Consider the following 50464-nt stretch of genomic DNA (forward strand, 5'->3'; position numbering starts at 1 on the left):
TTTTTTTTTTTATTTAACGATATGTATGTAGTGTCACAAACTGTTTTTTTACAATATTTTTGTAAACACCAAGAAAAAAAATAAAACATCCTACGGAACACTTAGGGTGCACCTTGGGGAACTTGACTATCTTTTTTTTTTATAAATTTAAATAAATTTATTTTTATTAAAAATATAAGATTTTATATTTTTTTATATATTTATTAAAAAAAAAAAAAATAATACCTTATTTATGATGAAATAAATTATATATAATTATAAAAGCTTGACTAAATTATTTTATGATTTTAAAAGATTGAATCAATTTCAATTGGTTCTAGTGATTCTAAATGACTTTACATGACATCAAAGAGTCATCTAGAATTATCTTTTAAAAATCAATTTCATTTGACTTCAATTTATTGGAATTTAAAATTCTTCAGTATCCCTCCTAATATTTCAACAAAATTATTTATATCCTTTTGTTATTTTTTTAATTATTTTTTAATTATTTGACCTACACAATTTCCGTTTCACAAAAAGATTCTCTTTCTACATCTAAAATGTATATCATTACACGCCTTTATTAATGAGAATCATAAATCCAAAAAAAAAAAAAAAAAAATTGAACGACACTTGACTGACTTGAACTGATCGGTCATTGCAAAAAATAGGGGATGATATTGGGGGTGTTGAATCGTTGATGACAAGAAGGTCTATAAGATGAATAAAGAAATTTAAAAAAAAAAAAAAAACAGAGGAAATGCATTGAAAAGTCGACTGTATATAAAGCTGATGATGAAAATAAGCAAGCGGCCGAAAGAGGAGAAGAAAAATAGAGAGGGTAGGTTGCCGGGGTGACGAATAGTCGGTGTTTAAAATTCCCGTGTGACTTGGCCGCGTGACGAGAGAATTCGCGAAGAGAAATACAAGAGAATATTATATATGTGTATATATTTATAAATGTGAGTGTATATAAACGAGGAGGGAGGGACAGTTTGAATAAGAGGCTTCAACCAAAACTACATCCCTATTTTCATTTTTTTTACCCAATCTCTACAGCCTCAAACCACTAAATAATATTGTCCCCCGTTTTTACTGATGGTTTCAAGGGAGGATAAAAAAAAAAAAAAAAAGGGGTTGAGTTCTCGTCGAGTGCCGACAGATTGCCGCGGGGACAAATAAGAGTGTATCCAGTCACCAAAACGGTAAATTGTTTCTCCCCTTTTTTTTACTCCCACTTCTCATTTTCACCCGGATTATTTCTCTATATATATGCATATCGATATTTAAATATATATCAATCTTTTTATTTTATTTATTTCTTAAAAATAAATCAAACGTCGATTTAATATTCTCATTTTTTTTTCGTGATGAAATTTAAAAGTAGAACAAGTAAATGAATGGTCAGACAGTAATTTTTTTTATTTTATTTTTCAAATAAATGATTTAAATGCAGTTTTATTTTTAATTGATATTTGAGGTAAATGATAAAGTTGAAAATTAATTAAGTAAAAAAAAGTAGTTGGTGAATGTAACAACATGTCAAAGAGCAATTAGTGGTATTTCACGTTGAGTGGCTATTTACACGATTCCCCCCAATTTCATGTCTATGCCAAAGATTAATTGACTCGTAATGAACTCGAATTCACATTTAACTTTATTCACTATTTTTTTTTTCAAATTATTATACTTTAAATAAATAAAATATAAAATACTTTTTTTTTCTTTTAATCATTAAATAATAATTATTATTATCATGAAGATTTAAGCTTACTAAAATTATAACGAGTAAATTTTTCGATAAAGAAAATGAATATATATATTAATTTATTCAGTTGTTCTCGTGTATTTTTATCAAGTTAAACATGCATTACATGATGTATATTATAATGTTAATGATTAACAATTGATTTTTCTTTTTCTTTTACATTATCAATATAAATCGATAATTTATTTCCACTGTTTCATTATAAATGTTTAATAATCATAAGCTATTTATCATCAGTAATAAATTCATTATACATTACAAAATGTAGTCATTGATTTAAAACGTATGTAGTCGGTCATTTTAATTACGTTTCAATATAGCTCATTATAAATCACCACAGTATTTTGACAATATACAACGTGTCATCATAAATTTAATAAAAAAAATACTCTCAACTTTTGTGTATAATAATTTTTAAAATAAAAAAAGTAAAATTTGAGTCACGTAAATTTCATCATACTGTGTATCCATTCCCGTGGCAAAGTAATATCTATTTTACAAAATGTCTATTTTTTTTTATTTCTTTACATAACATTTTACCACCATATCACATACTTTGTGCTTTAACACTATTTACATAATACACATATATATGGGAATTTTCAAACCACCCCATCGTTTGGTTCACACTGACTTCAACGATTTCAGTTACTTTCAAATAGAATCACAGGCATACACTCTAAAATAAAAAAAAAATATAAAAAAAAAATAACATATTTATTCAACTGAGATATTTGAGATAAAGTTTTCACACATTCAAACCAATCTCTTCTTCTAGGTACAAAATAAAAAAAATGACAATTTTATTCTTTTTGAAAATACTTTTATATAACAAACAAACAGTAAAAAATTATAGATAATATATTTATAAATAGAAATTTAATATACAATTATTTTTACGTTATTTTGTATTTTTACATTATTTTCACACTTGTGAAATTGTTTATAATAATTTATTAATTTATAATAATAATAAATTATTATAAAAAATTTCACAAATAAAAAAATGAAAATTACAAATTATATTTCATTATTTAATTACTTTTTATGTAATGAATTTTCATAATTTTTAACTGGTTTTTTTTTTTTCTTTCCATTGAATTTGTGTGATGATTTTTTTTATATGTTAATTGAGGGTCCGGATTTTAAAAGGACTTGAGCGCTATGATCGAGCTCCAAGTGCTCAAGTCTTTTTAGAATCCGGGCCCTTAATTGATATTTTCAATTTCATCGTTGGATACTTTACATATATATCTTCTCTGAAATCTCTCTATGAAACTATAGTATAATAATTTTGTCAACTTGCTGATTTTTTATCCAAGCAACCATCAATATCGAATCATTATTTTCATCGAAATTCTCATCTTGTTTACTACTCTCTTCTGTTATTACTACATTTATTGATCCAATTTTTGGTTTTTGAAACGCCACTTTATAAATAGATCAGATAGATCAGATATAATTTTTTTCATAATTACCAAATCGAAATTGTTAATGGCATCAATACGGAGACATTTATGGAGTTTACACACCATCACATAGGCACAGAAGTTTTTCCGTAATCTATATAAATGTCTCCGTAAATCTCCCCTTCTCTAGCCCCCTGTATACGGTGCCAATAACGTCACCGTTATACCAAATTTCATTAAAAATTATTTCTCCGTCATTTCAAATAAAATTTAATAACAAAAATAATAAAAACTTCAAAATATATTTTATAACTTCATTTGAAATATCTAAATAACATTTAAAAAATTTTTTTTTATAAACAAACGCAATGCATCCAGGAGGAAGGTATTCAAAGCTCTCTCTCCCTCTTAAAAAAGAAAAAATTAAAAATAAATAAAAATACCACTAAAAACAAATATAAAAAAACAAAAAATGTAAAGAAGAAATTCCGCATGCAGAGAAATAAAAGAAGAAAATAAAAATAAAAAAAAAAAGGATTTTTATTTTTTACTGTTGAAAGCATATTCTATACATTTTTTTTTCCGCCCACATTTAGGCTCACCACGAAATGTGGTATTCAACAGGGGTTGTTAAGGGGATGAGTGGGGTATATAATGTTGAACAGGGTGCCAGAGGCAAAATTTTCTCCCTTTACTCACCGATTGCGATTCTACAAAATTTTTAGATAGAGGGGAAAATGATGCGCAGATTGGCCAGATCATCTCAAAAACTATTCTGTCTCATTTTAACCCCCTCATCTCAACAATCCCCTTGTCATGGATGAGAGTTTAAAGAGTGGGAAGATAAAGTGGGGGATGATAGTTTAGTATATGTACACATCTGTGCTTTTACTCACAATGTGATGAGTGGGTGGTTGGGTGGTTTTCCTTTTTTTTTTTTTTTTATTTATTTTTTCTATTCCCTTACTCTTGTCACTGTTTTAACTCTGTCACACTCTGATTTCTAGAGTTGTAGCTTCATCGTCAACCCACTATATACCATCATCATCATCATCACCACCACCACTTCTACCATCAACATCACAATCACCACCACAAACCACAGAGACTCACTACCCTTGCTACGATTATTATCTCATTTACTAACGGGGGTTGAACGCATGCTCTACAACATATTCTGTCACTTCGTTCTCAACTATCAACAAGATAACAAAATTTTTATTTTAACGTGTTTTTATTTTCTCGTTCAATTTATTTATATAAATATATAAAGTTTTTTTTTTTTCTTTTCTTTCTCTGTTTAAATAAATGTAATTTTTATCGCGTGAAGAAATAAGTGAAGCACGTGGTGAGTGGTGATTTAATACATATTTTTTTCTATAAAAAGTAAGTGTTTTTTATTCAATTTTTAAAAGTGTTGGTATTTTTAAAAAAATTAATTTTATCAATTTTTTTATTTTAATAATAAGTATATTATTGAAATAGAATTGTGTTAATTTTATAGAATTTTTGGAAAAGTTTTAATACGGATAAAGTTCAGGGTCAAACTGGGTCATTTTGAAAGTTATGTTTGAATTGGTTTTCATGAAAAGTTTTATTTGAATTTTATGAGGTGTACATAAGGGGAATAAGATTAACCCAAAATTTACTGACCTTTCTAACAACATCAATACATACTTATAACATATGTTTATAAATTTATTATAATTATTTTTTTATTTTATTTATTTTACTTGTTTTCATGTTGTTTTTTTTTTGTTTTAGTAGTTGTTGGTTGACTGTAAAAGAACACATGATCTTTGGTGAGTTCAACACACAAAAGTTGCACTAGATATATATACATATAAAAACTCACCCCATCAAGCTGTTTCTGACATTCTCATTTTGTTTATTCTTTTTTTTTTTTGTACTTTGATATTTTTATATTTTTTTTTAATTTCAAAATAAAACGACTATCATAAAAACATTTATATTGTTGACAGTTAAAGTTTCAAAGAGCTTTTAATATTCTTACTTGAAGTATAAAAAGAATATATATATATATATATAAAGAAACAACTGATGATAATAATTTTAAAAAGAAACTTAACAAGTAGTAAGACGCGTTTTTCGTCAGACAAAGTAGAAAAAAAACAATACAAACAAAATTATAATTTCATTATTCTTTTCGTTTAGAGGATAATTTTTTTAAAAAAATATTTCCCTCCGTTAATATACATTTTTATTTTTCATTCAATTTTTTTTTACAACTATTTGAATAGAAGAAAAAAAAAATGTTGAATAAACAAGTTGAGTAAATGCAAATATACGTGGGAGTTGGTGAGGACGTGAAATTGAAACAATCCGCCAATTAGAATTGTCGACGTGACGGGATTATGCAGATTTTCTATAGACCGAGTGTTGAAATTGAGGGAAAAGTGGGTTGAGTTAAAGTTGGCTGGAGAAATTTAGAAAGAGATAGAAATAAAGAGAAATATATACATAGAAAGAACCAACTGGCATGCAAGCTCAATTCAATTTTCCAGAGTTATCTTGTGAATCATAAACTTGCGCATTTATTTATATATCCGAAAATTTTTAATATTCAAGAATATATTATGTAAAAAGGCAAGAAGAAGAAAACACTAAAATGAGCAATAATAATATTATTTAAAACAATCTATATAAAAACGGTAATAAATATTCTGAATATATAAATCATTTCGAAATCAAATATTCTATTTGATAATTTTTCTCTGAAGCTTGCATCAGTATAGAAATAACATGGGATAATTAAAATTTATCATTATAAAAATTATAAAAGCACAGTAACATGTAAACATAATGATTCAATGACTATTTTAAATGTTTAAAAAAATTTTCATGACAAGAGTATATATGAAAAAAAAAAATAAATAAATATTGCATTTAATAATTTATTTATTTTTTTAAATTTACTATTATCATACATGTTGGATAAATTGGAAATTAATTAATTTAAAAATAAATTAATTAATCATCGTATTGTAATGACTCAATGTTATTATTATTTTAAATTTAATTTTTTTAATATTTACCTTTAAAATATTCTATGAAATGTTTGCTCTTTTTATTTTATTTTTTTGAATTTATTATTATATATAATTGCCAAGATAATTATCAAACATTTTAGATAAATTTGTAATTTATTTAATTTTAATTTGCTATTGGAGAGATATTTGTTGTAGCATATTTTCGACGAGCTTTTTTTTTTTTCGTGACATTATTTTAACCCGGATTTATTGGTTCATGCGAGATTTTAATCGGCAAATTTTCGTTGATGATACTGTAATTATAAAAAATGGATCATCATATAAATTAATTAACAAATAACATTAATCTTTTAATTAAAAAAAAAATAGAAATAATATCAAAAACATATAACGACAATTGGATAACGTATATAAATTTATATACACGAAGAGTATATGTATTGACTTTGTCGTGGTCCAATTGTCCTTTCTCATTTCCAATATTTATCAAAAAAATATTGTAGATATACATACTGACTGTGTGAGTGTAAAACTGACAGCAGTCCATTTCCCGTTCATCCTGTCTGTCGGGTATAGAACATAATATCACAGTGACGGTTGCCATCCGTAGACGTCGTTTGTTTGGTGAAAACAATGGACCGAAACAATACCCCACACCACAATCAAATGTTATATACAACTCCAAGTATACTACTGATGCTCTGTGTCCCATCTACACCCTATATCCATGAGAGACAAAGATAAATATATACATTAAGAGAAAGAGAGAAATCAAAAACATATACACCAACTCGTATCTAGACCATGCCTCGTTGCATGCCCTTTTTCCACGACAAACAAATTTATACTTGTGTATATATCTCTACTATCCACTTTTTATTTCTTCAGTAGAAATCCTTTTTTTTTTTTTTTCTATTCGGAAACACAATTAAACTTTTTTATTAAAAATTTATAATTACAGTTGGACAAATAAATCATTATCAATATTTTTTTTTTTTTCCATTTAAATTTGATTATTTCATTGTCTGTATATTAACTGTCGGATCCAGTGAGTCTATAAATTTTGACCATGGTCTTAATAATTCCCAAGACAAAACATCAAGAAACCTCTATTATTCTACCTCAATAAATTTCAAACAATAGAACAACTGTCATGAATGTATTTTCTTTAAAAAAAAAAACAATAAAAATCATATGAAAAAATATCTGGTGTAAAACACTAATGATTTGATGGCAAATAATTTATAAATTTCGTCTTGATAAAAGCTATTAATAATTAATATACTTATATATTTTGATAAATAAAAATAATGATTTTGTATTTATGATAAAATTATTACAGAAATTAATTAAGATGACGACAACAACTGGTGATCCATCAAGTTTAAAAACTCCATCAACATTATCTGGTGGTGATTTAGTATCACGTTTATTAGCAGCAACACCACCGTATTTATACAATCTACCAATGACACCACACAGTTTTTATTTTAGTGAAATGTTACGTTCATTTGTACAAGCTAAAAGTGATACAACAACATCAACATCAACACCAATACCAACAACAACATCATCATCATCATCATCATTTACAACAAATGGCATAACATCATTATCATCAGCAGCATCAACATCACCACCAGGACCAAGCCGTCGGCGTAAACGTACATGGCGTGATACACGTGATCGTCCACTTGAATTAACAACTAAAGAAAAATATCATAATAGTAATAATAATAATAATCTTCATCAAAATCATCATATACAAAATTTAAATATAACAAATGATAAATATTTTCATCATGATACAATTGATAATAATAAATGTAATAATAATGATTGTAAAACACAAATATATGATGGTAAAATAAATTATACAACATCTGATGTATTAAAACAAGTTGATGATAATCGTAATGATTTTACAAAACAATCACGTAATTTTTATGATGATTCATCACGTTTATTTGGTAGTGAACAAACAAATCAACATGATTTATTTGATAATAAAATAAAAATTGATGATGATAATACAAATGAACGTAAATTAAATGATGAACATTTAAAATTAAATCATGATATATTATATAATGAACAAAAAACTAAAATTGATTATTCAACAAGAAATTATACAACAACAACAACAATACCAACAATACCTGCAATTGGTGATCATAATAATATTAATAAAAATTTTAATATTGGACAAAATATACAAAATCCATCTGAATTTATGCCAAATCCACTTTGGTATCCACCGTATCCAATTCCACAATCATATCCAGGAATTGATCCGTTACATTTTTTTATTGATTTACGTGTATCTGGACATATTTGGGATCGTAAATTAAATGAACGACAGTTAACATTTAAGAGTAAACATTCATCGGCATTTAGTGTGCCACAAACGAAAGAGTATAATAATCGACCACTTGATTTGACACGTGATGAATCAACAACATCGAAGAATGATGAAAATAATCATGGTACACATTTTATTATGAAAAATTTATCAAAAACTTATAATGATATTAGAGATGTTGGAAGAAAATCACCTGGTGAAAATGAAGGAAATTCAAATGATGCTGAAGGTTAGTTCTATTTATTGTTATATTATCATGAAATTTTGAAAATAACAATTTGAATTCAAGCAACTTTGAATTTATTTAAAAATTATTTCAGTCATGTAGAGTCTTATTGACAAGGGGTAAAATTTATTATATATATAAAAATTTTAGTTAATATTTTGATTATTATAATGAAATAACAAATGATATTTATTAAAATAATAAATTAAATAGTTGATTAATTTATATTTGCGACTTTAAAAAAATGACTTTAAAGTTGATTAAAAATTATTTTAAAGTCATGTAAAGTCTTATTCACAGATTCAATAATTTATTTTCTACAAATAAATTAATTCATTTGATTTTTACAAAAAATATTAATTTGACAAAAATAAAATTTATTCAACACAAACAAAATTAATTAGCTGACTTTGAATTGCAAGGTTTTTTGTTTATTGCTTATTCAACATAAATATGAAAATTATTTTTGTGAAATATTGATTTATTTGTGGTAAATGAAATTTTATTTCAAATGATAAAATTAAATTTCAAAAATCAATATATCAAATTTGATTTTTTTTGTTTTATAATTTTTAAAGAAATCTTTGAACTACAATTCATTAAATTAATCATGAATATGCAGTTTATTTTTTCTACGGTGAATCTCTGACCAAAATTTCTCTCTGCTTTTCTCCGATAGTTTTCTTATCAAAGAAAATCGGAGAAATATCGGAGGAAATTTTTTGCCAGGAAGAATTAGTTCAATTTATTATTTTAATAAATTGTAATAATTAATTTTCAAAAATAGAAACATAAATTAACAAGTCAAATGTCCATATGTAATATTACAAAAAGTAAATTATTAATAAATAACATATTATTTATTATTTTTATAGAATTTTTTATCATATATCATCATAATTTGCAAATTATAAATTTAATTATATACATATATCCAATAAATTATTATAAGGTCAGATAATTGTTTAAATCTGTAAGCAATTATTAAGCTTGTAATTGACGATTTTACGTTAAATTACTCATTAATACTAACAATAAATAAAGTTTCACGCACGTCAATAATAGGTTATTTCCCATTAACACATGCGATTGAATATTGTTAATAACTTTAATTATTGAATATACATCGCATGTATTAACTGAAAAATGAAAATAATAATCGTCATATATTTTTGATCCATGATAGCATAGATAAAGTTTCTTGAATGTTAACTTTACATAAAAAAAAAAAAAAAATAAGGTGAAAAGTTTTCATGTATGGCATATGATGATAAAGTATCTACAAAAGTTTTCATGTTATTCATCTTATGGATCAGTTGTCTTGAACATATTGTTGTAATTTAATATTTCAGAAGTCAGTGGTTCATCAAAAAAAGAAAATTGTGATGAAGATGAAAATAACAAAGGAAAAGATCTCAGAAAATTGATTGGTCTTGAACTGACAAATTACGCAAGAGAACCGAAAGAAGAACCAAGACAGTCACCAACAATCATTGAATAAATTAATAATAAATATATAAATAATAATAAATAAAATATAGTTGTTTTATCATAAATTTTATTTGATTAATTTTAAATTAGTTAGTGAGAGATAAAAAATTAATTACAATAAAATAAATTAAGTAAATGAAAAATTATATGATGGTGAATCTGTATTTGTTGATTGCATCATTAGGTCTTTATTTAAATATTGTATATGTGCAATTTAATGAATTAAAGATTCCAAAATTAAAATTTATCATCAGCATATTTGCAATTAAAATATTATCAAATGAATTATAATGCCAGTCATGATGATCAGTGATAATCAATGGTTTTTTTTATTTTTTATTATTTTAATTTGTTGAAAATTATATCTTAAATTTTTATATAAATATAAATAGAAAATTAGAATAATAATAATTTTTTTTCTTAATTATTTATTGTTTTTTTTTTTTTTTTTTTTAATTACAAATGTTATGTGATATGACAACTGTAAATAATTGTTTATCGCTTAATTATATATGTATAAAAAATTACGGTGTATCAAGGTATTGATGTATAAATTTTATTCCTAATAAAAAAAAATGGTTTAGATAAATTTCTAATTGTTTACTAACAAGAAGTTATATTTTTCTTGTATTTTGAAAGACTCATATCGTCGATTGCAGAAGTTGCAAAGATATCAACACCATCATTATTATTATTATTAAGTTTTTTTTTGTGGTAAGGAAAATACTAAATCGAAATTTCTAAGTTTTCTTTTTTTATATTTACTTTTTATTATTTATAAGATACTATTATGAATTATTTATTTTTCATCAGTATTGTTAGCAAATATTTTTTTAGATAATCTTCTATTCTATATAGGTATATAAAATTGAAAACCAAAAATTTTGTCGCGATTGTTCTCAAAAGCTACTCAACTGATTATCTTCATTTTTTAAAATAAATTAGTACATCACAGAGAAGGTTTCTATATGAAAATTTTCTTAAGTTGATAAACAAATGACTTATTAATTATTATAAATAATGTGCAACACCTTGCAGCTTGCATTAGTAGAAATAACATGAGATAATTAAAATTTATCATCATAAAAATTATAAAAGCACAGTAACATGTAAACATAATGATTCAATGACTATTGTAAATGTTTAAAAAATTATCATGACAAGAGTATATATGGAAAAAAAAATAAATAATTATTGCATTTAATAATTTATTTATTTTTTTTAATTTATTATTATCATACATGTTGGATAAATTGAAAATTAATTAATTTAAAAATAAATTAATTAACCATCATATTACAATGACTCAAGTTATTTCAAATTTAAATTTTTTTAATATTTACTGTTGAAATATTCTATATGAAATGTTTGCTTTTTTTTTTTTTTATTTTTTTGAATTTATTATTATATATTATTGTTAAAAATTCAATATTACTCAAGTACTTTCAAAGATAATCTCGTAATAATAATTTCAACATGTGTTTCGACCTAGTTATTTAAGAAAATGTATTAACTAATACTTACTTGGCAAAAATTATTTTCTTGCTGACTTTACAACGGACTGATTTTAATTGCAATTCGACAAATTTTTTAATTTCTGCCATGTGATATATTTAGGAATCGAAATAAAAAAAATAAATTTCATACAGTTAATTTTTAAACATTTTAGTTTGACATTTTTTAACCACCAGATATCAATATTCACTTACTGTATAAAATCTGTTTGAAAGTGAAAATTCAAGATGACAGAATTGAAAAGTCGAAGATTATTATTGATGCGTAAGTATGTATAAAAACAAGGAAAGTTTTCAATTTCCAAACCAGCGTTGATAAAAAAAAGATTTAGCAAAACTGTATAGCTTCTTTTTTTAAAAAAAGATTAGTCTCAATTGGTATTGCAAATGCTCTTTGGAATGATGGTCCATGTAAATCTGATGATTGCTGGAAACAACGAGGTAAAAATAATTTTTAATTTTTTTCCAACGCTTTATAAATAATATATAAAATCTGCAACATACTGGAACTTGTAAAAAATATATTTCGATTGATAAAAATATAGCACGAGAGATTGAAGAAAGTTTAGATGTCACCATTGATCCATGTGATAATTTCTATGCATTTTCATGTGGTGGATGGATGAAAAAAAATCCAGCACCTCGTTATTATAAATCTTGGACACCTGCAAATGTCTACGAGCATAAAATGATGAATATATTTGCTAGTGAGTATAAATAATGAATATTAATTAAATTATTTCTGGTAGATAAACAAATGTTAAATATTAATTAATTAATTTTAGAAATTTTAAACTCACCGGATGAATCAAGTGACAGTCTATCGTTAAAATCAATGAAGCATATTTATAAAAATTGCATGGATACAAGTAGGAATTAATAATTAAACAAATTTTTTTTTAATTTAAAAAAAGTACTAATTATAAATTTTAAAAATATTATCAAATATGTTTTTGTTTTTTGAAGAACAACGAGATGAAACTGGCTTTGATATTATTGAAAGTCTTGAGATTATCGGTGGATGGCCAATTTTGGGTGATAAATATCAAACACCTCTTGAAGTTATACCAAGCGTTATTTTGCCTGTGATAACAAAAGTCTTTGGTGTTGACACGTTTTTTACAATCAACAATTACAAACGAAACAACTACGTTGGGACTTCCGTAAGGCATTATTTTTCATTCATTTTGATAATACTCAGAAAAATTGATTTATTATAATTAAATATAACAAGTGATTTTCATAAGAATTTTTTTTTTTTTATTTATTTAACACATATTTATTTAACACAAAGAGATTAATAAGCTGACTTTGAATTTCAAGGTTTTTTGTTTTACGCTTATTTGACATAAATATGAAAATTGTTTTTTTGAAATATTGATTTATTTGTGGTAAATAAAATTTTATTTCAAATGATAAAAATAAATTCCAAAAATCTATTTACTCAAATTTGATTTTTTTCGTATTATAATTTAAAAAAAAAAATTTATATGACAATTTATTAAACTAAACATGAATATGCAATTTATTTTTTATGGAGAAGATCTGGTAAAGAATTTTCTCTGCTTTTCTCCGATAGTTTTCTTATCAAGAAAAGTCGGAGAAATATTGGAGAAAAATTTTGCCAGGAAGGATTAGTTTCATTTATTATTACAATAAATTTTATTAATTAATTTTTAAAAATAACAACATAAATTAACAAGTCAAATGTCCATAGGTAATATTTTAAAAAGTAAATTATTTATAAATAATCTAAATTATATTACAATATTAATTTGAAAATTATAAAAAGTTGCTGATACTTTTTTTTTGCATTTATATTGTCATCTATTATATATTGTGTAGGTGCGTGGTTATCATTTATCAATTCGGTTTTCATTAATGGTATTATATCTTCCATTAACACATTTGATTGAAATTCAATTTGATAATAACTTCAATTATTGAATTTACATCGCATGTGTTAATGAAAAATAATAGTCTTCATATATTTTTGATCCAGATGTATAAAGTTTCTGGAATATTAACTTTCGATGGAGAAAAAAGGTAAAAAGTCAACTCATTTCCATGAATGGCATATGATAATAAAGAATATGAAAAAGATTTTCATGTTATTTATCTTATGGACCTGTTGGCTTGAACAAGAATTAATTGAATTCATTTGTTTTTTACGAAAAATGTTAATTTGACAAAAATAAAATTTATTCAACACAACTTAATCAATTAGCTGACTTTGAATTGCAAGGTTTTTTTTTTTTTGCTTATTCGACACAAATATGAGAATTATTTTTTTAAAATATTGATTTATTTGTGGTAAATAAAATTTTATTACAAATGATAAAAATTAATTTTAAATATCTATTTATATTTAAATTTGATTTTTTTTCGTATTATAATTTTTGAAAAATCTTTTTACGACAATTCATATGTTCAAAAAATTCTGTCTTTTTTTTTTTAAGTTTCATTGGTGTAGAGGTTATAACAATCACTTGGATAAAATTTTGATAAAATTTGAAAGAAATTCAACAGAGGTAAAACAATATATCAATAATATTGTCAAAGTTGTCAAAGAAATTTCAATAAACAGAAATATACCATTTAACACCATAAAAGTGCTACAAGATGCAAATGATATTATTAATTTTCAATTGGAATTAATTGAGGTCAGATAATTTACTAATTTTTTTTAAATCATTAGTTATTATTTGGTTAAATTTGACTATCAATATTATTATCAAATTGAAAGGTTAAAAAAAAATCATCACTTGGAAAACCAGAATTATTTCAAGGTTCTGATGACTTCAAGAATTGGTTCGACCTCCATTTATCTGGAATCAATAATTCTCATGTATATTCACTACTATTTTTTCTATTAAATCATTATAATCTCTTTTTTTTTTTTTACATTTTAATAATTGTCGGTTTATTATTTTTGACAGGCGCTCCGTTTTTGTTACTTGAATCCTTTTCCTCCGTTTTCATCAAAGGAAAATGTAGATACTGAATTCGCCGTAGAAAACATTGAAATATTGGAAAACTTGATTGTATTATTTGACAATACTAAACCAGATACACTACGTACGTATTACATCATCAAAAAAATAGGAAATATTACTTTATAAAAAATATTAAATACTGAAAAGATTAATTTTCTATTTAAATGATGATAATTAATTTTATAATATATCATTTTCCATTTTAGAAAATTTTATAATATGGGATTTGGTTTATAAATATCTAAAATTTATGCCAACAAGAATGTATGATATTGAATATGAGCTCAACAACATTGGCAAAGAAACTCTAGGATTATTTCTTAATCGGTTTGAAAATCATTTGTTTATAAATTCATTTAAGCATTTGTTTAATTTTTTTTTTTTTCATTTCACATTAGTGAGGAACGTTGCATCAGAAGTCTGCCATTTTTATCAGCACTAGTTCTAAAATTTCTTTCAGTATATTATCCTGAAAATTATAAAAATTCTGTAAGTCAAATTATCCATTTTTATTTACCAATAATTATAAAACTGTAATGAATAATATTTTTTTTTTTGTCAACATAGAGCAAGGATATAATCACTAAAGTAATCGAAAGTAGCCAAGAATATGTAAACAAAACATCATGGATGTTTTCTGAATGGAAAAATTCAGTATCACTAAGAATTCCAGATTTATTTCAATATAATTATTATTTATTTTTCAACAATAATTCCATCGATGAAATTTATGGATATGTATGAATATTTTTTGAACAATAACTTTATTTTGTCATCATCAGATAATTATGTAACTAATTAGTTGGAATTTTTTCGTATTTATAATTTTCATTTTATATCGATTTTAGCCAAAAATTTTTACTAATAATTACATGGAAGATTCTTTACGGATTTCTCGATTGGAACGCCACAGACTACTGTTAGTTATAAATTTTTTTTTTTTTCTTTTCTTTTCTATCAATTGATTGTATACCCTTATCTTTTTTACAGACAACAATATGATAGACCTCTTCTTGACGCAAAAAATCTATATTTTTTTGATGGATCGATCGGTAAGTGTTTTTTTATTTTTTTTTGTTAAAATGATTTTTATATTATAACTTATGAAATTGCTTATAATAAAAATGATTTCTATTTTAGTTATATCAATTTTGAGTCATCTACTGTCAAAATTTCAGCCGAACGTTCCACAGTAAGTTTAATTTCATGGCAAGTTGAAAAGTGTAATTTACTAATGAAAATATTTCTCCGTAATTAAACTTTTTTAATTTGAAATATTTTTCTTAATTTTAATTCGAATACATGACTTTTAATAGTTAATAAATTTATACAGAGCATCAAATTATGGACCAGCCGCAACTGTAGTTGGTCTATCAATTAGACCTATTTTCGGTTTGATCGATACAGTTTTTTATATTTCGGAAAGTGATAATGTCGACTTTATGACAAACGATATGAAAAATGAATTTTTACGACGATATTATACTTTTAAAATGCAATTCCATAATAATTCTACAACTTATGGATTGTCAAATGATACAATATTAAATGTAAATTTCCTTATATTCTAAAACGAAAATATTATAATAATAGATTAAAATTATATTTCATTATTCCTAATAGGCAATCATTTTAAGGATAATTGAGATATCATATTTAGAAGACAACTTTGGAATTCCTGCAGCTTTTGCAGCTTATGAAAAAAATAAAACACCAGAAGATGAGGAAATTTCATTGCCAAATTATCCAATGTATAAAGATAAAAAACTTTTTTTTATATCTTATGCAAGTGTAAGTGTATAATTTAATTCATATTGAACAATTAATAACATATCATTTTGATGATTATTATATGATTGAAAAAATATGATTCATTTGCAGAGTTTGTGTACTTCTGAAAATCCAAAGTCATCAATTGACGGAGAAGAAAGTTTTAGAATTGGCCGAAAGGTTAATATTGCTCTTGGCAACATGAAGGAATTTAGTGATGCTTTTTCTTGTCCAAAAAATTGTCCAATGAATCCAACCAAGAAAGTTCATGTTTTCGGACCTGATGATCAGATGAACTCCGACTAAAAAAAAATCTAAAAGACCACAACAGAAATACTTATTTATATAAAGCTATAACTATATAGTTATTTATGAAACAATTATTTTTGTAATGTTAGTTTTATCAGTGTCATTTAATAATAAATTTTATTTCATACATATTAATAATTCGATACATTTTTATAAGACTATATTTGTTTTTTTTTTAACATCATCATTATTGTTGTTAGCAATGATACGAAGTTCAAGTAAAACCTCGCCCTCGTTTGATGGATCAAAATGTAAAAATAATTTACTTACAGGTTCTAAAGCAACATATGGATCACGGTAAATTATTTTTTGATTGGGTGACTCATTTGCTTGATAAAACACTGGACGTTTTGTATCACGATAAATTATTTTCTATTAGATCGCCGAAAATACCATGGCAACATGGTGAAATATAGTTATAGAAAAAAAGACGATCTAAATCTGTACATCGGAAAAATGGCCTCAAAAAATGGCCTTATTTTTTTTTGGCTTTTTAATAATGGTCTTTGAAAAAAGCCATTTTTCGTAAGAAATCTTTGATCCAGAATTAATTATATATAATTTAAATAAATAATTTCTTAAGCAAAAAACATAAGACCTTTTTTGAGAAGCTAAAAGACATGTTGCATGAATCAAAAATTAATTAATTTAAAAATAAATTAATTTATCATCGTATTGTAATGGCTCAATGTTATTATTATTTCAAATTGAATTTTTTTAACATTTATACCTTTAAAGTATTCTATGAAATGCGTACTTTTTTTTATTTGATTTTTTTTTGGTTTTACATGATTATATATTAAGATAATTATTACATTGAAACATTTTGGATTAACAATATGTAATATTCATCCATTTTTTACTTGCTAGTGGAGATATAGTTTTGTACGGGATATTGTAACGAAGGTATCCATCAGCATTTATTGTTAAGTTTCATAATTAAATTACATGTTTTAAATAAATTTCAATATTACTCCAGTATTTTTAAACATAATCTCGTAATATTAATTTCAACATATGTTTCGACCTATTTATTTAAAAAAATGTCTCAACTAATACTTACTTAGCAAAAATTATTTTTTCGCTGACTTTACAACGGACTGATTTTGATTGCAATTTGAGAAATTTTTGATTGTCTGCAATTTTTAATTTGTTTAGTCATCAAAATAAAAAAAATAAATTTCATACAGTTAATTTTTAAACATTTTAGTTTGATATTTTTTAACTTCCAGGCATCATTAAATTAATATTCACTTACTGTTTAAAATCTGTTTGAAAGTGAAAATTTAAAATGACCGAATTAAAGAGTCAAAAATTATTGTTGATGTAAGTATATATATAGATAAGAACAAGGAAACTTTTTGATTTCAAAAAATAGCATTGATATAATAAAAAGATTTAGTAGAACTACTTATATATTTTTTTTTTAAAAAAAGACTAGCCTCAATTGGTATTGCAAATGCTGTTTGGGATGATAGTCTATGTAAATCTGATGACTGCTGGAAACAACGAGGTAAAAATAATTTTTAATTTTTTTTTAACACTTTATAAATAATATATAAAATCTGCAATATACTGGAACTTGTGAAAAATATATTTTGATTGACAAAAATATAGCTCGAGAGATTGAAGAAAGTTTAGATGTCACCATTGATCCATGTGATAATTTCTATGCATTTTCATGTGGTGGATGGATGAAAAAAAATCCAGCACCTCGTTATTATAAATCTTGGACACCTGCAAATGTCTACGAGCATAAAATGATGGATATATTTGCTAGTGAGTATAAATAAATAATATTAAATAAATTATTTCTGGTAGATAAACAAATGTTTAATATTAATTAAATAATTTTAGAGATTTTAAACTCACCCGATGAATCAATTGACAGTTTATCGCTGAAATCAATGAAGCATATTTATAAAAATTGCATGGATACAAGTAGGAATTAATAATTAAGCAACTTTTTTTTTAATTTAAAAAAAATACTAATTATAAATTCTAAAAATATTATCAAATATGTTTTTGTTTTTTGAAGAACAACGAGATGAAACTGGCTTTGATATTATTGAAAGTCTTGAGATAATCGGCGGATGGCCAATTTTGGGTGATAAATATCAAACACCTCTTGAGGTTATACCAAGCGTTATTTTGCCTGTGATAACAAAAGTCTTTGGTGTTGACACGTTTTTTACTATCAACAATTACAAACGCAACAACTACGTTGGGACTTTCGTAAGACATTATTTTTTATTTATTTTGATAATACTTAGAAAAATTGATTTATTATAATTAAATAACAAGTGATTTTCATAAGAATTTTTTTTTTTTTATTTATTTAACACAAAGAGCTATTTAATAAGCTGACTTTGAATTGCAAGGTTTTTTGTTATTTGCTTATTCGACACAAATATGAGAATTATTTTTTTAAAATATTGATTTATTTGTGGTAAATAAAATTTTATTACAAATGATAAAAATAAATTTTAAATATCTATTTATATTTAAATTTTTATATTTAAATTTGATTTTTTTTCGTATTATAATTTTTGAAAAATCTTTTTACGACAATTCATATGTTCAAAAAATTCTGTCTTTTTTTTTTTTTAGGTTCATTGGAGTAGAGGTTATAACAATCACTTGGATGAAATTTTAATGAAATTCGAAAGAAATTCAACAGAGGTAAAACAATATATCAATAATATTGTCAAAGTTGTCAAAGAAATTTCAATAAACAGAAATATACCATTTAACACCATAAAAGTGCTACAAGACGCAAATGATATTATTGATTTTCAATTGGAATTAATTGAGGTCAGATAATTTACTTATTTTTATTCAATCATTAATTATTATGTGGTCAAATTTAACTATTAATTATTATCAAATTTAAAGGTTGTGAAGAAAGCATCACCCGGACTTTCAGAAAGTTTTATAAATTCTGATAATTTTAAAGACTGGTTTGACGTCCATTTATCTGGAATCAATAATTCTCATGTAGATATATATATTCACTATTGTATTTTTTTTATAAAAATATTGCGGTTTCTTTTTTTTTTCACATAATAATAATTGATAGTTTCTTATTTTCGATAGGCACTTCGTTTTTGCTACTTAAATCCTTTTTCTCCGTTTTCATCAAAGGAAAACGAAGATACTGAATTCGTCGTAGGAAACATAAAACTATTAGAAAACTTGATTGTATTATTTGATAATACTAAACCAGATACACTACGTACGTATTACATCATAAAAAAAAATATAAAATATCACTTTATAAAAGATATTAAATACTGAAAAGATTAATTTCTTATTTAAATAATGATAATTAATTTTATAATATATCATTTTTTATTTTAGAAAATTTTATAATATGGGATTTGGTTTATAAATATCTAAAATTTATGCCAACAAGAATGTATGACATTGAATATGAACTCAACAACATTGCCAAAGATACTCCTGGATTATTTCTTAATCGGTTTGAAATTCATTTGTTTATAAATTCATTTAAATATTTGCTTAATTTTTTATTTTTTTTATTTTACATTAGTGAGGAACGTTGCATTAGGAGTCTGCCATTTTTATCAGCACTAGTTCCAAAATTTCTTTCAGTATATTATCCTGAAAATTATAAAAATTCTGTAAGTCAAATTATCCATATTTATTTACCAATTATAAAATTGTAATGATCAATATTTTCTTTCTTTTTTTTCCGACATAGAGCGAAGATATAATCACTAAAGTAATTAAGAGTAGCCAAGAATATATAAACAAAACATCATGGATGTTTTCTGAATTAAAAAATTCGGTATTACAAGAAGTTTCTGATTCAGTTCAATTTAATTATTATTCATTTCTCAACAATAGTTACATTGATGAGCTTTATGGACATGTATGAATATTTTTTAAACAATAACTTAATTTTGTCATCATAAGATAATTAATTGAAATTTTTTTGTATTTATAATTTTTATTATTTATCGATTTTAGCCAAAAATTTTTTCTCGAAATTACGTGGAAGATTCTTTACGAATTTATCGATTGAAACACCATAGGCAACAGTTAGTTATAAATTTGTTTTTTTTTTTTCTATCAATTGATTTGTTTATTTCTATTAAATTTTTATCCTTTTAACAGACAACGATTCGATAGACCTGATTTTGACGCAAAAAGTCTTAATTTTCTCGACGGACCGAGTGAGTTTTTTTCCTTTTTTTTAAGGATAATTTTTATATAAAAAATTTATGAAATTATTTATAATGAAAATAATTTTTTATTTTAGTTATATCGGTTTTAAGTTATCTACTATCAAAATTTCAACCAAATGTTCCACAGTAAGTTTATTTTCATCTTAAGTTGAGAAGTGTAATTTACTAATGAAAATATTTCTCCGTATTTAATTTGTTTTAATTTGAAATTACGGAGAAGTTCCGAAAAATTTCACTGAAATTTTTATTTTAAATTTAAATAATACAAAATAATTTACAATTTATGTTTACAATATTATTAACGAATTATAATTAATTAACAAATTATTAAATTAAATTGGTCCAAATATTATTTTTCATTAAAAAATTAATTCCTTACAATTTTGTATCAAAGTTAAAATCAATTTTTTTTACCACAATATTTTTCCTAATTTTCATTTGAGTACATGATTTTTAATTATTAATGAATTTCTAAATACGCTTTAGAATGAATTTGATGAACCATTTGCCAATAGTTTTTGAACATTCAGAAAAAAAACGCTCACTCTTTTTAATATTTATTAATTTTTGAATATTTTATAAATTTATATAGAGCATCAAATTATGGAACACTTGCAAGTGTAGTTGGTCAATCAGTTACAACCTTCATCAGTTTCATTGATTCAATTTTTGATAAAAGCAGTGATGATGATGATAATTGGCCACATGATATGAAAAATGAATTTTTACGACGATTTCATAATTTTGAAATGCAATTACATAATTATTATGATACAAAAAAAGTAAATTACTTTTTAATCCAAAATAAAAAAACAAAACTTTTAGAATATTATAATTAAAATTATACATCATATTTTGTTTCAGTCAAACATTTCAAGGGAAAATATCGAATCATTTTTAGAAGACAACTTTGGAATTCCTGCAGCTTTTGCAGCTTATGAAAAAAATAAAACACCAGAAGATGAGGAAATTTCATTGCCAAATTATCCAATGTATAAAGATAAAAAACTTTTTTTTATATCTTATGCAAGTGTAAGTGTATAATTTAATTCATATTGAACAATTAATAACATATCATTTTGATGATTATTATATGATTGAAAAAATATGATTCAATTGCAGAGTTTGTGTACTTCTGAAAATCCAAAGTCATCAATTGACGGAGAAGAAAGTTTAAGAATTAGCCGGAAGGTTAATATTGCTCTTGGCAACATGAAGGAATTTAGTGATGCTTTTTCTTGTCCAAAAGATTGTCCAATGAATCCAACCAAGAAAGTTCATGTTTTCGGGCCTGATGATCAGATGAACTCCGACTAAAAAAAAATCTAAAAGACCTCAACAGAAATTCTAAAAAAAACTTTTTAAAATAATTTTTGTAATGTTAGTTTTATCAGTGTAATTTAATGATAAGTTTCTTTTTATACATATTAATAATTCGATACATTTTTATAAGGGTATATATCTGTTTTTTTTTTTTTCTTATCGATCATCATGTTATTGATTAATAAAAGATATTAAACATTATTGTTGTTGGCAATGACACGAAGTTCAAGTACAACCTCGCCTTTGTTTGACGGATTAAAATGTAAAAATTTGCCTGCAGGTTCTGAAGTAACATATGGATCACGATAAATTATTTTTTGATTCGGCGATTCATTTGCTTGATAATACACTGGACGTTTTGCACCACGATAAATTATTTGTTCAGGCACATAATTTGTCTGAAAGTAAAAATATTGTGTAGTAACAACCTGTAGCTTGCTTTAATAGAAATAACATGAGATAATTAAAATTTATCATTGTAAAAATTATAAAAGTATAGTAACATGTAAACATGTAGTCATGATTCAATGACTATTTTAAATGTTTAAAAAAAATTATCATGACAAGAATATATATGAAAAAAAATACATAAATATTGCATTTAATAATTTATTTATTTTCTTAAATTTACTATTATCATACATGTTGGATAAATTGAAAATTAATAGATTTAAAAATAAATTAATTAATTATCGTATTGTAATGACTCAATGTTATTATTATTTCAAATTTAATTTTTTTAATTTTTACCTTTAAAATATTCTATGAAATGTTTGCTTTTTTTTTATTTTATTTTTTTGAATTTATTATTATATATTATTGCCAAGATAATTATTAAACATTTTCTGATAAATAATATGTAATTTATTTACTTTTTACTTGCTAGTGGAGATATTTTTCATGTAAATAATCAATTTACCTTTTTAACTGGATAAATAATATCTTCTTCATTTGCTTCACCAGCTGAAAAAGTCATATCCAAATCTTTGGAAGCCTGTTCAGCTCTATCTTCATCAAAATATACTGGATAGCTTGTTCTTGGTGGATCAATATAAACAATTCTGGCCTGTGCCAATGTAACAGCAGACAGAAAAATTATAAGCCAGTTCATTTTGCAGTCACGGTTATTTGCCAACTGAATTTTTAAGTTGCTATGTGGTGATCTGTGAGATATCTATGTCTGGTCGAATAATTTTGCACATGTCTAATCTCCATACATAATCCTAAGTAAACGGATTTACAACAGATCAATTGGAATAACAATAAAATAATACACTCAATATTTAATTGAAACGTCATAAAATGAATAATATACATATAATTAACACAATAATTTCCATGATAATATCCTACCAAGTATAATTTCATAGTATGTAAAAATTTTTCCATATTTTTTCTGTATTTGAAACAATATTATAGCCGGCAAAAAAACACACTTGAATGGGACAACCAATCTCATTCTTATCACTTATGTATTGTTTTATCAAAATAAATTTTAATCACTAAATCCTAGTTCTCCACTTTTTCTTCTCTTTTTTCGAAAATGACCCATAGTTGCCGATTGGAGAAATGGCAGTTAAATATTTCCATCATTTCTCCACCTGAAGTTGATTCCGAGTTTTTTTGCTATTCCTCCCCAAACTTTTCTCCACTTTTTCTCCAACCATGGGTCATTTTCGGGAAAAAGTGGAAGAACTTGAAAAAAAAGCGGAGAAAGGTGGAGAAATATTTCAACCAGGGTAATTTAGCAGTTTTTTTAAAACCACAATTCATATTGTTCGATAACAGATTCATTATTATAAATTATTTTAACTGGATTTGTAACGCCAGAAGTTGAAGAAGTTGTGATTTATCGAAAAAATTTTAAAATTTTCCGACTTTCTCCACATTTCTCCGAAAATGACCCATGAATGGAGAACTGGCGGAGAAAAGCCTGAAGCATCAAAGATATCGACTAACTAGCGAAAAGGATCATCACTATCACCAGCACAATCACAAAAACTGCCAGCACTGCCGGTATTACCATCACCATTATCAGCATCAGCATCAACGTCTGCAATTTGTTCATCAACAAAAACATCACCATCGAGGCAAACATCAGCTGGTGAAAAGAAATTTATCGAACGAAAAGATTTAAGAGAACAAACAATTCAAATGGGTCTCAGAAGCGATATCTCGACATATAACGAAAGAAACAAAAATTAAATCGATTAGATATTGCTATTGGAGAAAAGACAGTAAAAAGTAATGAGCTAGCCGGAGTAGATACTGCAATTAATGAGGTGATTTATCTTTCATTTAAATTATGTCTTTTATTTTTAGGGTTGATATTTCTTTACACTATATTGTAAATATATTAATTAATATATTATTTCAAAATATTAATTTTTTTTTTTTTCAAAAATTTTTAAAAATGTTGTACTTAGTCGAGTTTATATGAATATATGACAACACAAAATTGTAGGCAGTGGCAAATAAAGTGTAATGACAGGCTGTTATCAGTTCTCATAAACATATAGGTAATGTTGGAATATGTTTAGATGCACGGTTCATAAACGAGGGTGACAATGAGCAACCACCTATCACTGGAATTATACCGGAATTTATGGGTAAAAAAGTATTCACGATGTTAGATTTAACTTCGGGTTATTGGCAAATTCCATTGGATCCTGACTCAAAAATATACTGCATTTCTATAAAAAATAGTATATATATTTCTATATATATTTCTATAGAAATAGTATACAACACAACACTGTAAGAATCAATTTTGTAGGTCACCATTTGATAGTAGAACCTCGGGTTGCGCTTTTATTCGTGCCTTAAAAATAGCATTTAAAAATGATTTTGATGATTTTTTGACGTACTATGTGGATGATTTATTAATTGCATCAAATAATTTTGATGACCACAGTCCACATGGTACATTTGCAAAAAGTATTTAGTAGACTTGATGAACATGGTTATAAACTTCTCCGATTTTTCTCCGAAATCGCTGACAAGGAAAAATTTTTTCGGCAGTGTATCTGAAAGACACGGGCGAAGAAATGTTAGAAAAAATTTCTCCGAGTCAAGAATATTTTTCTCCACATCTCTTCACGTCAGTCTTTTTCAGAGAAACTGCGGAAAAAGTTCAAAGTAATTTATCCACGCCAAAAAAAATCTCTTCATCTCTCCGAATGGGTCAACACGGGAGAAATTCGGAGTTACTGAGAAGAAAATATAATTAAATAAACATAACTAAATAGATTTTTAGCTTTTAGTTTATTGTTGAATAAATAATTCGAAATCGGGGAAAATTCGCGTCAGTTCTATTAATTGCACTATAAAATATTTACCTCTTTCATTTAATCATTTATTTACCAATGAATATTGGTCTTAGAAATTAAAAATATAGATATATATCAAAATAAAAAAAAAAAACCTGAACCTTATGATAAAGGTTGAACATATATTTTTGTAATAAGTTTGCCACATTTTTTTGATGATATTCAAAATTGTTCACCACTTTATTCAAACAGATATCGTAGAAACCTAATACTTTATGAGAAACTTCTGTTTTAAATTATTACAAATACATATACAGTAGTACCTTACTTCAATCAACAGTGTTACCTTATAACTGACAAACCATTTACGGCTCAACTATTTATAGTGTTGTTCTAGGTTCTCTATTCTTGTTAGCTAGCTAGGACCACTTTTCCCATTGGAAATCATCCTAATCAAAAAAAAATATAATTTATTAATGGCCTTTTTTTTGGTTGGATATTTTTATCTGCTTTGTCGATGGCAGAAATTTTTCCTCCTTTAAAGTCTCTCAAAGAAGGCTTTGGATGTTTGTTGCTTCTTAATGACAATGCACCTAAATTCACCAAATTTGGTTTTAATCATTGGTGAAAGAGATGGAGGATAGAGTGACCTTTTACCCTCTGCTGTAGGCCTGATGTACTCATGTGGCACAATATTGTTGATGAATATTTCAATGCAACTTGCTTGCACATTATTTGTACAAAATCCTTTGAAAAATTGAACCTAGAAATAAATTTAAAAAGTTATTATATGAAGATATATAATTTCACAAAAGTGCCCTGGTGGAGATTTTTCTCCACTTCTTTCCATCTTTTTCTGAAAATGACCTATGGTTGGAGAAATGGCAGACAAATTTCTCCAACCTTTCTCCAATCTCCATCATTTCTCCAACTTTTCTCCACCATTTCTCCACCATTTGTCCGACTTTTTTCCAACTTTTTCAATTTTCAGTTTTTCAGAAAAAAAAATGACTATTTATTAATTGTTACAAAACGCAAAGCATGATGATGTTTATTTATGTTGAAAAAAAAAAAAAAATTCAAGGACACTTTTTTTTAAAAAGTTGATATACCTAAAGTACTTGCGGTCTACAAAACTTCCGGAATCGTTTCATGAATGAAAAAAAATTAATCTAATATATAATTCAATTTATTATTATTATTATTATTATTATTATTATTATTATTATTATTATTATTATTATTATTATTATTATTATACGTATATATGTATATCGTATAATTAATTTTTGTTTCATTTTGTTTTTTATTTTAGAAAACAGAAACATTAACAGTCAACGCCCTGTTAAAAATATTTATCTACGATTTCTGTGCAATACTTAACTCTGAATTTCTTCCAAATTGACCCAGGCCGAGAAAGGAGTCGAGAAGTATGTAAAAAAATTTCTCCGACTTTCTCCGAAATCGCTGACGAGGAAAAATTTTTTCGGCCGTTTATCCAAAAGACTCGGGCAAAAAAATGTTCAAAAAAATATGCGAGTCAAGAATATTTTTCTTCACGTTATTCTTTTTCGGAGAAACTGCGGAAAAAGTTCGGAGTAATTTATCCACCCCAAAAAAAATTTTCCTGATCTCTCCGCATGGGTCAAGACGAGAGAAATTTGGAGTTACTGAGAGGAAATTCCGAGCAGTAGCATCATCTGAAAAATAATAAATATATAACTAAATGGATTTACAATAGATAAATATAATTAGATAGATTTACAATTGTAATTATAATTAGGACATACTTTTGCAGGTATTAATTTGCCTATACGTATGTATATAATCTATAAAATTGTATATATTTTCATTGTAAATTTTAATACAAGTATTAACGATATATCAGTATCAATATGGTTCGTTAATCAGGTGTGCTTGAATAATTGGCCAGAAAATTAATAATAACATATGTCTTCGGACTTGGATTGAATGCCAGGAAAGAGAATATATTTATTTAACAATAAGTGAGCTCTATGGAAATATACAAAAACGTGATCAACTTGAAAAAAAATATAAACTGACAGATTCTTGTAAAATAAAGGATTATTGTATCATTTTCATTTCAACCAGGAAATTTTTTTTAACATGTTTAAGAGACACTATCATTGACACCTTCCAAAGTAGAGACAAAAAAAAAAAAAATACATAAAACCACATTGAGTATTGTGAATAATGCATGAAATTTGTACCTCACGGGAACATAAAATTGAATCACAATATATACACAATAAGCACATGAGTGTAAAAAAGTAAAAAAAAAAAATATATAAAAATGGAAAAAAAGCTTCAGTGAGAATACACAAGCATAAATTTAAATAATATTAAATTCAAACTCTCGAGAATTTTTATTGTTCAATACTTGATGAATATTCAATTTTTATATTATTCAACGTCACGTTATCTTTTATAAAATCTCTCTATCCACTTGAAAGCAAATAAGAAAATAAATTTAAAAAATAAACATCAAAGCTGTATATTAAAATCAAATCAAAAGAAAACAAACACTCAAATAAATGAAACAATAAATTATTTTTCCTGGCGAAATTGATTTTAACATTTGAAAAAAAAAAAAAAAAAATCATTATTTAATGAAAAAAATTTGTAAAATTAAATATTTTATAATATTAATATGTTTAAATTTATAACTGACGTTGGATATTCGATAAATCACCGTGAGGTAAATATTAACGAGTAACATAAGACGACACTCTCTTCATCTTTCATTTTTTTTTTTTTGTCTTTTTTAAGACATGGACAAGTAAAATATTGCCAACAACTTTTTTCATACTTGTAACTTTTACCATGATGCTTGATAATAAGGGGAAAGTATTCTCCCTTACTCCCCCATTTTATGATTTTTATTCTTCTTTCATTTTCTTTATTCTAAGCCAAGTATTGCAAAAGGGGAAAATACTCGTAACAGAAGTTGAAGTGTCTTTAAGAATCACGATGATATGCCTCAAATAGGGAAATTAAAGTTTTATTTTTTTCCTCTTTTCTTTCTTGTTTTATCTTTCTCGTTTTATTCTTATAATACTCATTGGATGACATCTTTCTAAAAAACTATTTATAAAAAAAAATTTAAAAAGTAATTTTAAAATAATTTGTTATTAAATATATATATATTTTTTTTTCAACTTTATTGATCTGTAATACTGCACAAACACGATAACATTTCCTCATTTTCTAAGGAGACTTTCAAAAAAAAAAATTTATTTATTATTATTGGGCATATACAGTTTGACTCGTTAAAAACGCATAAACAAAAAAAAAAAAAAAAAAAAAATTAAAATTATTTTAAATAGGATAAATTTTATTAATTCTTTTTTTTTTTTTATCATTAAAATTTAAGCATGCGTTTTAAATATAATTGCTTCACAATGATGAAACTGATAAATAAAATTTACTAAAAATTTGACTGTTAACAATTGAAATGTAAAACAGAAAGTGAGATTATTTTTTTTATCTTCCAATTATTAATTTATCTAAATTTTTAAAATCAACATTGTTTTTTTAACTTTTTTTTTCTTTTAAATCTTATTGTCGAGAGACACGATTTAATAAATATTCTACGAGTATTTGGTGATTCGCAATTATAAAAATTTCGAGTTGTATTATGTATAATCTACTTCTCGAATATTTAAATAATATTGTTAATTATGTAAAATGGCTGTTGAATCGGTTTTTATTTATTTTTTTTGTTATTATTATTATTGATGTGTTATTAATGATTTTACTTAGTTTGAGCCATAACTCTTTTGCAGATTTCATTTGTATATTCACTGCATTTAGCATTGCCACCAAGATCACCAGTTAAATATTTAGCTTCTTTGATGGTGTCATAGGCTGAATGTTCAATGATTCTAGCGTGATCATTTAGTCCCATATATTTCAACATCATCACTGCTGATAATAAAAGGGCAGTGGGATTTGCTTTATCATGACCAGCAATATCTGGAGCTGTTCCATGGACCTGAAATAAAAAATTAAATTATAAATAACATAAAAAAAAAAGAAAAATAAAATAGTGAATACATTGTTGTTGAAGCAATAGAAATAAATTTAATAAAAAAACAATTTTAAATGTTACTCAGGGTCTTCAAAAATTATTGAGAATTATAAAGAAGAAGCACTGTCAGATTCATCAACGACAATTGAAAAAACAAAAAAAGAAATTGAACTTATTAGTAAACCACAAGAATGGGGTGGTTGATTTGGCGTAATGTGCCTTACAATAATCATACCATTTATTATAATTTTATCACAAATTGCCTGCTCCAATAATAAATGTACAATTGGACAATTTCGTTTGCCAATTAAATGGCAAACATATTTTAATATTTATTCAACAATTGGATATTTTGGACTGATAACTGTCATTGGATTGATTTCATTGATACCAATTGGTAGACTCATTGATGGACAACAAAATAAAATAGCACGACTTCAGTATCGTATCAATGGATTCATCACATTGATTATATTATTAATTGCTTATGGAACTGCTGAATATTATTCATACAAAATAAGTGATTGGATAATTAAATCAATTCTTAAATCTTCTATCAGTGGCTGGATATTTGGAACATTTATATCAATATTGTTATATGTCAAAGCTGGAAGAGCATCTGTTGCTTTTCTTGATATTTTTTATAAACAGTTAGATATCAAATTGATTTTGTTGGGATTGAAATTTAAAATAATAGCCATCATATCATTGAAGAATTAAAGATATTATAAAAAAATAACAAATACAATTTAACTTACAGATTCAAATAGTGCACCATTGAGTCCAATGTTTCCACTTGGAGTAAGACCAAGTCCACCAACAAGACCAGCACACATATCAGAAAGAATATCACCATAAAGATTTGGCATAACAAGTACATCATATTGACTTGGATCTTGTACCATATTCAAACAAACAGTATCTAAATATCTTTCTTCAAATTTAACATTTGGAAATTTTTGTGCAGCTTCACGACAGCATCGTAAAAATAAACCATCTGACATTCTCATGATATTTGCTTTATGTACAGCTGTTACCTGTAATAAAAAATAAATAAAAAATAAGATAAATAAATACATTTTGTATTAATAATTATTATACAAATTAATAATTTAAATTTACTTTAGCTCTGTTATTATCAGTTGCATATTGAAATGCAAATTCAGCAACTCTACGTGATGCTTCTTCAGTAATAAGCTTAATTGATTGTACAACACCATCAACAATTTCATGCTCAATACCAGAATATTCACCCTCAGTATTTTCACGAATTGTAACAACATCGACATTGTCATAAAGTGTTTTATAACCCTCGAGTGAACGACATGGTCTGACATTAGCATAAAGATTGAATTCTCTAAAAATAAACAAAAAAAAAATACAAATTAAATGATAATTTTTAATGAGAAAAACAAATTAAGAAATTAAAAAAAAAAAATAATAACGATAAAATATCGAGTCAAAAAAATTAATACAGTTTGAAAAATAATAACAACAATAGTGATAATAAAAATTAAGTCAAACAAATGAACAATATGACAATTTTTTTATCGATTACATAATCAAGTAGTTATTCCAGTTGAATAAAAATTAGAATATATAAATTTTATAGTAAACAACGTAGTAAAATCATTCATACTTGATTAATTCAATTGATAATTTATACTTTTTTTTTTTTTCATTCAATATTTATTAATTTAATAATGACTTACTTTCTCAATGCAAGATTAAGTGATCTGTGGCCTTTGCCAATTGGTGTCATCAATGGTCCTTTTAATCCAATTTTATTTCTATTAACTGAATCAATTGCTGCTTGTGGTATTCCAAATCTTCCATCTGGTCCTTTTACAGGTGATACATCAACTGATTCCCATTCAATTGGCACCTTATTTATTTCATTTTAAATAACAAAAAAAAAACAATTATTATTATATTTTTTTACTTTAAATATATTATCAATAATGTCATCAATATTATACCAATGATTTTTGAAAAAAAAAATAATACTATGACGTAATCTACACATGAGTTAAAATATTTATTTTAAAGTTTAGGAAAATTAGTTAATAAATAAATTAATTTTAAGTTTTAAATAAAAAGTAGGTCATCAAAAAAAACATTAAAAAAAAATGTATTAAAATTATTTCATATCTTTTTAAAATAAGTATTATTTAAACATTTTTTTTTTTTTTTAAATACAAGGTCGTCAGTAGGACAAGTGTCGTAATAATACAAAGATGTTTAAGAAAAAAAAAAAAATGGAATAAAGGTAGTTTTTAATTTGATAAAAGAAAAATTAAATAGTTTATAAATAAGTTACCTTGGCAGCATCAAATATTTTTTGGACAGCAGCTGATATTTCAGGTCCAATACCGTCACCAGGTATTAGGGTGCATTTTTTAAGACCTCCACTGTATAATCGTACACCCCCAATTGTCGGCGAGACCTTATGTGTTTAATAAAAATAAAAATCATCATCAATTATTCATTTACTCCAAAAGCAAAAATAAAGAAAATGTTAAATTTAGATATTTTCTTTAATGGCAGCATCATTTTTGGTTGAGTATTTTTTTTTGTGTTCCATTCATTTTGATGTTAAATTAATTTTATAACTATGTTGGGTAATCTAACCTTTCAATTATTAATCTCAGTACATTCGTACAATAAATAGAACAGGTATTTTTCAACTATTAATAATGAAAATTTATAAATTATCATATAATACCTATATTAATCAATAATTACTTACAACTTTTCTTATCCACTGGGCTGCCATGACAATTATTTAAATATATATATATATACTTATTGTTAAATGTAATTTTAATTTACTGATTATACACTTTGATGAAATAAAATATGTGTTGGGGTATATAAAATTATCACAGGGGCACGTCAAGAAACAAGAAACCAAAAAAACAGGGAGGCCAAGCCTTGGGTTATTTCTCAGCTACTGACATGCATGCTAGCGCCTCTTGGTGATTTTCGAACCGAAGCTTCAAGTGTAGACGAGGGGACGAATTCGAGGCGGGGGACCATAAACTAGAGAGGGTCGGTATTACAGGCAATAATTTACTTGGAAATGTAGATATTTTTAATGTTGATAAATAATGTTAAAATATTTTATTTTTATTTTTTTTTTATTTAAAAACGTAATGATTTACAAGTTATTGATAATAATATTATTCATTGACATGTTACAACAAATTGTCAACTATAAAATAAAAATACAAATTGAACAATAGTCGAAGATTTACATTTTTTTTTCCCATTTGACATTTCTCGTTTCGATGATAATAACATAAAAATATTAAAACATAAAAGCAAACAAAATTATTTTTGCACTATTATTTTATAAATTTTCTTATTTTTATAAACATTAAAATTTATAAATTCTTTTTTTATAGAATATAATAACCGACGGAATATAAATATATATATTAAAAGAAAAATCCTCATAAGAAAAATTTATAAACTAATTTATCTGTTTAGTTGATAATATAAAAAAAATTAATAATTGGATGAAACAAGTTCATAATTAATGAAATTGTAAATTTCAAAATTTTAACAAATTCCGACAACTTTTTAATTTAATTCGAAAATTAAAAAAAAAATATATGTTCAGCTATTTATTTTTGCAATTGATTGATATTGCTTATTCTTTTTCTTTTATGTTTTAATTTTTTTATGTTAACTAATGTTTAGCTATAACATTCAAAAAAAATATTGATTCAATATTTAAAAATCTATGTTTACCCTATACTAATTGCCAAAATAAATTAGCAAATACAAATTAGATTGAGGCCGAAATCGAAATCACTATTGATTGTTCAGGGAACCAAGTTCAACCCTCGATTTTTTTTGTGTTACTTTCCACTGACATGGTTGACTTGCATGAACCTTGAATACCTACAAATATAAAAAATAGTTATTAATACATAGTTTTGACAATTAATACATTTGGATAATAATGAATAAAAAAAATACTGTACATTTAGTGTCTTCATCTGACAAATCATCGTCCGTTGAATCCAAAAAAAACACTTTACGGCGAGGTGGTAATTTCACACGTTCTGTAAAAACAACGAAGAAAATATTATTCAACTATTAAAGTTGGCAGTTTTGATGAATGAATTAAAAATTGAAAAATATATATTTTAAGACTTACTGAAATCAAAATCATACGATGGGTGGAGTGCTTTTCTTACACGGACAGCTGTTGAACAAAAAAAAATAATTAAACATGATTTATATTATAATTAATTAATATTAATATTAACATTATTTCTATTATATAATTAATTAATTTTATTGTGACTTACATGAATTATTTTTACATAAAACTAGATTAAATGGGTGGACTGCTTTTCTTTGACAGACAGCTGTTGAACGAAAAAAAAAATTAAACATGATTTCTATTTAAATAATTAATAGTTTAAATAATTAATTAATTTTATTGTGACTTACGTGAATTATTTTTACATGAAACTTGATTAGATGTTTTATGGACAGTCTCATCATCTTCATCAAAAAAATCGTCTTTGTTGCTTTGAGAATCTTCTTCCATTGATAACACTGATACTGAGTGACTATTATCGTTTTCTTTCTTATCGTAAAAGCAGTCTTGACTGTAGGGTTGACCTTCGGAGAAATCGTCAAACTTTTGATAAGAATTTGAAGAGTTCTCACAAGAATTATCCATCGTAGATTTCATGTCATCTATAGCTGAAATAAAATTAATATTAATAATAATTTTTTTTTTTTTTCTTGAGCTGAAGTCTTTGTACGGGGAAAAGCATTGTCTATTTTATCTTTTAGTTATGATTATTTCCTACGGGGCGTCAGGTAGGTCTTGGAGAGGATGTAATGAGGAGTAGAGAGACCACGATTGCTTTTCTTCAATATTTCCATGACAATATTTTATAAATTGTCATGGCACATAAAAAATTTTTCAAATCATTTATCAAATAAATTTTTTTAAATTAGTATATTTTTTACTATTATACTTTGCGCAGTGTCCATTATTATCAAAATATATATGGTTGCAACACAAATAGTAAATACTAAAATGTTAAATAAAATAAAGTAAAAGTTTTTGACAATGAATATTTATAAAATTATCGTTTATAATCGTCGTACGCAAAATTATTTTTAATCATTGGTTGCAAACATATATTTTGACAGTAATAGACAACTAGAATATATAATAAAAAATAATATATATATATATATAAATAATTTTATAAATATACAGTATTGAAATTTTTACGTTATTTTATTTTACATTTTAGTTATTATTATTATTTCCTCATGAAAATGTTGAGAAAAAGCAATCCTGTTTCTTGTCCTCAGTAAGTCAAATTCGACACCCCGTAGTAAATAATAATAACTAAAATAGAAAATAAAATAAACTAAAAATTTTTAACACTGAACATTTATAAAATTATTATTTATAATCGTTTGTTTCCAAATTATTATTGAAATAAATATTTTGTGGTCGTTTTTCGCTAATAACGAATAATCACAGGAATAAATAAATAAATAAATAAATATTTTTTGGTCGTTTTATATATATTTTATATATATTTTTATTTTATATTTTATATATACAAACGACCAGAAATATTTATTTCAATAATAATTTGGAGACAAACGATTATAAATAATAATTTTATAAATGTTCAGTGTTAAAATTCATTTTTCATATTTTAGTTATTATTATTTACTGCGGGGTTTCAAATTTGACTTACTAAGGACAAGAAACAGGAAGACCACGATTGCTTTTTCTTAACATTTTCATGAAGAAATAATAATAACTATAAAATATAAAATAAAATGATGTAAAAATTTTCAATACTATAGTTATAAAAGTATCATTTATAATCATCGTTCTCTAAATTACTCTTAACTATTGGTTGCAACCATATATATATTCACATAATTCAGCAATCGTGGTCTATGAATTTCTGATACTCACATCCCCTCAAGAAATAATAACTAGAGTATGAAACAAAATTATTTAATTTTCAATTTTTTTTTTTTAAACAAGGGGATTATTTCAATAAGAAAAAAAAAAAAAAGAAAATAAATTTTGCATGTTCAACTGCCTAGCGTAAAATTTAATTCTGAGAAATAACTGTTGTGGATAACAATAGGCAAATGTAAGCATGCTTTGGTATGAGTGCCGACAAATTTTACTTTATCCCTGAGAACTATGTCAAAATAAACAAACACCCCCGCTGACTTTTTGGAATGTCTGAAAATCTACATTCTTTTTTCGTGATTTCTCTTTTTTTTAAATAAATAAATTTTAAATAAATAAATTATAAATAAATAAATTTTTTAAATAAGTAATTTTTAAATACATAAAATTTAAATAAATAAATTTTTTAAATAGTTAAATTTTTTAAATAAGTAAATTTTAAATAAATAAATTTTTTAAATAAATAAATTATGTGTCTACATATATATATGTAGTCCATATACATATTTCGTGATTATATGTATAAATGCATGTATATTTTGAAATAAAATACAATATACATAGACAACCCTGTATTCTAATAAACTAAATACTATACACTGAGCCACCCATGATGTCCTATATTTTCCTTCACCGATTTTATGACTATTCTGAGTATCTATAAACACGTGTGCGGATCATATGGCCTGGTAAAACTCGACAAAGATATGTTTATGAAAAGTGTTTTCATATATTATTTTAAATGTGATAGACATATTTTTAATTTAAATCCTCAGCTGATAATTAATAAATCTGAATAAAAAAAAATTCCCTTTATAGTGAAAAAATCGCCTGTCAATGGATTAAAAAAATTGCAAAAATAAAAAACGAAAAATGAAAAAATTTGTGTTATCGTAATAAACATTACTTACCTTCTGTTAATGTGTCCAATATTGTGATGGCTGCTTTAATATGCATTTTTGCCTCATTAATTTTTGTATCCATATCACTTAATGCCATATTTAATTCCATTTTTTAATTTACTTAAGCACTTATTTATTAAAGTTTTTGTTTGAGAGAAAAAAAACACGTCTTTTCAGTAAAAAAAAAAAATTAAAACTGAAAATTTTTGAAATAGGAAATAAGAGACAACCACAAAACAACATGCAACAGCGCATAAACCCCAAGTCCCCAACAACCTTTTTCTTTATCCTTGTATTTTTTCATTATAGGATGCCTCTGTATGTATATACATATACATCGACTTTGTTACACAGCAAGCGACTACCAAGAAAAGTGAAAAATCATTTTTGAAGTTTAACCAATATAAATTGCAACCTTGAGTGTCTGCTCTGAGGGGATGTATTTGTACATACAGATACACACAAACACATCCCCTCAGAGCAAAAATTCCAGAACACTTCAAGGACCTTGAATCGAGATTGCAATTTAGACTTTTCAAATTTCAAAAATTATTTTTCAGTTTCCTTCTGGTTTTCTGGATAGCTGCTTACCGTGTGCACAGCTTCCAATATACCTTATCAATACACGAGTAATTAATAAATAAAAATTTTTAAAAAACTAATAGCCCATAATGAATGAAACAAATACGAAGTGCTTTAAATGTTCTGTTCCGGGATGTCTGGGAGGAAAAGAAGATTTTTTACCAAACCCAGATAAAGATACTGAAAGATTTGTAAAATGGTTAAAAGTGATAGGAAACGATAAACTTCTTTCCAAAGATCCTATACGGTTGCATCGAAATGCATCGATATGTATAAAACACATAGACGAAAGATATGTAAGTGGTCGCACGCGGTCTCACACGGTTCCAACACTTGAATTAAATCAACCATGTAAGTATTTATTTACTTATAATATTATTAAAAATTCTATAATCTCAGATTACGCTTAAACTAAAGATTTATTATTAGAGAACTCAAAATTTTATTCTATTTTTTTAAATAATCAGTTATTACAAATTTTAATTTTATCGACAAAAAAATTATTTTTTAACTCAATTTTAATACATGAATTAGATAATATAATTTATATTTATGATATGCGGGGCGTCAGGGGACCTAGGTAAATTCAGATTCGTGGCATCCCATGGTTACCTCCTGGTAATGACTTGCAGAGGATAAGAAGTAGAGAAATCACGATAAACCTTCCCTCAGCATTTCTATGACAATATATACATATGGATATATATTTGAAAATTTTTTTGTTTCTAATTTTGCTGGTTAAAAATTATTGTTATTTATTAATTAAAATAATTTTTTTTTGTAATTAGAATATAATTTACTGCAATACATTTCAACGTTGCCTATCATTTTCTAAATATATATGGTTGTAATCAATGTTTAATAATAATGTTGAGAACCACGATTATAAATGATAATTTTAAGATATTCAGTGTTAACAATTTTTAGTTTATTTTATTTAATATTTTAGTTATTATTATTTACTGCGGGGTGTCAAATTTGAATTACCAAGGATAAGAAACAGAGAGACCACGATTGCTTTTTCGGCTTTTTCATAAAAAAATAATAATAAGTAAAATATAAAATAAAAAAATTTAAAAATTTTTGAATATATTGGTTTTATTTACCATTTATCTATTAATTAATTTATTCATTTGTATATCATGAATTATAACAACAAAAATTTTTTAAATTATTTTATCTTATATTTTACTTATTATTATTTACTTATGAAAAAGCTATCGTGGTCTCTCTGTTCCTTGTCCTAGGTGAGTCAAATTCGACACCCTGCAGTAAATAATAATAACTAAAATACGAAATAAAATTATTTAATGTATGTGTTGTTGATAGAAATAAAATTTGTAAAAACTAATTATTTAAAAAAAAAAATTTTTAAAAAGAAAAGGGTTGTACATATCGAAATTTATATAAAAAAATATGTACATTTTAACAAAACCTTTTTTTTCAGGTATACCTGATGACCTTATAAACCAATATATTTCGGAGCATAGTTTAGAACAGAAAATCCGTGAAAATCCCATCAGAAATTATGGGAGGTCACGTCATTTGATTAAAAAATCAACTACAGTGCAAGAAGCTAGAGCAACGACACTTGACCATGATCGTGCACTAGATATTGACGTGTCACCCAGGATTAGTACTCCAGAAAATAACGCAACACCACCATCTATTGAAACTGGGTTAATACAAGAAATAATAATAGACTCGACAACCACATCTGAGTCAAAAATAATGGACAATATACAAATAGCACAGCCAGACGTAAATGATAATGCTGACCATGATTATGCACTGATTATTGATGCGTCACCCAGAATTAGTACTCCAGAAAATAATGCAACACCACCATCTATTGAAACTGGGTTAATACAAGAAATAATAATTGACTCTGCAACCACACATGAGTCAAAAATAATGGACAATATACAAATAGCACAGCCAGACGTAAATGATAATGCTGACCATGATTATGCACTGATTATTGATGCGTCACCCAGAATTAGTACTCCAGAAAATAATGCAACACCACCATCTATTGAAACTGGGTTTATACAAGAAATAATAATTGACTCTGCAACCACACATGAGTCAAAAATAATGGACAATATACAAATAGCACAGCCAGACGTAAATGATAATGCTGACCATGATTATGCACTGATTATTGATGCGTCACCCAGAATTAGTACTCCAGAAAATAATGCAACACCACTATGTGCTGTCAATTCACAATCATGGAGAAGTGACGTAGCAGGTGTACTGCCACCAGGCACGGTCAATGTAAAGGCTTATTCTAGAAAAAAGAAGCGTGAGTTGAAGAAAGCTGGCCAACAATTTAAGCGTAAGTAATTTTTAATAACTTAGAAGTTATTAAAAAAAAATTGTAATATATAGTAGAAAATGTGTAGATTATTATAAAATGAATAAATTTTTGTGTCTTGCCTGATAAACAATTAATATTTACACTTTTTTCTAGTTCTAACTATCTCTCTTTCTTATATATCTATTATTATTTTCTTATGAAAAAGCTATCGTGGTCTCTCTGTTCCTTGTCCTAGGTGAGTCAAATTCGACACCCTGCAGTAAATAATAATAACTAAAATATAAAATAGACAATACGAGAATATGCAATAGTAGATATTTTACTGAATAAAAAAAAAATTTATTCCGGTTTATAAACAATGATAATTTGCAACAATTAAATTTGAAATAAAATTCTTTATATATATATATATAATTGTAGCTACAATATATTATATAATATATTTTTTGTCAAAAAAATAATAAAAAAAACCACGTTCTTTCTATTTCTCGTCCTTTGCCAAACAAAACCCGACCCAAACCCGACGCCCCGCAGAAAATAATAATAACTAAAATACGAAATAAAATTATTTAATGTATGTGTTGTTCATATAAATATCTATTGTTAATTAAGGTACGACACAAAAATTTATTTATTTTATAATAATCTATAAAATTTTTATCTAATATCCTTAAAATAATTTTTTCGTCAAAATCGGGTAAAATTTTTTGAAATGCCCATTTAAAACAGAACTTGCCTGGATCAATATTAAATTTCAATTATTTTTATGATTTCAGTTCTTCAAAAATTTGGTGTTTCTCGACTTTCTCAATTGACTCGTGGGGAAAAAAAATGGTACGTATTATCTCGTGAATTAGCTCAAGCCGCCATGAAGGCTAATAAACGATGTGAAGGTGTAGTCGAGAAATTAAAACGAATCGAGAATTTATCAAAAGAATTTTCATGGACACAGATTGATCAGCTTCCAGAAACCATTAAAGAGTTTATATTTTCACAAATTAAAAATGCATCAAAAAATAAATATTCAAGACAATGGACTCCGGCTGAAAAACTATCTTTTTATGCTATAAAAAAACATAGTGCGGTTACGTATCGTCTCTTGAGTAAAATGTTTTGTATTCCAAGTGAAGAAACATTACGTAAAATTGACCTTGACATTTGCTTAGAAACAGGCCATAATCTGTCACTCTATGAAGTAATAGCTGAATTGGCTCGTTCAAAAGGCCGGAAGAGTTTATTGTGTTATTTGAATTTTGACGAAACCTTTATAACTCCTGACCTGGAGTACGATCGATCAAGTGGGACGATTTATGGCTTGGTTGATGATGGCCATAAAAGATCTCAAAAAGCCGCTAATCATGCCATGGTTTTTATGTTGAAAAGTGTAATGGGGGATTGGAAATTTCCAGTATACTATTCGTTTTGTCGATCAACCTCAACTTCAAATGACATCAAGAGAACATATAGAGCCATTGTAGAAAATGCAACAAAAGTAGGCCTAGAAATAATTGGATCAGTGTGTGATGAAGGCACTACAAATATAAAGGCTATGAATGAACTTAGTATTGAAACAAAACAATATAGAAACACTGAAGGAGAGTTAGATGATGAACTCATAATAACTATTGATGGTCGTGATATATATCACGTGTACGATGTTCCGCATCTCATGAAAAGTATTCGAAATAATTTATTAAATAAAAATTTAAAATACAAATTAGAGGACAATGCTGAATTTGGTGAAGCTTCATGGGATCACATAGAACAAGCATTTGATATGGATAAAATGAAACCAGAAGGTCGGCGTGAACTGACCAAACTTACCGAATACCACGTAAGACCAAGTCTCATTCCAAAAATGAAAGTAAAATATTGCACTCAAGTATTCAGCAATACTGTAGGCCAAAAAATTTATTCCTTGGGGTTTTACCAATCTGGAATTGAAGATGACTCGAATAACACCATAATAAAAATGCCTCGTGAAGCGAAGCATACTGGCAACGTTTTAATTTTTTTTAATGATCTTTTTGATAGCCTTCAGTCTCGCAAGGTATTAACCAACAGCTCAAATGGCACATGGAATTATTTTAAAAAAAATCTCAAATATAATATGCGTTTTGTAAAAAAAAAACCAAATGAACATGAACTACCACCGTGTCTTAAACATTTTCCTCTTACTATTGAAGGATTTAAAAATGTTAAAAAATGTTTGGAAAAAAAAAATATTAAGGATTTTAATGCCCGGCTCTTAAATCAAGATGCATTGGAAAATTTTTTTGCTCAAATAAAACAAATAGCATGCCGTGACGTTCGACCGTCAGCCAAAAGTTTTATTCATAGATATAAAATTCTTGTTGTAAGAAATTTTAGTAGTAAATCTCGTCATTCAAATTGTCAAAATGATGATGTACAAGACGCTAACATAAATCTTAAAAGCTTTGTAAATAATTTGCGTGCTGAAAATATATCTCGTCAAGCGAGAAATCTTGAATTCCCAGTTGGCCAGGCACTCAAGCCTCGTATGAATATCGCTATTAATATTGCCAAAATATTCAACAAAATACGAAATAAAGCTGTTCATTTGACACGTACTTGCTTAGTATGTGAAGAAAATATAAAAAAGCACATATTAACATCTGTTCATAACATGGTACCACAATTTATATATTTTTTTTCTAATTATTATGAATTAAAAAACTTTGGTAAAATACTCAAACATCAATTTAATAACACGGAATCATTTTATGCTAGCTGGCAACGATGTGATCATTTTGACGATATGAAATATTTTGTTTTTTCAATTTTTATTGATTCAGCAATTGAAAACTATCTTAAGTATATTCGATTATTGATAGCTGGTAAAATATCCAAAGAGAAATTTTCATACAGTGACGAAAAAAATAATAAAACGAAAAAAATCATCAAGTCTCGTGTTCCAACTGAGCAGATTAAAAACCCGATGGAAAAAGATGCAATCATAATATATTCAGAGCGTGCAAAGCGTTTTAAAGAGTCTGGTTACGCTAAAATTGAAGTCACAGGTGCTAATTAAGACTAGCACGAGAGCATACTATAGAAGACTTATTTTTTAATATCATTTATACCATTATTATATTGATTTATTATTAATTTTTAAAATAAAGAAAGATTTTTAAAATGTCATGAAACTTTAAAGATTATATTGTATTGTCCTTATTATTTATGAATAATTTATTTCGGTCTTAAATGTTTTTTTAATGAAAATAAAAATATATATATAGATATAATGTGTAACACAGGTATTCAAGCAACTTAAACCTGTGTTGTATACATTAGACCGAAGTCGATAATTGAAAATTTTCAACAGATAAGCTGCGCCATCTGCCAAAGGTTGATCGTAATAATATATGGGTGATAGCAACGCCAACTAGTCGTTTTCGTTCGCGTAACGCCAAACTCCATTCCCTATATGAGCTTGGCCTCCCTGCAAAAAAAACCGAACACCAACGACAAGATCCAACACAGTTTTTTTTTTTATTTAATTATTATTATTATTATTTAATTATTTTTTTTTTCTATCGAAAAGAGAGGTCATGTGTTTTTTTTCTCTGTTGAACGTTGATTGGTGGAGCTCAATCGGTAATGACGATTACTTTTTTATCATAAAATAATAATTTTGTTTAAATTATTTGGGTTGTTTATAATTAATTTTGATAAATAATAGTTAATTATTTAGCTTGTTTAATTTATAAATAAATTTATTAACGTAAAATAAATGTTAATTGTATTTTTTTTCGAAAAAATTATATATTTTATATAAATAAACAAATGAAATCATAAAAATAAATTTCCATTTTTTTCTTTTTAATATAAAAATAATATAAAAAAATAATAACTAAGTTTATACATTTTTTTTAAAGATTGATTTCTATACATTATCAGTCTTTTTTGTTTTTTTAATTATTGATTGAATAATAATTAATGACATTGAATATCCAACAATGGTGACGTATTTTCGAATTGATCATAATTTTCGAAGCTCGTACGACTAACACAAAGATGCAACGTAATATTATTTTTACGTTTTTTTGTAATTTTAATAGCATTATTTAGTGTATGAATAGTAACTGGTGTATTTCTAATATCAAAATTTTCAAGATTTGGTGAATTTTTAATGATACCAATGATAATAGTATTAACACCACCAATAAAACCATTGCATTCAAGTTTTTTTAGTTTATCAAATTTTCCAATTTGTTGATTAACTTGAAATGTTAAATAATTCATTCTCAGTACTTCTAAATTTTTCATTTTACAAATATTCATTAGGCCTCTCTTTGTCAAGCTGAGATTCCATGATATATCAAAGTGTTTAAGATGAACACAATTAACAGCAAGACCATCAATCAAATCATCAACATCATTACCAATATGAATGCCAAATAAATCAAGATACTCAAGATTACTAAGATTCATCAATGGAACTAATGATGTTTTTTTATTTTGATAACAATTTTGTAAATCAAGATGAATTAAGCTTCTCATTTGACCAATTGTTTTAATTGTTTCATATGATAATTCCAATCTATTCATTGTCAAGTATCGCAAACAATTGAATTTCTGTTATAAAAAATAAAACAGTTTAATAAATTGAAAAGTATTATTTATATGAAATTAAAATACTTACAGATAGTAATTGCTGAAAATTACGATGATAATTTAATGATTGATGATAAATATCACGTGCAATAAATTGTATGTCTTCAATATTTTTATGAATACTTTGAAGACAATTTAATAATATATTACCAGAAAAATGTATTTTAATTGATTGTAATTTTTCCATGTCATTAAATGCCCATAAAAAATTATCATCTGAATATGTTTGTAACTCAAGTTTGAGTTTTATTAAATTATGACAATTATCACGTATGACATTTATTATTTTTGAATCATAATCATCAGATAATCTTAAATTTATTAAATATCTTCCACAACGTTCAAGCATTTTTTCTAATTCAGATTGTGTTAATGATTCTTCATCAAGTTCAATTTCAATGTCATCTGAATTTAAATAATCAAGTTCTTTTATATCATACCAGGCACTTTTAATGACATCTTTCCAACGTGTACAAACTGTTTTAAAAATAAAATGAATATTTTTATAGCATTATTGTTATAATGTATTTAAATAAATTTACCTTTTTCAACTTCTAGACGTTTTTGGACTGGTAAGTACATAAATATTTTAACTAGACAATCATCATCAAGTCTATGAATTGGTGATAATTTTTTCTTATTCAATTCTAATTTGTTATTTGGCTTTTTTAAATATTTGTTTCTCTTACAAGCTTTTGGACTACCAACATCGTCATGATTACATCGATGTTTCGACATGATTAAATAATTTCAATAATTTGATAGTTATATTTATCAATATTTAATCCAATTTAAAATAATTTTAGTAAATAAAATTACTAAGTGAAAATCATGTGGAAAATGTAATCGCTGTTTATCCTTATCAATCGTAATCTAAAAAAATAATTAAATGTCTTTATTAATTCATGATTCGATAATTAAATTAAATAATAACAATTTTTATTTTTATTTTCAATACATACACAACAAATGACAAGTTACAAAATAATAAACATATAATGACATAACTAACCTCAAAAACAAAACAAACATAAATATTACCTTGAGTTATGTAAAATAATTTTTATTTATTGATTATACTCTTATCGATGGTAAATTTATTATCCTGGTTTTTAAATAGTTAACACAAATATGTAAAAATTGATAATTTGCAATCACTAACAATCGATGAAACTTTAGAAACTTGTTATTGTTGTTTTTTATTATTATTGATTGATGCACAAGAGAGAGAAAGATGGAGGATGCGCAATCGATACTTCCGGTAAGAATTTAAAATTTGAAAAAAAATAATAATGATTTCGATGTGGAAACTTTTTGAAAGCTGTTGGCAGGATATTTCGTAATCAATTTATTTCGGAAACAAGTTGAAATAATAATTTGGAAATAATAGAAGTAAGTAATTATTAAAAAGAAAAAATAAAAGTAAATACGAAAAATTAATATGAAAATTTAAAAATATCAATTACCAAATATTAAATATAAAGAAAATCAAATTTGTTTAAATGATTATTTACAGTTAAGAATTATAAAAAATAATTTGATGATTTAATTATTATTACAAAATAACTCTGAGATGAATAATAAAACTTTTTTCAAAGTTGGGGAAAAAACGGAGAGTTTTTTAGTTGGAAAAATGGCGAAAAGTTAGTAATACAATTAATTCTCTTTAAACACATAAAGTGATGAATTTTACTTTTTTTTTTTTTTTTATGTAATGACCTGGTTACTTTGTTTGCCACACCAAATTTACTAGTTGTTATTTTATTTCATATTTCAGTTTTATTTTCGAAATAAATTTTATTTCACACTATTATTGTTTTTATTTGAAATTTTATTTTACTTTTTTTTAACTTTTGACAAATTTTAATTTGAATACATATATTATTTTAGTATTAATACAATGTTCATCCGAATAAAATATTAAAATGTTGCTTATTTTCCTTCAAATTTTTAATCACTCTATTCTTTTATTTCTCGCACAATGTTAATTTTATTATTATGCATTACTAATAATTTTTTCTAAACAATATTATTTTTGTTTTTTTGTTTTTTCTAATTCAATTAAATATGTGAATTAAATATCAGTTATAAACGCAATTATAAATTGCGAATATTTCGAAATTAAATAGTTTGTGTTTCATCTATATATATATTATATATAGACATGAATACTTCAATATTATATTTTATCTTTTTTTTCGCAAACTCGTATTTGTGCCACTGTGCAACAGTTAAAAGTTATTTGGAATTTGCTCACAAATAAATTTTCACTTTTATATATATTATACCATAAGCAATTACATAAGATATTTCGATTTTTTCACACCGTTTGTTATATAATTCTTTCATTGTTTTCCGACCATTTATTTACATTCGTATGTGCAGTACCTGGTCACATCTGGTGGAACTGAATTCACCGTTTGTGATTAAAACATCATATGGAAAAATCTACTTTGTTACAAGCACTATTTGGTTTTGTTTCTATTATTTTAATATAAAACAAATAAATTTTTTTTTTTCATAATTAATACAGTGTTAATTATTTGCTTCATTGGGGTGAGTAAAATTTACTCGATATACAATATAAAGATTGATATTTATATTATATTATCACGTTAACAAAATATTTTGTGAATTAGAATTACAAATAATATAAAAAAAAAAACAGAAGTTATTTTTATGCTTTCAATGAAATTATGATGAAAAAAAAAACAAAATGATATGTTGTTGTAAAGTTACTGTTATAAAGCTGAATAAGAAATCACGGAAAAAAATTTTCACGAAATTTTACTACGGTCCCACAGTATTCAAGAAACATCGGTCAACTAATACATTTTTTACATTAAATATTACGAAAAAAAACAATGTTGTGATTAAAAAATTGCAATGGACCATAGCAATATTTGAGATTTCGATTTTTTACTTTGTATAAAATAAAAACTGCAACGTAACATGGAATCTTTACAAATTTAAGTTCAAAAAATTATTATGCTTCTTTTCTAATACTACAATGTACCATAGTAATTTTTATAGGTTTTTATTTTTGCTTGAGCACAGCGTCGAACTTGCTGTGCATATTGTAGATTTTACAATAGTTATGTTGAAAAAATTGGAATGTCTTCATCTAAAAATTACAATGCACCATAGCAATTCTTTACCTACTACTTGCCGCGATGCTCGTTGTTACCGACTGCAGTATTCAAAAGCCTATGTTGATATGGGCTCAGCGAAAATTCTAATGGGCCATAGTAAAAAAAATTAAATTACTGCGCGGCCGTTATTCTGCGCATTGGAAATTCCAGATGATTTTTAGCTTCGTCTGCCTTTCATTTGTCGATAATCGATTCTTTCTATCAGACGTGCACAGACATGAAATAAATTTTAACGGCGAAATGTGTAATGTGCTTTATTCAAAGTCAGCCAGTGTTACTTTTATTGAAGTTATCAAGGGATTTTAAAAATATATTTTCTTTAATTTACAAGTGAAATTTTAATTTTATTTAAAAAAAAATATAAATGATATTCCTATAGAATACCGTAATATGATTGATAAAAAGTTGATAATACAGTTAACAATACAAAGAAAATAAAAAGTTAATAGGATGAACACTTTGATGCATATAAATTAATCGACTCAAATGATACTGAATTAGGTTTTATTCCACACCACAAAATTATTGAGTATACATCAGTTATAACGTCAGAAATTTTAACATCTCAAGGTTTTTCTTTTATACCAAAAAGTTGGATGTAAAAATATTATTATTATTATTATTATTATAAATCATTCTATAATAAATTATCGTCTGAACGTTATCTGTGTATTTATTTAATTTTTATTCTATTATAGTTACCATGTATTTACCCCGCACTGCCCCCCCCCCCACGAGCGGGAGGGGGCGGTGCGGGGTAAAAAAATTTATAACTATTGTAAAATTTGCTATTGCCTATTTTAATTTTTATTATGTTTCAAACAGATTTTTCGAGTGTACATATTTTTTTTTTAATTTTCTACATTGTAAAATTTACGGTTTGTCTCATTAAATATTAATATTCACTTCTTTAAAATTTGCATCGTCAATTTCCAATATTTAGTATTGGCTTCGTACATTTTTCATATGGCTATTTCAAAAATTACTACGGTACCAGGGTAAAAGTCCAAATTGCCGTTAGGCGGCGCTCATCAAGAAAAATTGCTATGGCCCATATCAAATTCTAATACATTTCCCCCACGTTTCCAGATTGCTGTGGGCCATCGTAAAAATCGCGGTGTTTTTTTAGTAAAAAAAAAAGAAAAAATCTATCCGTGATTGAAAAAAAAGTAATTTACTGTTATATCGAGCTCAAGGCATTAACAACTGGTAAGTTCTAGCAGAGGTGAAAAATTTGCAATATGTTTCAATTTTACATATAGATTTCTACACATATTGATTGTAAGTAAGGTATTATTAGTACGACGGCGTGTTTCTTCAACAGCAGTAAATATAACTTCTTCATTAAACGGGGCACGATGAAGCTTCAAATTCTCAAGATTTGGACAGTTTTTCAACAGCATTATCAAACCATCAACAGTAAATTTGACGGCTTTATCAGATAACAATGATTTGAGTTTGTAAACTCTTCTAAATATATCATCTGAGATATTAACAAGATATTGTAAGTGCAAGGTCTCTAAATTTTCTAGTTTCGAAATATTTTGAAGACCAATTTCAGTTATTTTACGACATTCATTTAATATTAAATATCTTATATTTGTGCACCCACTAACAATATCAGTGAAAGCATCATCATCAAAATTATTTACACACGATAAAATCAAGTCTTCGAGGTTTTTAAGCTTTGCTAATTGAGACAGAGCAGAGGCAGTTGCATCTATACAGTAAGACAATCTGAAACGCTTAAGTTTATTGCAATTATTAGAAATTGAAATAATAACATCATCGTCAACATTAAAACCATCAGATAAATCTAAACATTCAAGTTCTTTCAATTGACCAATATCTTGTAAGACAGCATTTGAGATTGTTTGACAACTCATATGCAATTCTATTAGATTTTTCAAAGAGCTTACAATACGAATAACAGACTGATCATTAACAAGATGGACATCAAGACATTTTAATGTATCTAATTGAGCTATTTGTCCAAAAACTAATGACGATAAATTTAAGTGAGCTACCTGTAAAGTTCTGATAGTTTTACAATTTTTCACTGTACGAATTATGCATTTTTCACTAAAACAGCTGTTTACCAGATGTAAATCTTCCAAATTTATGGGATTAGAAATTAATGCTGCATCTTCATTTTCGATGGAACAGAAAAATAGTGATAATTTAACTATCGTTGTTTTTTTAGCAATTTCTTGCATTGTATTCTTGTTAAGTGAATAATTTGTAAGATCAAGAATACGAAGTCTATTGAATTTTTCAAGATTCTAAAAGTACAAATATAAATTAATCACCTGGTATATAATTTTTTAATCATTTTGTTATTTATAAAAAGTAACTTACACAATCAAATGGACTCACAGGATAAGTGCTAAGAGTTATCTCATCTACTCCTTCTGGAAGACTATTCAATACTTGTGTTGGAAAGTATTTACAATCATATGTTTTTTTTATACTACGTAAATTAGTCAACTTGATGAATGCCTCAGTATAATAATTTTCATCAATTGATTCATCGAGATTGTCTAATTTAATCTCCAAATGAGTAAGATTTTTACAAGTGTTCCCAACAAGTGGCAATATACTTGGATCAACAATCTCAGATAGTTTCAAGTGACGTAAATATCGACCACAATAAAATAATGCATTTATCACGTCTGATTTGTTCATCTTACGATTATAGTAAGATCTACCAATTGTAGGCTGACATACAAATTTTTTAATGTCATACCATGCAAAATTATCACATGTATCTTTCCAATTTTTACAAACTAAAAAAACAAAAAAATCAAATAATAATGATTGTCATTATAACAATGAATATAACAAATAGTTTTGACATGATAAAAAATTAATTTTTCTTATTTCCATTCTATCAAATACGTCAAGACACATAAATATTTTTGCAAGACATTCAGAAGGAAGTCTGTTTATCAAATCAGTTGATGATGTTTCTGATAAAGATTCGTTGATAATTATGTCCAATCTTACTTTTTTTTCAACAGACAATCGTTGTTCACTCATGTTGATTTACTTTTTGATCGAAAATATTATTAATAAATATAATTAACAAACAAATTGAATTGTTATAATATGTTGGTGGCTTGTCTAAAAATATAAGTATTCTTGCGTGAATAACCTGAATAATTAATTGATACCCACTCTAAAACTGTCTAA

General features: G+C 25.4%; 5 protein-coding genes across 7 annotated transcripts; 2 read left to right on the forward strand and 3 right to left on the reverse strand.

Moving 5' to 3' along the window:
* Window positions 1–4175: 4175 nt before the first annotated feature.
* Window positions 4176–11545, forward strand: LOC122851189 (probable cyclin-dependent serine/threonine-protein kinase DDB_G0292550). 3 transcript variants are annotated; one of them, XM_044150285.1, is made up of 4 exons: window positions 4176–4545; window positions 4924–4961; window positions 7513–8761; window positions 10111–11545. In XM_044150285.1, exons 3-4 carry the CDS (start codon window positions 7525–7527, stop codon window positions 10257–10259), a joined length of 1386 nt encoding a protein of 461 aa, XP_044006220.1. In that variant the 5' UTR covers window positions 4176–4545; window positions 4924–4961; window positions 7513–7524; the 3' UTR covers window positions 10260–11545. The 3 variants fall into 3 exon arrangements, with proteins under 3 accessions (XP_044006220.1, XP_044006204.1, XP_044006212.1); XM_044150269.1 differs by lacking the exon at window positions 4924–4961 and having other exon boundaries at window positions 10111–10927; XM_044150277.1 differs by lacking the exon at window positions 4924–4961 and having other exon boundaries at window positions 4176–4507; window positions 10111–10927.
* A 446-nt stretch (window positions 11546–11991) lies between these two features.
* Window positions 11992–16562, forward strand: LOC122860455 (endothelin-converting enzyme 1-like). The gene is made up of 15 exons (XM_044164279.1): window positions 11992–12028; window positions 12133–12204; window positions 12309–12470; window positions 12730–12877; window positions 14282–14426; window positions 14510–14611; window positions 14703–14841; window positions 14966–15086; window positions 15158–15248; window positions 15327–15497; window positions 15608–15678; window positions 15750–15811; window positions 15900–15951; window positions 16093–16309; window positions 16383–16562. Exons 1-15 carry the CDS (start codon window positions 11992–11994, stop codon window positions 16560–16562), a joined length of 1770 nt encoding a protein of 589 aa, XP_044020214.1.
* A 5857-nt stretch (window positions 16563–22419) lies between these two features.
* LOC122851300 lies at window positions 22420–23574 on the reverse strand. Its single transcript, XM_044150436.1, has 2 exons — window positions 23292–23574; window positions 22420–22770 (listed from the first exon to the last, which is right to left on the reverse strand). The coding sequence occupies exons 1-2, from the start codon at window positions 23481–23483 to the stop codon at window positions 22564–22566; spliced, it is 399 nt and encodes a 132-aa protein (XP_044006371.1). The 5' UTR covers window positions 23484–23574; the 3' UTR covers window positions 22420–22563.
* Window positions 23575–29360: 5786 nt separating this feature from the next.
* On the reverse strand, window positions 29361–32617 carry LOC122851236 (probable isocitrate dehydrogenase [NAD] subunit alpha, mitochondrial). The gene is made up of 6 exons (XM_044150342.1): window positions 32442–32617; window positions 32013–32138; window positions 31405–31577; window positions 30815–31049; window positions 30451–30729; window positions 29361–29656 (listed from the first exon to the last, which is right to left on the reverse strand). The coding sequence occupies exons 1-6, from the start codon at window positions 32466–32468 to the stop codon at window positions 29417–29419; spliced, it is 1080 nt and encodes a 359-aa protein (XP_044006277.1). The 5' UTR covers window positions 32469–32617; the 3' UTR covers window positions 29361–29416.
* Window positions 32618–43410: 10793 nt separating this feature from the next.
* On the reverse strand, window positions 43411–45309 carry LOC122851208. The gene is made up of 4 exons (XM_044150296.1): window positions 45162–45309; window positions 44663–44993; window positions 44149–44597; window positions 43411–44081 (listed from the first exon to the last, which is right to left on the reverse strand). Exons 2-4 carry the CDS (start codon window positions 44856–44858, stop codon window positions 43440–43442), a joined length of 1287 nt encoding a protein of 428 aa, XP_044006231.1. The 5' UTR covers window positions 44859–44993; window positions 45162–45309; the 3' UTR covers window positions 43411–43439.
* Window positions 45310–50464: the final 5155 nt, after the last annotated feature.

The sequence above is a fragment of the Aphidius gifuensis genome, linkage group LG1, assembly GCF_014905175.1.
Source record: "Aphidius gifuensis isolate YNYX2018 linkage group LG1, ASM1490517v1, whole genome shotgun sequence".
NCBI lineage: Eukaryota > Metazoa > Arthropoda > Insecta > Hymenoptera > Braconidae > Aphidius > Aphidius gifuensis.

What these genes read in the sequence shown, in the direction of transcription:
- LOC122860455 (XM_044164279.1), top strand. Translation starts at nt 11,992, where the DNA reads ATGACAGAATTGAAAAGTCGAAGATTATTATTGATGC. An exon ending in TACTAAACCAGATACACTAC is followed by an intron (nt 14,842 to 14,965) that starts GTACGTATTACA and finishes TTTCCATTTTAG; the next exon opens with AAAATTTTATAATATGGGAT. An exon ending in TCGATGAAATTTATGGATAT is followed by an intron (nt 15,498 to 15,607) that starts GTATGAATATTT and finishes TATCGATTTTAG; the next exon opens with CCAAAAATTTTTACTAATAA.
- LOC122851208 (XM_044150296.1), bottom strand. Translation starts at nt 44,858, where the DNA reads ATGTCGAAACATCGATGTAATCATGACGATGTTGGTAGTCCAAAAGCT. An exon ending in ACGTCTAGAAGTTGAAAAAG is followed by an intron (nt 44,598 to 44,662) that starts GTAAATTTATTT and finishes TTTTTAAAACAG; the next exon opens with TTTGTACACGTTGGAAAGAT. An exon ending in ATTTTCAGCAATTACTATCT is followed by an intron (nt 44,082 to 44,148) that starts GTAAGTATTTTA and finishes TTTTTATAACAG; the next exon opens with AAATTCAATTGTTTGCGATA.
- LOC122851300 (XM_044150436.1), bottom strand. Translation starts at nt 23,483, where the DNA reads ATGAACTGGCTTATAATTTTTCTGTCTGCTGTTACATTGGCACAGGCC. An exon ending in TTATTTATCCAGTTAAAAAG is followed by an intron (nt 22,771 to 23,291) that starts GTAAATTGATTA and finishes TTTTACTTTCAG; the next exon opens with ACAAATTATGTGCCTGAACA.
- LOC122851189 (XM_044150285.1), top strand. Translation starts at nt 7,525, where the DNA reads ATGACGACAACAACTGGTGATCCATCAAGTTTAAAAACTCCATCAACA. An exon ending in AAATTCAAATGATGCTGAAG is followed by an intron (nt 8,762 to 10,110) that starts GTTAGTTCTATT and finishes TTAATATTTCAG; the next exon opens with AAGTCAGTGGTTCATCAAAA.
- LOC122851236 (XM_044150342.1), bottom strand. Translation starts at nt 32,468, where the DNA reads ATGGCAGCCCAGTGGATAAGAAAAGTT. An exon ending in CTTAATCTTGCATTGAGAAA is followed by an intron (nt 31,050 to 31,404) that starts GTAAGTCATTAT and finishes GTTTATTTTTAG; the next exon opens with AGAATTCAATCTTTATGCTA. An exon ending in CTGATAATAACAGAGCTAAA is followed by an intron (nt 30,730 to 30,814) that starts GTAAATTTAAAT and finishes TTTTTATTACAG; the next exon opens with GTAACAGCTGTACATAAAGC.